Genomic DNA, 72,089 nt, shown 5'->3' with positions numbered 1-72,089 from the left:
GGTACGAGGGATTTCAGGTACGCGATTTAAATTTTTATGTAATTGTAATTTATTTTATATGTGTTCAGCCTATTTTGTTTATATTGTGATGTATTTATTTTTTGGGCCTGTTCTCTCTAGTGTTTTTGTGTCGTGTCTCCTTCGTGGCGTGACGACTTGCAGGTAAGCGATGGTGTGTTTTGTAATAGTGTTTTTGTGTCGGGTACGCAATTTACATTTTCATGTAATACTTATTTGGTTTACAAGTGTTTAGCCTATTTGTTTTATATATTTTGCGCCTGTTCTCTCTAGTGTTTCCGTGTCAGGTCTCCTCCGTGGCGTGACGACTTGCAGGTAAGCGATGGTGTGTTTTGTAATTTACATTTTTATGTCATTGTAATTTCTTTTATGTGTTCAGCCTATTTTGTTTATATTGTAATGTATTTATTTTTTGGGCCTGTTTTCTCTAGTGTTTTTGTGTCGGGTCTCCTTCGTGGCGTGACGACTTGCAGGTAAGCGATGGTGTGTTTTGTAATTAATAAATGACTGTCCCTTTTGAATGCCTGGGAGTTTTTTTTAAACTTTGAAAAGCATTTTTTGAATTAATTTATCTAACTTTCTTTGCAGGTATTTTTCGGCGGCGCGGCGTGGTAACGATTTCCGGGCGTGGTAACGATTTCCGGTCGCCATTTTGTCTTGGGATTCTTGGCTCGATCGCTGTCTGTCTCCGTGGTACGATGGATTTCAGGTACGCGATTGACATTTGTATGTAATTGTAATTTCTTTTATGTGTTGGAGTTTTTGTAACTTTGGAAAGGGTTTTTTGAATTAATATATCTAACTTTCTTTGCAGGTATTTGTCGGCGGCGCGGCGTGGGAACGATTTCCGGTCGCCATTTTGTTTTGGGATTCTTGGCTCGCTCACTGTCTGTCTCCGTGGTACGAGGGATTTCAGGTACGCGATTTAAATTTTTATGTAATTGTAATTTATTTTATATGTGTTCAGCCTATTTTGTTTATATTGTGATGTATTTATTTTTTGGGCCTGTTCTCTCTAGTGTTTTTGTGTTGTGTCTCCTTCGTGGCATGACGACTTGCAGGTAAGCGATGGTGTGTTTTGTAATTAATAAATGACTGTCCCTTTTGAATGCCTGGGAGTTTTTTTTAAACTTTGAAAAGCGTTTTTTGAATTAATTTATCTAACTTTCTTTGCAGGTATTTTTCGGCGGCGCGGCGTGGTAACGATTTCCGGGCATGGTAACGATTTCCGGTCGCCATTTTGTCTTGGGATTCTTGGCTCGATCGCTGTCTGTCTCCGTGGTACGATGGATTTCAGGTACGCGATTTACATTTGTATGTAATTGTAATTTCTTTTATGTGTTGGAGTTTTTGTAACTTTGGAAAGGGTTTTTTGAATTCATATATCTAACTTTCTTTGCAGGTATTTGTCGGCGGCGCGGCGTGGGAACGATTTCCGGTCGCCATTTTGTTTTGGGATTCTTGGCTCGCTCGCTGTCTGTCTCCGTGGTACGAGGGATTTCAGGTACGCGATTTAAATTTTTATGTAATTGTAATTTATTTTATATGTGTTCAGCCTATTTTGTTTATATTGTGATGTATTTATTTTTTGGGCCTGTTCTCTCTAGTGTTTTTGTGTCGTGTCTCCTTCGTGGCGTGACGACTTGCAGGTAAGCGATGGTGTGTTTTGTAATAGTGTTTTTGTGTCGGGTACGCAATTTACATTTTCATGTAATACTTATTTGGTTTACAAGTGTTTAGCCTATTTGTTTTATATATTTTGCGCCTGTTCTCTCTAGTGTTTCCGTGTCGGGTCTCCTCCGTGGCGTGACGACTTGCAGGTAAGCGATGGTGTGTTTTGTAATTTACATTTTTATGTCATTGTAATTTCTTTTATGTGTTCAGCCTATTTTGTTTATATTGTAATGTATTTATTTTTTGGGCCTGTTTTCTCTAGTGTTTTTGTGTCGGGTCTCCTTCGTGGCGTGACGACTTGCAGGTAAGCGATGGTGTGTTTTGTAATTAATAAATGACTGTCCCTTTTGAATGCCTGGGAGTTTTTTTTAAACTTTGAAAAGCGTTTTTTGAATTAATTTATCTAACTTTCTTTGCAGGTATTTTTCGGCGGCGCGGCGTGGTAACGATTTCCGGGCGTGGTAACGATTTCCGGTCGCCATTTTGTCTTGGGATTCTTGGCTCGATCGCTGTCTGTCTCCGTGGTACGATGGATTTCAGGTACGCGATTTACATTTGTATGTAATTGTAATTTCTTTTATGTGTTGGAGTTTTTGTAACTTTGGAAAGGGTTTTTTGAATTAATATATCTAACTTTCTTTGCAGGTATTTGTCGGCGGCGCGGCGTGGGAACGATTTCCGGTCGCCATTTTGTTTTGGGATTCTTGGCTCGCTCACTGTCTGTCTCCGTGGTACGAGGGATTTCAGGTACGCGATTTAAATTTTTATGTAATTGTAATTTATTTTATATGTGTTCAGCCTATTTTGTTTATATTGTGATGTATTTATTTTTTGGGCCTGTTCTCTCTAGTGTTTTTGTGTTGTGTCTCCTTCGTGGCGTGACGACTTGCAGGTAAGCGATGGTGTGTTTTGTAATTAATAAATGACTGTCCCTTTTGAATGCCTGGGAGTTTTTTTTAAACTTTGAAAAGCGTTTTTTGAATTAATTTATCTAACTTTCTTTGCAGGTATTTTTCGGCGGCGCGGCGTGGTAACGATTTCCGGGCGTGGTAACGATTTCCGGTCGCCATTTTGTCTTGGGATTCTTGGCTCGATCGCTGTCTGTCTCCGTGGTACGATGGATTTCAGGTACGCGATTTACATTTGTATGTAATTGTAATTTCTTTTATGTGTTGGAGTTTTTGTAACTTTGGAAAGGGTTTTTTGAATTAATATATCTAACTTTCTTTGCAGGTATTTGTCTGCGGCGCGGCGTGGGAACGATTTCCGGTCGCCATTTTGTCTTGGGATTCTTGGCTTGCTCGCTGTCTGTCTCCGTGGTACGAGGGATTTCAGGTACGCGATTTACATTTTTATGTCATTGTAATTTCTTTTATATGTGTTCAGCCTATTTTGTTTATATTGTAATGTATTTATTTTTTGGGCCTGTTCTCTCTAGTGTTTTTGTGTCATGTCTCCTTTGTGGCGTGACGACTTGCAGGTAAGCGATGGGGTGTTTTTGTGTCGGGTACGCAATTTACATTTTCATGTAATACTTATTTGGTTTACAAGTGTTTAGCCTATTTGTTTTATATATTTTGCGCCTGTTCTCTCTAGTGTTTCCGTGTCTTGTCTCCTCCGTTGCGTGACGACTTGCAGGTAAGCGATGGTGTGTTTTGTAATTTACATTTTTATGTCATTGTAATTTCTTTTATATGTGTTCAGGCTATTTTGTTTATATTGTAATGTATTTATTTTTTGGGCCTGTTCTCTCTAGTGTTTTTGTGTCGGGTCTTCTTCGTGGCGTGACGACTTGCAGGTAAGCGATGGTGTGTTTTGTAATTAATAAATGACTGTCCCTTTTGAATGACTGGGAGTTTTTGTAACTTTGAAAAGCGTTTTTTTTAATTAATTTATCTAACTTTCTTTGCAGGTATTTTTCGGCGGCGCGGCGTGGTAACGATTTCCGGGCGTGCTAACGATTTCCGGTCGCCATTTTGTCTTAGGATTCTTGGATCGATCGCTGTCTGTCTCCGTGGTACGATGGATTTCAGGTACGCGATTTACATTTGTATGTAATTGTAATTTCTTTTATGTGTTGGAGTTTTTGTAACTTTGGAAAGGGTTTTTTGAATTAATATATCTAACTTTCTTTGCAGGTATTTGTCGGCGGCGCGGCGTGGGAACGATTTCCGGTCGCCATTTTGTCTTGGGATTCTTGGCTCGCTCGCTGTCTGTCTCCCTGGTACGAGGGATTTCAGGTACGCGATTAAAATTTTTATGTAATTGTAATTTATTTTATATGTGTTCAGCCTATTTTGTTTATATTGTGATGTATTTATTTTTTGGGCCTGTTCTCTCTAGTGTTTTTGTGTCGGGTCTCCTTCGTGGCGTGACAACTTGCAGGTAAGCGATGGTGTGTTTTGTAACTAATATATGACTGTCCCTTTTGAATGCCTGGGAGTTTTTTAACTTTGAAAAGGGTTTTTTGAATTAATTTATCTAACTTTCTTTGCAGGTATTTGTCGGCGGCGCGGCGTGGGAACGATTTCCGGTCGCCATTTTGTCTTGGGATTCTTGGCTCGCTCGCTGTCTGTCTCCGTGGTACTAAGGATTTCAGGTACGCGATTTACTTTTTTATGTAATTGTAATTTCTTTTATGTGTTGGAGTTTTTGTAACTTTGGAAAGGGTTTTTTGAATTTATTTATCTAACTTTCTTTGCAGGTATTTGTCGGCGGCGCGGCGTGGGAACGATTTCCGGTCGCCATTTTGTCTTGGGATTCTTGGCTTGCTCGCTGTCTGTCTCCGTGGTACGAGGGATTTCAGGTACGCGATTTACATTTTTATGTCATTGTAATTTCTTTTATATGTGTTCAGCCTATTTTGTTTATATTGTAATGTATTTATTTTTTGGGCCTGTTCTCTCTAGTGTTTTTGTGTCATGTCTCCTTTGTGGCGTGACGACTTGCAGGTAAGCGATGGGGTGTTTTTGTGTCGGGTACGCAATTTACATTTTCATGTAATACTTATTTGGTTTACAAGTGTTTAGCCTATTTGTTTTATATATTTTGCGCCTGTTCTCTCTAGTGTTTCCGTGTCGGGTCTCCTCCGTGGCGTGACGACTTGCAGGTAAGCGATGGTGTGTTTTGTAATTTACATTTTTATGTCATTGTAATTTCTTTTATGTGTTCAGCCTATTTTGTTTATATTGTAATGTATTTATTTTTTGGGCCTGTTTTCTCTAGTGTTTTTGTGTCGGGTCTCCTTCGTGGCGTGACGACTTGCAGGTAAGCGATGGTGTGTTTTGTAATTAATAAATGACTGTCCCTTTTGAATGCCTGGGAGTTTTTTTTAAACTTTGAAAAGCATTTTTTGAATTAATTTATCTAACTTTCTTTGCAGGTATTTTTCGGCGGCGCGGCGTGGTAACGATTTCCGGGCGTGGTAACGATTTCCGGTCGCCATTTTGTCTTGGGATTCTTGGCTCGATCGCTGTCTGTCTCCGTGGTACGATGGATTTCAGGTACGCGATTGACATTTGTATGTAATTGTAATTTCTTTTATGTGTTGGAGTTTTTGTAACTTTGGAAAGGGTTTTTTGAATTAATATATCTAACTTTCTTTGCAGGTATTTGTCGGCGGCGCGGCGTGGGAACGATTTCCGGTCGCCATTTTGTTTTGGGATTCTTGGCTCGCTCACTGTCTGTCTCCGTGGTACGAGGGATTTCAGGTACGCGATTTAAATTTTTATGTAATTGTAATTTATTTTATATGTGTTCAGCCTATTTTGTTTATATTGTGATGTATTTATTTTTTGGGCCTGTTCTCTCTAGTGTTTTTGTGTTGTGTCTCCTTCGTGGCATGACGACTTGCAGGTAAGCGATGGTGTGTTTTGTAATTAATAAATGACTGTCCCTTTTGAATGCCTGGGAGTTTTTTTTAAACTTTGAAAAGCGTTTTTTGAATTAATTTATCTAACTTTCTTTGCAGGTATTTTTCGGCGGCGCGGCGTGGTAACGATTTCCGGGCATGGTAACGATTTCCGGTCGCCATTTTGTCTTGGGATTCTTGGCTCGATCGCTGTCTGTCTCCGTGGTACGATGGATTTCAGGTACGCGATTTACATTTGTATGTAATTGTAATTTCTTTTATGTGTTGGAGTTTTTGTAACTTTGGAAAGGGTTTTTTGAATTCATATATCTAACTTTCTTTGCAGGTATTTGTCGGCGGCGCGGCGTGGGAACGATTTCCGGTCGCCATTTTGTTTTGGGATTCTTGGCTCGCTCGCTGTCTGTCTCCGTGGTACGAGGGATTTCAGGTACGCGATTTAAATTTTTATGTAATTGTAATTTATTTTATATGTGTTCAGCCTATTTTGTTTATATTGTGATGTATTTATTTTTTGGGCCTGTTCTCTCTAGTGTTTTTGTGTTGTGTCTCCTTCGTGGCGTGACGACTTGCAGGTAAGCGATGGTGTGTTTTGTAATTTACATTTTTATGTCATTGTAATTTCTTTTATGTGTTCAGCCTATTTTGTTTATATTGTAATGTATTTATTTTTTGGGCCTGTTTTCTCTAGTGTTTTTGTGTCGGGTCTCCTTCGTGGCGTGACGACTTGCAGGTAAGCGATGGTGTGTTTTGTAATTAATAAATGACTGTCCCTTTTGAATGCCTGGGAGTTTTTTTTAAACTTTGAAAAGCGTTTTTTGAATTCATTTATCTAACTTTCTTTGCAGGTATTTTTCGGCGGCGCGGCGTGGTAACGATTTCCGGGCGTGGTAACGATTTCCGGTCGCCATTTTGTCTTGGGATTCTTGGCTCGATCGCTGTCTGTCTCCGTGGTACGATGGATTTCAGGTACGCGATTTACATTTGTATGTAATTGTAATTTCTTTTATGTGTTGGAGTTTTTGTAACTTTGGAAAGGGTTTTTTGAATTAATATATCTAACTTTCTTTGCAGGTATTTGTCGGCGGCGCGGCGTGGGAACGATTTCCGGTCGCCATTTTGTTTTGGGATTCTTGGCTCGCTCACTGTCTGTCTCCGTGGTACGAGGGATTTCAGTTACGCGATTTAAATTTTTATGTAATTGTAATTTATTTTATATGTGTTCAGCCTATTTTGTTTATATTGTGATGTATTTATTTTTTGGGCCTGTTCTCTCTAGTGTTTTTGTGTTGTGTCTCCTTCGTGGCGTGACGACTTGCAGGTAAGCGATGGTGTGTTTTGTAATTAATAAATGACTGTCCCTTTTGAATGCCTGGGAGTTTTTTTTAAACTTTGAAAAGCGTTTTTTGAATTAATTTATCTAACTTTCTTTGCAGGTATTTTTCGGCGGCGCGGCGTGGTAACGATTTCCGGGCGTGGTAACGATTTCCGGTCGCCATTTTGTCTTGGGATTCTTGGCTCGATCGCTGTCTGTCTCCGTGGTACGATGGATTTCAGGTACGCGATTTACATTTGTATGTAATTGTAATTTCTTTTATGTGTTGGAGTTTTTGTAACTTTGGAAAGGGTTTTTTGAATTAATATATCTAACTTTCTTTGCAGGTATTTGTCTGCGGCGCGGCGTGGGAACGATTTCCGGTCGCCATTTTGTCTTGGGATTCTTGGCTTGCTCGCTGTCTGTCTCCGTGGTACGAGGGATTTCAGGTACGCGATTTACATTTTTATGTCATTGTAATTTCTTTTATATGTGTTCAGCCTATTTTGTTTATATTGTAATGTATTTATTTTTTGGGCCTGTTCTCTCTAGTGTTTTTGTGTCATGTCTCCTTTGTGGCGTGACGACTTGCAGGTAAGCGATGGGGTGTTTTTGTGTCGGGTACGCAATTTACATTTTCATGTAATACTTATTTGGTTTACAAGTGTTTAGCCTATTTGTTTTATATATTTTGCGCCTGTTCTCTCTAGTGTTTCCGTGTCTTGTCTCCTCCGTTGCGTGACGACTTGCAGGTAAGCGATGGTGTGTTTTGTAATTTACATTTTTATGTCATTGTAATTTCTTTTATGTGTTCAGCCTATTTTGTTTATATTGTAATGTATTTATTTTTTGGGCCTGTTTTCTCTAGTGTTTTTGTGTCGGGTCTCCTTCGTGGCGTGACGACTTGCAGGTAAGCGATGGTGTGTTTTGTAATTAATAAATGACTGTCCCTTTTGAATGCCTGGGAGTTTTTTTTAAACTTTGAAAAGCGTTTTTTGAATTAATTTATCTAACTTTCTTTGCAGGTATTTTTCGGCGGCGCGGCGTGGTAACGATTTCCGGGCGTGGTAACGATTTCCGGTCGCCATTTTGTCTTGGGATTCTTGGCTTGATCGTTGTCTGTCTCCGTGGTACGATGGATTTCAGGTACGCGATTTACATTTGTATGTAATTGTAATTTCTTTTATGTGTTGGAGTTTTTGTAACTTTGGAAAGGGTTTTTTGAATTCATATATCTAACTTTCTTTGCAGGTATTTGTCGGCGGCGCGGCGTGGGAACGATTTCCGGTCGCCATTTTGTCTTGGGATTCTTGGCTCGCTCGCTGTCTGTCTCCGTGGTACGAGGGATTTCAGGTACGCGATTTACATTTTTATGTCATTGTAATTTCTTTTATATGTGTTCAGCCTATTTTGTTTATATTGTGATGTATTTATTTTTTGGGCCTGTTCTCTCTAGTGTTTTTGTGTTGTGTCTCCTTCGTGGCGTGACGACTTGCAGGTAAGCGATGGTGTGTTTTGTAATAGTGTTTTTGTGTCGGGTACGCAATTTACATTTTCATGTAATACTTATTTGGTTTACAAGTGTTTAGCCTATTTGTTTTATATATTTTGCGCCTGTTCTCTCTAGTGTTTCCGTGTCGGGTCTCCTCCGTGGCGTGACGACTTGCAGGTAAGCGATGGTGTGTTTTGTAATTTACATTTTTATGTCATTGTAATTTCTTTTATGTGTTCAGCCTATTTTGTTTATATTGTAATGTATTTATTTTTTGGGCCTGTTTTCTCTAGTGTTTTTGTGTCGGGTCTCCTTCGTGGCGTGACGACTTGCAGGTAAGCGATGGTGTGTTTTGTAATTAATAAATGACTGTCCCTTTTGAATGCCTGGGAGTTTTTTTTAAACTTTGAAAAGCGTTTTTTGAATTAATATATCTAACTTTCTTTGCAGGTATTTTTCGGCGGCGCGGCGTGGTAACGATTTCCGGGCGTGGTAACGATTTCCGGTCGCCATTTTGTCTTGGGATTCTTGGCTCGATCGTTGTCTGTCTCCGTGGTACGATGGATTTCAGGTACGCGATTTACATTTGTATGTAATTGTAATTTCTTTTATGTGTTGGAGTTTTTGTAACTTTGGAAAGGGTTTTTTGAATTCATATATCTAACTTTCTTTGCAGGTATTTGTCGGCGGCGCGGCGTGGGAACGATTTCCGGTCGCCATTTTGTCTTGGGATTCTTGGCTCGCTCGCTGTCTGTCTCCGTGGTACGAGGGATTTCAGGTACGCGATTTACATTTTTATGTCATTGTAATTTCTTTTATATGTGTTCAGCCTATTTTGTTTATATTGTGATGTATTTATTTTTTGGGCCTGTTCTCTCTAGTGTTTTTGTGTTGTGTCTCCTTCGTGGCGTGACGACTTGCAGGTAAGCGATGGTGTGTTTTGTAATAGTGTTTTTGTGTCGGGTACGCAATTTACATTTTCATGTAATACTTATTTGGTTTACAAGTGTTTAGCCTATTTGTTTTATATATTTTGCGCCTGTTCTCTCTAGTGTTTCCGTGTCGGGTCTCCTCCGTGGCGTGACGACTTGCAGGTAAGCGATGGTGTGTTTTGTAATTTACATTTTTATGTCATTGTAATTTCTTTCATGTGTTCAGCCTATTTTGTTTATATTGTAATGTATTTATTTTTTGGGCCTGTTTTCTCTAGTGTTTTTGTGTCGGGTCTCCTTCGTGGCGTGACGACTTGCAGGTAAGCGATGGTGTGTTTTGTAATTAATAAATGACTGTCCCTTTTGAATGCCTGGGAGTTTTTTTTAAACTTTGAAAAGCTTTTTTTGAATTAATTTATCTAACTTTCTTTGCAGGTATTTTTCGGCGGCGCGGCGTGGTAACGATTTCCGGGCATGGTAACGATTTCCGGTCGCCATTTTGTCTTGGGATTCTTGGCTCGATCGCTGTCTGTCTCCGTGGTACGATGGATTTCAGGTACGCGATTTACATTTGTATGTAATTGTAATTTCTTTTATGTGTTGGAGTTTTTGTAACTTTGGAAAGGGTTTTTTGAATTCATATATCTAACTTTCTTTGCAGGTATTTGTCGGCGGCGCGGCGTGGGAACGATTTCCGGTCGCCATTTTGTTTTGGGATTCTTGGCTCGCTCGCTGTCTGTCTCCGTGGTACGAGGGATTTCAGGTACGCGATTTAAATTTTTATGTAATTGTAATTTATTTTATATGTGTTCAGCCTATTTTGTTTATATTGTGATGTATTTATTTTTTGGGCCTGTTCTCTCTAGTGTTTTTGTGTCGTGTCTCCTTCGTGGCGTGACGACTTGCAGGTAAGCGATGGTGTGTTTTGTAATAGTGTTTTTGTGTCGGGTACGCAATTTACATTTTCATGTAATACTTATTTGGTTTACAAGTGTTTAGCCTATTTGTTTTATATATTTTGCGCCTGTTCTCTCTAGTGTTTCCGTGTCGGGTCTCCTCCGTGGCGTGACGACTTGCAGGTAAGCGATGGTGTGTTTTGTAATTTACATTTTTATGTCATTGTAATTTCTTTTATGTGTTCAGCCTATTTTGTTTATATTGTAATGTATTTATTTTTTGGGCCTGTTTTCTCTAGTGTTTTTGTGTCGGGTCTCCTTCGTGGCGTGACGACTTGCAGGTAAGCGATGGTGTGTTTTGTAATTAATAAATGACTGTCCCTTTTGAATGCCTGGGAGTTTTTTTTAAACTTTGAAAAGCATTTTTTGAATTAATTTATCTAACTTTCTTTGCAGGTATTTTTCGGCGGCGCGGCGTGGTAATGATTTCCGGGCGTGGTAACGATTTCCGGTCGCCATTTTGTCTTGTGATTCTTGGCTCGATCGCTGTCTGTCTCCGTGGTACGATGGATTTCAGGTACGCGATTGACATTTGTATGTAATTGTAATTTCTTTTATGTGTTGGAGTTTTTGTAACTTTGGAAAGGGTTTTTTGAATTAATATATCTAACTTTCTTTGCAGGTATTTGTCGGCGGCGCGGCGTGGGAACGATTTCCGGTCGCCATTTTGTTTTGGGATTCTTGGCTCGCTCACTGTCTGTCTCCGTGGTACGAGGGATTTCAGGTACGCGATTTAAATTTTTATGTAATTGTAATTTATTTTATATGTGTTCAGCCTATTTTGTTTATATTGTGATGTATTTATTTTTTGGGCCTGTTCTCTCTAGTGTTTTTGTGTTGTGTCTCCTTCGTGGCATGACGACTTGCAGGTAAGCGATGGTGTGTTTTGTAATTAATAAATGACTGTCCCTTTTGAATGCCTGGGAGTTTTTTTTAAACTTTGAAAAGCGTTTTTTGAATTAATTTATCTAACTTTCTTTGCAGGTATTTTTCGGCGGCGCGGCGTGGTAACGATTTCCGGGCATGGTAACGATTTCCGGTCGCCATTTTGTCTTGGGATTCTTGGCTCGATCGCTGTCTGTCTCCGTGGTACGATGGATTTCAGGTACGCGATTTACATTTGTATGTAATTGTAATTTCTTTTATGTGTTGGAGTTTTTGTAACTTTGGAAAGGGTTTTTTGAATTCATATATCTAACTTTCTTTGCAGGTATTTGTCGGCGGCGCGGCGTGGGAACGATTTCCGGTCGCCATTTTGTTTTGGGATTCTTGGCTCGCTCGCTGTCTGTCTCCGTGGTACGAGGGATTTCAGGTACGCGATTTAAATTTTTATGTAATTGTAATTTATTTTATATGTGTTCAGCCTATTTTGTTTATATTGTGATGTATTTATTTTTTGGGCCTGTTCTCTCTAGTGTTTTTGTGTCGTGTCTCCTTCGTGGCGTGACGACTTGCAGGTAAGCGATGGTGTGTTTTGTAATAGTGTTTTTGTGTCGGGTACGCAATTTACATTTTCATGTAATACTTATTTGGTTTACAAGTGTTTAGCCTATTTGTTTTATATATTTTGCGCCTGTTCTCTCTAGTGTTTCCGTGTCGGGTCTCCTCCGTGGCGTGACGACTTGCAGGTAAGCGATGGTGTGTTTTGTAATTTACATTTTTATGTCATTGTAATTTCTTTTATGTGTTCAGCCTATTTTGTTTATATTGTAATGTATTTATTTTTTGGGCCTGTTTTCTCTAGTGTTTTTGTGTCGGGTCTCCTTCGTGGCGTGACGACTTGCAGGTAAGCGATGGTGTGTTTTGTAATTAATAAATGACTGTCCCTTTTGAATGCCTGGGAGTTTTTTTTAAACTTTGAAAAGCGTTTTTTGAATTAATTTATCTAACTTTCTTTGCAGGTATTTTTCGGCGGCGCGGCGTGGTAACGATTTCCGGGCGTGGTAACGATTTCCGGTCGCCATTTTGTCTTGGGATTCTTGGCTCGATCGCTGTCTGTCTCCGTGGTACGATGGATTTCAGGTACGCGATTTACATTTGTATGTAATTGTAATTTCTTTTATGTGTTGGAGTTTTTGTAACTTTGGAAAGGGTTTTTTGAATTAATATATCTAACTTTCTTTGCAGGTATTTGTCGGCGGCGCGGCGTGGGAACGATTTCCGGTCGCCATTTTGTTTTGGGATTCTTGGCTCGCTCACTGTCTGTCTCCGTGGTACGAGGGATTTCAGGTACGCGATTTAAATTTTTATGTAATTGTAATTTATTTTATATGTGTTCAGCCTATTTTGTTTATATTGTGATGTATTTATTTTTTGGGCCTGTTCTCTCTAGTGTTTTTGTGTTGTGTCTCCTTCGTGGCGTGACGACTTGCAGGTAAGCGATGGTGTGTTTTGTAATTAATAAATGACTGTCCCTTTTGAATGCCTGGGAGTTTTTTTTAAACTTTGAAAAGCGTTTTTTGAATTAATTTATCTAACTTTCTTTGCAGGTATTTTTCGGCGGCGCGGCGTGGTAACGATTTCCGGGCGTGGTAACGATTTCCGGTCGCCATTTTGTCTTGGGATTCTTGGCTCGATCGCTGTCTGTCTCCGTGGTACGATGGATTTCAGGTACGCGATTTACATTTGTATGTAATTGTAATTTCTTTTATGTGTTGGAGTTTTTGTAACTTTGGAAAGGGTTTTTTGAATTAATATATCTAACTTTCTTTGCAGGTATTTGTCTGCGGCGCGGCGTGGGAACGATTTCCGGTCGCCATTTTGTCTTGGGATTCTTGGCTTGCTCGCTGTCTGTCTCCGTGGTACGAGGGATTTCAGGTACGCGATTTACATTTTTATGTCATTGTAATTTCTTTTATATGTGTTCAGCCTATTTTGTTTATATTGTAATGTATTTATTTTTTGGGCCTGTTCTCTCTAGTGTTTTTGTGTCATGTCTCCTTTGTGGCGTGACGACTTGCAGGTAAGCGATGGGGTGTTTTTGTGTCGGGTACGCAATTTACATTTTCATGTAATACTTATTTGGTTTACAAGTGTTTAGCCTATTTGTTTTATATATTTTGCGCCTGTTCTCTCTAGTGTTTCCGTGTCTTGTCTCCTCCGTTGCGTGACGACTTGCAGGTAAGCGATGGTGTGTTTTGTAATTTACATTTTTATGTCATTGTAATTTCTTTTATATGTGTTCAGGCTATTTTGTTTATATTGTAATGTATTTATTTTTTGGGCCTGTTCTCTCTAGTGTTTTTGTGTCGGGTCTTCTTCGTGGCGTGACGACTTGCAGGTAAGCGATGGTGTGTTTTGTAATTAATAAATGACTGTCCCTTTTGAATGACTGGGAGTTTTTGTAACTTTGAAAAGCGTTTTTTTTAATTAATTTATCTAACTTTCTTTGCAGGTATTTTTCGGCGGCGCGGCGTGGTAACGATTTCCGGGCGTGCTAACGATTTCCGGTCGCCATTTTGTCTTAGGATTCTTGGATCGATCGCTGTCTGTCTCCGTGGTACGATGGATTTCAGGTACGCGATTTACATTTGTATGTAATTGTAATTTCTTTTATGTGTTGGAGTTTTTGTAACTTTGGAAAGGGTTTTTTGAATTAATATATCTAACTTTCTTTGCAGGTATTTGTCGGCGGCGCGGCGTGGGAACGATTTCCGGTCGCCATTTTGTCTTGGGATTCTTGGCTCGCTCGCTGTCTGTCTCCCTGGTACGAGGGATTTCAGGTACGCGATTAAAATTTTTATGTAATTGTAATTTATTTTATATGTGTTCAGCCTATTTTGTTTATATTGTGATGTATTTATTTTTTGGGCCTGTTCTCTCTAGTGTTTTTGTGTCGGGTCTCCTTCGTGGCGTGACAACTTGCAGGTAAGCGATGGTGTGTTTTGTAACTAATATATGACTGTCCCTTTTGAATGCCTGGGAGTTTTTTAACTTTGAAAAGGGTTTTTTGAATTAATTTATCTAACTTTCTTTGCAGGTATTTGTCGGCGGCGCGGCGTGGGAACGATTTCCGGTCGCCATTTTGTCTTGGGATTCTTGGCTCGCTCGCTGTCTGTCTCCGTGGTACTAAGGATTTCAGGTACGCGATTTACTTTTTTATGTAATTGTAATTTCTTTTATGTGTTGGAGTTTTTGTAACTTTGGAAAGGGTTTTTTGAATTTATTTATCTAACTTTCTTTGCAGGTATTTGTCGGCGGCGCGGCGTGGGAACGATTTCCGGTCGCCATTTTGTCTTGGGATTCTTGGCTTGCTCGCTGTCTGTCTCCGTGGTACGAGGGATTTCAGGTACGCGATTTACATTTTTATGTCATTGTAATTTCTTTTATATGTGTTCAGCCTATTTTGTTTATATTGTAATGTATTTATTTTTTGGGCCTGTTCTCTCTAGTGTTTTTGTGTCATGTCTCCTTTGTGGCGTGACGACTTGCAGGTAAGCGATGGGGTGTTTTTGTGTCGGGTACGCAATTTACATTTTCATGTAATACTTATTTGGTTTACAAGTGTTTAGCCTATTTGTTTTATATATTTTGCGCCTGTTCTCTCTAGTGTTTCCGTGTCGGGTCTCCTCCGTGGCGTGACGACTTGCAGGTAAGCGATGGTGTGTTTTGTAATTTACATTTTTATGTCATTGTAATTTCTTTTATGTGTTCAGCCTATTTTGTTTATATTGTAATGTATTTATTTTTTGGGCCTGTTTTCTCTAGTGTTTTTTGTGTCGGGTCTCCTTCGTGGCGTGACGACTTGCAGGTGAGCGATGGTGTGTTTTGTAATTAATAAATGACTGTCCCTTTTGAATGCCTGGGAGTTTTTTTTAAACTTTGAAAAGCATTTTTTGAATTAATTTATCTAACTTTCTTTGCAGGTATTTTTCGGCGGCGCGGCGTGGTAACGATTTCCGGGCGTGGTAACGATTTCCGGTCGCCATTTTGTCTTGGGATTCTTGGCTCGATCGCTGTCTGTCTCCGTGGTACGATGGATTTCAGGTACGCGATTGACATTTGTATGTAATTGTAATTTCTTTTATGTGTTGGAGTTTTTGTAACTTTGGAAAGGGTTTTTTGAATTAATATATCTAACTTTCTTTGCAGGTATTTGTCGGCGGCGCGGCGTGGGAACGATTTCCGGTCGCCATTTTGTTTTGGGATTCTTGGCTCGCTCACTGTCTGTCTCCGTGGTACGAGGGATTTCAGGTACGCGATTTAAATTTTTATGTAATTGTAATTTATTTTATATGTGTTCAGCCTATTTTGTTTATATTGTGATGTATTTATTTTTTGGGCCTGTTCTCTCTAGTGTTTTTGTGTTGTGTCTCCTTCGTGGCATGACGACTTGCAGGTAAGCGATGGTGTGTTTTGTAATTAATAAATGACTGTCCCTTTTGAATGCCTGGGAGTTTTTTTTAAACTTTGAAAAGCGTTTTTTGAATTAATTTATCTAACTTTCTTTGCAGGTATTTTTCGGCGGCGCGGCGTGGTAACGATTTCCGGGCATGGTAACGATTTCCGGTCGCCATTTTGTCTTGGGATTCTTGGCTCGATCGCTGTCTGTCTCCGTGGTACGATGGATTTCAGGTACGCGATTTACATTTGTATGTAATTGTAATTTCTTTTATGTGTTGGAGTTTTTGTAACTTTGGAAAGGGTTTTTTGAATTCATATATCTAACTTTCTTTGCAGGTATTTGTCGGCGGCGCGGCGTGGGAACGATTTCCGGTCGCCATTTTGTTTTGGGATTCTTGGCTCGCTCGCTGTCTGTCTCCGTGGTACGAGGGATTTCAGGTACGCGATTTAAATTTTTATGTAATTGTAATTTATTTTATATGTGTTCAGCCTATTTTGTTTATATTGTGATGTATTTATTTTTTGGGCCTGTTCTCTCTAGTGTTTTTGTGTTGTGTCTCCTTCGTGGCGTGACGACTTGCAGGTAAGCGATGGTGTGTTTTGTAATTTACATTTTTATGTCATTGTAATTTCTTTTATGTGTTCAGCCTATTTTGTTTATATTGTAATGTATTTATTTTTTGGGCCTGTTTTCTCTAGTGTTTTTGTGTCGGGTCTCCTTCGTGGCGTGACGACTTGCAGGTAAGCGATGGTGTGTTTTGTAATTAATAAATGACTGTCCCTTTTGAATGCCTGGGAGTTTTTTTTAAACTTTGAAAAGCGTTTTTTGAATTAATTTATCTAACTTTCTTTGCAGGTATTTTTCGGCGGCGCGGCGTGGTAACGATTTCCGGGCGTGGTAACGATTTCCGGTCGCCATTTTGTCTTGGGATTCTTGGCTCGATCGCTGTCTGTCTCCGTGGTACGATGGATTTCAGGTACGCGATTTACATTTGTATGTAATTGTAATTTCTTTTATGTGTTGGAGTTTTTGTAACTTTGGAAAGGGTTTTTTGAATTAATATATCTAACTTTCTTTGCAGGTATTTGTCGGCGGCGCGGCGTGGGAACGATTTCCGGTCGCCATTTTGTTTTGGGATTCTTGGCTCGCTCACTGTCTGTCTCCGTGGTACGAGGGATTTCAGGTACGCGATTTAAATTTTTATGTAATTGTAATTTATTTTATATGTGTTCAGCCTATTTTGTTTATATTGTGATGTATTTATTTTTTGGGCCTGTTCTCTCTAGTGTTTTTGTGTTGTGTCTCCTTCGTGGCGTGACGACTTGCAGGTAAGCGATGGTGTGTTTTGTAATTAATAAATGACTGTCCCTTTTGAATGCCTGGGAGTTTTTTTTAAACTTTGAAAAGCGTTTTTTGAATTAATTTATCTAACTTTCTTTGCAGGTATTTTTCGGCGGCGCGGCGTGGTAACGATTTCCGGGCGTGGTAACGATTTCCGGTCGCCATTTTGTCTTGGGATTCTTGGCTCGATCGCTGTCTGTCTCCGTGGTACGATGGATTTCAGGTACGCGATTTACATTTGTATGTAATTGTAATTTCTTTTATGTGTTGGAGTTTTTGTAACTTTGGAAAGGGTTTTTTGAATTAATATATCTAACTTTCTTTGCAGGTATTTGTCTGCGGCGCGGCGTGGGAACGATTTCCGGTCGCCATTTTGTCTTGGGATTCTTGGCTTGCTCGCTGTCTGTCTCCGTGGTACGAGGGATTTCAGGTACGCGATTTACATTTTTATGTCATTGTAATTTCTTTTATATGTGTTCAGCCTATTTTGTTTATATTGTAATGTATTTATTTTTTGGGCCTGTTCTCTCTAGTGTTTTTGTGTCATGTCTCCTTTGTGGCGTGACGACTTGCAGGTAAGCGATGGGGTGTTTTTGTGTCGGGTACGCAATTTACATTTTCATGTAATACTTATTTGGTTTACAAGTGTTTAGCCTATTTGTTTTATATATTTTGCGCCTGTTCTCTCTAGTGTTTCCGTGTCTTGTCTCCTCCGTTGCGTCACGACTTGCAGGTAAGCGATGGTGTGTTTTGTAATTTACATTTTTATGTCATTGTAATTTCTTTTATATGTGTTCAGGCTATTTTGTTTATATTGTAATGTATTTATTTTTTGGGCCTGTTCTCTCTAGTGTTTTTGTGTCGGGTCTTCTTCGTGGCGTGACGACTTGCAGGTAAGCGATGGTGTGTTTTGTAATTAATAAATGACTGTCCCTTTTGAATGACTGGGAGTTTTTGTAACTTTGAAAAGCGTTTTTTTAAATTAATTTATCTAACTTTCTTTGCAGGTATTTTTCGGCGGCGCGGCGTGGTAACGATTTCCGGGCGTGCTAACGATTTCCGGTCGCCATTTTGTCTTAGGATTCTTGGATCGATCGCTGTCTGTCTCCGTGGTACGATGGATTTCAGGTACGCGATTTACATTTGTATGTAATTGTAATTTCTTTTATGTGTTGGAGTTTTTGTAACTTTGGAAAGGGTTTTTTGAATTAATATATCTAACTTTCTTTGCAGGTATTTGTCGGCGGCGCGGCGTGGGAACGATTTCCGGTCGCCATTTTGTCTTGGGATTCTTGGCTCGCTCGCTGTCTGTCTCCCTGGTACGAGGGATTTCAGGTACGCGATTAAAATTTTTATGTAATTGTAATTTATTTTATATGTGTTCAGCCTATTTTGTTTATATTGTGATGTATTTATTTTTTGGGCCTGTTCTCTCTAGTGTTTTTGTGTCGGGTCTCCTTCGTGGCGTGACAACTTGCAGGTAAGCGATGGTGTGTTTTGTAACTAATATATGACTGTCCCTTTTGAATGCCTGGGAGTTTTTTAACTTTGAAAAGGGTTTTTTGAATTAATTTATCTAACTTTCTTTGCAGGTATTTGTCGGCGGCGCGGCGTGGGAACGATTTCCGGTCGCCATTTTGTCTTGGGATTCTTGGCTCGCTCGCTGTCTGTCTCCGTGGTACTAAGGATTTCAGGTACGCGATTTACTTTTTTATGTAATTGTAATTTCTTTTATGTGTTGGAGTTTTTGTAACTTTGGAAAGGGTTTTTTGAATTTATTTATCTAACTTTCTTTGCAGGTATTTGTCGGCGGCGCGGCGTGGGAACGATTTCCGGTCGCCATTTTGTCTTGGGATTTCTTGGCTCGCTCGCTGTCTGTGTCCATGGTACGAGAGATTTCAGGTATGCGATTTACATCTTTATGTAATTGTAATTTCTTTTATATGTGTTCAGCGTATTTTGTTTATATTCTAATGTATTTATTTTTTGGGCCTGTTCTCTCTAGTGTTTTCGTGTCGTGTACGCGATTTCAATTTTTATGTAATAGTTATTTGTTTTACAAGTGTTTAGCCTATTTGTTTTATATATTTTGCGCCTGTTCTCTCTAGTGTTTCCGTGTCGGGTCTCCTCCGTGGCGTGACGACTTTCAGGTAAGCGATGTTGTGTTTTGTAACAAATGACTGTCCCTGTTCAATGCCCGGGAGTTTTTTAACTTGAAAAAGGTATTTTTGAGTTTATTTATCTTCCTTTCTTTGCAGGAATTGGGCGGCGGCGGCGTGGTAACGATTTGCGGTCGGCATTTTGTCTTGGGATCTTTGGCTGTCTGTCTCCGTCTCCGTGGTACAAGGGATTTCAGGTACGCGATTTAAATTGTAATGTAATTAGTATTTCTTTTACAGGTGTTCAGGCTTTTTGGTTTATATTCTTTTTAATATGTTTCTTTTTTGGGCTGTTCTCTCTAGTGTTTCCGTGTAGCCTGCCGTGACGTGTCGGGTATCCTTCTCCGTGGCCGAACGACTTTCAGGTAAGCGCTGTGGTCATGTATTAGTGCGACTCGGTGTAGATAGCTTGGAATGTAATTTGTATTTTTCTTACAGGTGTTGTAGATTGTAACGTAACAGGTGTTCAGGCTATTTGGTTTATGTTCTTCTAATGTTTCTTTTTTGGCCTGTTCTCTCTAGTGTTTCCGTGTCGGGTCTCATCCGTGGCGTGACGACTTGCAGGTAAGCGATGTGTTTTGTAACTAAAAAATTACTGTCACTTTGGAATACCCGGAGTGTTTTTTTACGTTTGAAAAGTAATTTCTGACTTCATTTATTTTCCTTTATTTGCAGGAATCTGGCGGCGGCGAGGTGGGGGTAACTATTGCCGTTCGCCATTTTGTTTTGTCATCTTTGACTCGCTGTCTCCGTCTCCGTGGTGCAAGGACTTTCAGGTAGGTGATTTTGTTTTTTTTCCAAAGTAATAAGTGTGGCTCATGTATTTTTGTTCGCCATTTTGTCTGGTGATCTTGGCGGGACTATTCAGGTAAGTGCGACTCGTAGTACATACATTGTAATGTAATTACTGTTTTGTTACAGGTAACTTCATGCTCCTTTGTTTATAATCTTGGAATATATTTTTGTTTTGCAGCTCTCTCGTGTTTCCTTTATATGTTCGGACGTGGCCTTCGTGCGCTTTGTTCGTGGTGCAAGTAAGCTATTTAACCTGTTCGATATTAATCTCTCTTTTTGGCTTCTTTTTTAGGTACTTTCGTATCGCCTCAGCTGCTTGGTGCCTTTGCTCGTGTCTTTTGTGATATTTGGCACGCTGTCTCCATGGTGCAAGGCCTTTCATGTAAGCGATTGAATCGATTTTGTCTTTTGTAAAATAAAACTGTTTTGTTTCTTTGAATGCTCTATATTTTTGAATACATCTATTTTCTTTTCGTTGCAGGTATTTGACGAATGGGTGGCACTCGTATTTCTATTATGCTTACTGTAATAGCTATTTTATATTGTGTGCTTTCTGTGTAGGGAATTTTTGCAAACAGCTATCGTGTTTTTCTACTTTAACAAAATGATATTCACCAGCACTTTTTTTTATTTGCAGGCAGCGTGGCGCCAACTCGTCTACCACCAAGCTTTGATATTCAAGATAGGCAAAAGTCGCACATAGCCACTAAGTACTCTAACGAGTCACAACATCCACGACCTTTTCATTCGGCCCGACAGCCTCCTATCGGCAATTTACATATGTCGAGACAGCAACATCCTAAACAACATCTCACCTACATGTTCTTAACAACAAACTTTTCAAGTCTTTTGTTATTTAATGAACTAACTGCGTTTTTTGTCTTCCACAGTATGTAAAGGACTACAGCCACGGAAAGAAACATTTCTTCGAGCGAGCTCAGAAGGTATACTTCGAGACAGTGGACTGGAGCCTCTCTAGAATTTTCGAGTGATCTCAGGAGGTATACTTCGAGACAGCGGACTGGAGCTTCTCTAGATAAACTGTAAGTTACTTGCCTTTCTGTGAAAGTAATTTGTCCTTTTGAGCAGCGGTATTACGAGCACATTTTTCAGTTTTATACACGCAAACCAAGCAGTAATAATATGTATCACTTTAGATTTAAATTGTGTTGCCTATACGTTTGGCCAATTTCACCATGTTTTTGTTTAATGCGTTTGAGTTCTTTTTGGTACATCGCCAATAGGTACATTTACCATATAAATGTTTGCGCATGTCTACTTTATTCATGGACTTTGCAAATTCGAACAAATGCTTACATTTTAAGGCCTTTCTGTTTATTCAAATTCGCCATTATGTATATTTTGGATGCCTTGTTTGTGCGATGCAAGATTTTATTTAATATGCTGCAATCGTGGGGCTGAGAGTTAGCTGAGCACAAGCATGTGTTTGTCGCAACACTAGATTTAGTCAGAGCATGAAGGCCCAGGCCCGTTACACTTACTGAGAGCATAAAGAACGGTTAGGATAAGGTGAGACCCGACGACTTTCAGTGCAAAGTTATACATCGGCAAACTGTGCATTTAGGATGAAAATGTTTGCGCATGTAAGTTTAGGCCTTTCTGTGAAAGTAATTTGTCCTTTTGAGCAGCGGTATTACGAGCACATTTTTCTGTTTTATACGCGCAAAGCAGTAATGGAAAGGGGCGACCATTCGGTCCCCCCGAACGTATGGTGGAGTACCACGATCCCCCCGGGAAGCCATCTTGGGCGGGAGGCGAGTCTCGGCTGGTATGCCCGAAGCGGCGTAGCCGGGGCGCGCCTTTTCCCGCCCTGGAGTGGGTTGTCCTAGACACTGACGCGACCGGCCACGCCCTCGGAGGCAGGCGGGGGCGGGTTGATGCCCGCCCTGAAGACGGATAAAAGGAGCAACAAGCCAAGAAAGCTTCCTCTTGTTCCTGTGCTCTGAAGCTGCACCTCCCCGCTGCACGTGAGCTCGAGACGGAACGAAGAGCCAATTTTGAGCGTTGTAAATCTTTCTTTTGTCTTACAGATACTCCGTCTGAGAATGCCCAAGAAAGTCGGAAAGCGGGTCGGTACCGATCAGATGCTCCGTATACTCATGAAGGAGATAGCCGACTTGAAGAAGCAGATGGCGGCTAAGGACGGGGAGGGAGGACCGAAACGGCCTTTGCCGGGAGTAGTCCCCGGAGGAAGAGGCAAGAGGTCCAGAAGGGGGGCACTTGGGGGGGAAACCCCGGTTCCCGATATCCCACTTGAAGAGCCAACCCCGGTGCCGAAGGAGGGGAATCCGATTCCTGTGGTGGTCACTCCCGTGACCGGGGAAGATATGCCTCCCGAGTTAGCGGCACAACTGGCAGCGTGGTTGGGAAAGGATAGCGAGGGCGCCACGGCTGACGACGCCCGGGTATTAATGAGACAGCTGCGGGAATCTAGGGAGGCTGCAAAGGCACCATCGTCTGTTACCCCGCCGGTTCCGGGGGCGGAAAATGCAACAGGCCCAGGTTCGGCGGCAAATGCAGCTTCTGGTTCAGGTAAGCGGCCATTGCCGATTGCGGGGGAGGGGGCTGTACCTTCACGAAGGGAGAAGGTGGCTCAGCATGTTCCACTGGAAATTAAGGAAAAGATTTGGGCGGATAAGTATGTAAACATTTTTTCTTTGCTTACCGACCATTATGAGATGGAGCATGTTAAGAGCCAAAAAGAGCTCATGCATCCGAGTGTTTGGCGCGCCAAAATGGCCGCCTTTAAGATTGACGAAAACATTGGTACTTGGGGTAGAGCGTGGGGCATTTTTACCTCCATCATGGGTGAGCGTAGGCCCGAGTTGCTGACCGAGTTGCCTATTTATCAGTCACGAATCATGGAGTATTCCGTAGCGTATGGGGGTAATCAGTGGTTCTGCTATGATAATCTTTTTAGAAAAGCGAAAGAACACAACCCAATCCTGACTTGGGATTGTTACGACTCTGTTTCATGGCAAAAAATGGAGAGTACAGGAATGTTGAAAGTACCATTGGTTGGAAGTAGCGGGGGTGAATCCTCCCGCCAATACTCTGGGACACCCTTTCGATCGGGTGCAGGTAACGAATATCACTCAAAACCGAGTGGCAACACAGGTAAAAGGGGGATTTGTTGGAATTTTAACAGAGGAAAATGTACGAGGCCCCAGGGGTCATGCAAGTTCAAACATGAATGTGGGGGGTGTGGGCAGCCATCCCATCCTGAGTCCATGTGCAGAGCCAAAACGGGTGATAACGGTGGTAGGGGAAGCGCCAAACAGGTCTGAAATAGTCCAAGGGGCGCCTTTACCTACCCCGATTGATACCATGGCAATGATTCCTTGGCTCAACGAATACCCGGATCATGCTTCTGCTGGGGTGTTTTTGCGAAACGGGTTTTCATATGGTTTCCGCATCCCAGTGGGGGATTTTCAGGGTGTAGCAAGATGTAAGAACCAACTGTCGGTCTTGCAGCATACGACCGTGGTACAGGTAAAGATTGGCAAGGAGGTCACTCGAGGTCGAGTCGCCGGTCCGTTTGATGTGCCACCGGTAGCAAATTTTGTTTGTTCCCCTTTAGGGGTGGTCCCCAAGAAGGACCCGGGTGAGTTTCGGCTGATACATAACTTGTCGGCCCCACGTGGTCTTTCCGTAAATGATGCGATAGACCCGGAAATGTGTTCGGTGCGGTACGCATCTTTCGATGGGGCCGTCGCCATGTTGAATCGCCTGGGGCCCGGGGCGCTGATGGCAAAATCAGATATTGAGTCAGCGTTCCGGTTGCTCCCGGTACACCCAGACGATCAGCGTCTCCTTGGTTTCATGTTTCAGGGTCGCTATTACATGGATAGATGTATGCCAATGGGATGCTCTATATCTTGTGCCTATTTTGAAAAGTTCAGTTGTTTTTTGCAATGGGTCTTCACAAAGAAGACGGGTTTTCAACATGTTATGCATTATCTCGATGACTTCCTGTTTCTGGGAGCAGCCGGGGATCCAGAATGTGGGCAGGCTTTGAATGAATTTTGTGTCTTAATGAATCATTTTGGTGTACCATTGGCGCCAGGTAAGACTGTGGGTCCCTCGACTTGCCTCGAGTTTCTGGGGATTGAGCTCGACTCGAGGGAAGGTTGTTTTCGTTTACCAAAAGAAAAAGTGTTAAAATTCAGGGCATCCCTTGAGACGTGTATTAGTGAGGCTAAGGTAAAACTGCATCAATTGCAACAAATGGTGGGCCAGTTGAATTTTGCCCTGAGAGTAATGCCGATGGCCCGCCCCTTTTCCCGCTCGATCGCTCAGGCCATGGTCGGCCTGAAGGAGGGTCATCATCGCACGAGGCTCTCGGCAGAGGTTCGCCAGGACATGCGCATTTGGTTGGCATTTCTGGCGGATTTCAATGGTCGAATTGTCTGGAACAAACCGGCGGTGTCCTCCGAGGATCTGGGGCTGTGGACAGATTCGGCAGGAAGTATTGGTTTTGGTGCCATATTCGGCACTCGATGGTCGGCTCAAAGATGGCCGACATGGTGGCACGAGTGCGGGCTGACAAGTAACATTGCTTTTCTTGAACTTTTCCCTATTCTGGTGGCCCTGAAAACTTGGCCCGAGGGGTTCAGAGATCACTCTGTGGTGTTCTGGTCTGATAACATGACCGTGGTTGAGTGTATCAATAGTCAGGCAGCACGCTGCAAATGGATTCTGAGACTGCTCAAAGAAATTGTGTTGTTGTGTATGCAATTGAATGTGCTATTTAAGGCAAGACATGTGCCGGGGGTAATGAACCAAGCGGCTGATGCGCTTTCTCGTTTCCGTATGCAGGCCTTCTGGGGTTTTCTGCCCACAGCGGACCCGGTGGCGGCACCCTTTCCCGAAGCTCTCTGGTCTCTCGGTGCCCCGAACTACAAAACCTCGTGGGAGAGAGTTTAGCACCCCGGACGAGGAAGGCATACGAAGGGGCGTTCTGTTCCTATTGGGCCTTTTTGGGGACTGCTAGGAGGGAGCTTTGGGGCCAGGAAGAGTTTGTAGTAAAGTTTCTGCTGTCTTTACATCGGGCAGGCAAATCAGTAGCTACGGCCCAGAGGCATCGGGCCGCCATTTCCTTTATGGCAAGGGCTCACGGGATCCAGGACCCGACAGCGTCTTTCGTTGTGCAAAAAGCGCTACGTGGGTGGCAACGCCTTGAGGGTCGCAGAGTAGATGAGAGGCACCTGATAGGTCTGGATAGGTTGGCCCTGTTATTATCCGTACTCCCTGCTACGTGTTCATCCCAGTATGAAACAGTGTTATTCCGAGCCGCTTTTGCGCTGGCATTCCATGGGGCTATGCGGGTAAGCGAACTAGTGGCGAAGAACAAGCAGGATACGATGGGGGGACTGTGTCGAGAGCACATTCAGGTCAAGGGGGAGACGATGACTGTCTCGTTTGTCAGGTCCAAAACCGATCAGGGTGCGATTGGGGACTGCATAGTCATACAGAGGATTCCCGGGTCTTCCATGTGCCCTGTGGTTTGCGTAGAGGAATATTTAGCGCAAAGGGTGGCATCATGGGGGGGGACCTTGTTGAGACACGCTTACGCCACCCCACTGACGAGGTTTCAGTTCCAGCGGGTGCTTGCGATGTCGATTTCGGCCGCGGGCTTGAACCCCGGCGAGTTTGGGACCCATTCCTTTCGGATAGGGGCTGCTACAGAGGCTACAGCCAGGGGTCGGAGTGTAGAAGAAGTAAAACGTGTGGGGCGTTGGTCCTCGAACTGTTATAAAAGGTATGTGCGGTTGCACATGTTGTGAAGCTGTAATGATGTACTCACGCTTCTTGTTTTTGTTTGGTTTTCAGTTGCGCAAGCCTACGAGGCGGGGCGGACTGTGCAGTCGACCCGACACCTGGGGACCAGCGGTCAGACATCACCGGCTGTGAAAAAGGAGGTGTGGGTCGTGGGCCACTCATACGTGAGGCGTGCCGCGGACGTATTCAAAGCAGGTGACATGATTCACGTGGCTGGGGAATACGGGTACAGGGTGTCCTTCTACGGAAAGGGCGGGCTCTGTATTGACCAATTTCAATCATTTTTTGAGGGTTTGTTAGGGCGGACAAGGTCACCGTCGTCTATAATCATAGTCCATCTTGGGGGCAACGATTTAGTGGCCACTGTTAGACGACTTCTTCTTGAGGCAATGCTTTCCACAGTAAGTTGGTTGGCAAGAAGAGTTCCAGGGTGCACAATTGCATGGTCCCATATGATCCCACGAAAAGTGTGGCGGGGGGCTATTTCGGTTTCTGCTCTGAATCATTCAGTAAGAAAAATTAATAACAAAGTGAGTAGATTGTTTCGTTCACGTACACTGCATTCTGTTTCGCATGGTTGTATTAAAGGGGACAGTATGTATTTGGGGGATGGTGTTCATTTGTCCCGGGTGGGGAACGAGTTACTCATAGGAGACCTCATAGCTTGGTTAAAGAGTTTATAACATGACCTTTAGGCAGGAGTGTTGTGGGGGGTCCGGATAGCCGGTCAACTATCCGGCCTGTGGCGGTAAGGTCATGATCGGTGAGCAGTAATTGGAAGATCCCTATGGGGGGGCGTCACCCATTACGGATGGGAGCGCTCGGGGGAGGTGGCCATTGGCCCCTCAACGGGGAGGCGGTCCCGTCTAAGGATAGGCCGCCGGAAGGAAAGGAAAGGTGGTCAAGGCCCCTTCCTGGATAGGAGGGGCTACGGGCCCTCCTGGGGAATTTCCCGGGGTCAGGACATCTGCGACGGCAGATGTGTAAGTTGTGTGGGGCTCGGGAGGGGGTTTACGCTACCTCTTAGACACCTCACACGAGTCCTCGGACGACCGTTAAATGGCGTCGAGTTTATTGGGGCCCCCGTCAAGTCCAAGGGAAATTGGTAGATGCACTTGAGGTACGCCTCTGTGCGGTTGGCCCGCTCACAAGTGAGGGTTGTATTTCTGGTTTAGGGATCTGACACCGGTTATGACCTTGCCATTGGCCCTTAACGTTAGGATGTACAATTTCAAATGAAATGTTTTGTAGGATGTTAGTTCGGCTAGGAGAACCTTTGTATTAGAGATCTGTTAAGGTTAGCCAAACATCGTAATGTGGAAATGAAATTGTACATAATATGAAACTGTTATTTTAATGTTTTGATTTTGTTTCATATTTTAATAAATACGGCCGGGAGGGTCACTCCCTCCCGCCTTCCAAAAGTTCAGAACCGTTTCCGGTTTCCCATCCTTGGGGATTGTGTTGAGAGGGGGTGATGGGTATCTCAGCCATATGGAAAGGGGCGACCATTCGGTCCCCCCGAACGTATGGTGGAGTACCACGATCCCCCCGGGAAGCCATCTTGGGCGGGAGGCGAGTCTCGGCTGGTATGCCCAAAGCGGCGTAGCCGGGGCGCGCCTTTTCCCGCCCTGGAGTGGGTTGTCCTAGACACTGACGCGACCGGCCACGCCCTCGGAGGCAGGCGGGGGCGGGTTGACGCCCGCCCTGAAGACGGATAAAAGGAGCAACAAGCCAAGAAAGCTTCCTCTTGTTCCTGTGCTCTGAAGCTGCACCTCCCCGCTGCACGTGAGCTCGAGACGGAACGAAGAGCCAATTTTGACCCACCCACCAGCCCCTGAGGACAGCAAGTTGTTTTGAATAAAGTTTTGATGTGGTAACTCTATTTCTTGCAGGTTGTGATGATTGTCGTGATTTATAATTTTGAATATGCAATAAAGATGGTCACTTTCAGATGTTTTCGAATAAAGTAATTCTGCATTAGTGCTGATCAGTAATCATGCTTGTAATAACTTAAAATTGTTTTGTAGTTTAGTAATTTAGGTAGATTTGTCGTATTTATTGTCGGGCGGTAAGGTCATGATCGGTGAGCAGTAATTGGAAGATCCCTATGGGGGGGCGTCACCCATTACGGATGGGAGCGCTCGGGGGAGGTGGCCATTGGACCCTCAACGGGGAGGCGGTCCCGTCTAAGGATAGGCCGCCGGAAGGAAAGGAAAGGTGGTCAAGGCCCCTTCCTGGATAGGAGGGGCTACGGGCCCTCCTGGGGAATTTCCCGGGGCCAGGACATCTGCGACGGCAGATGTGTAAGTTGTGTGGGGCTCGGGAGGGGGTTTATGCTACCTCTTAGACACCTCACACGAGTCCTCGGACGACCGTTAAATGGCGTCGAGTTTATTGGGGCCCCCGTCAAGTCCAAGGGAAATTGGTAGATGCACTTGAAGTACGCCTCTGTGCGGTTGGCCCCCTCACAAGTGAGGGTGGTATTTCTGGTTTAGGGATCTGACACCGGTTATGACCTTGCCGTTGGCCCTTAACGTTAGGATGTACAATTTCAAATGAAATGTTTTGTAGGATATTAGTTCGGCTAGGAGAACCTTTGTATTAGAGATCTGTTAAGGTTAGCCAAACATCGTAATGTGGAAATGAAATTGTACATAATATGAAACTGTTATTTTAATGTTTTGATTTTGTTTCATATTTTAATAAATACGGCCGGGAGGGTCACTCCCTCCCGCCTTCCAAAAGTTCAGAACCGTTTCCGGTTTCCCATCCTTGGGGATTGTGTTGAGAGGGGGTGATGGGTATCTCAGCCATATAATACGTATCACTTTAGATTTAAATTGTGTTGCCTATACATTTGGCCAATTTCACCATGTTTTTCTTTATTGCGTTTGAGTTCTTTTTGGTACATCGCCAATAGGTACATTTACAATATAAATGTTTGCGCATGTCTACTTTATTCATGGACTTTGCAAATTCGAACAAATGCTTACTTTGTAAGGCCTTTCTGTTTAATCCAATTCGTCATTATGTACATTTTGGATGCCTTGTTTGTGCGATGCCAGATTTTATTTAATATGCTCAAATCGTAGGGCTGACAGTTAGCTGAGCACAAGCATGTGTTTGTCGCAACACTAGATTTAGTCAGAACATGAAGGCCCGTTACATTTACTGAGAGCATAAAGAACCGTTAGGATAAGGTGAGACCCGACGACTTTCAGTGCAAAGTTATACATCGGAAAACTGTGCATTTAGGATGAAAATGTTTGCGCATGTAAGTTTAGGCCTTTCTGTGAAAGTAATCTGTTCTTTTGAGCAGCGGGATTACGAGCACATTTTTCTGTTTTATATGCGCAAACAAAGCAGTAATAATACGTATCACTTTAGATTTAAATTGTCTTGCATATACATTTGGCCAATTTCACCATGTTTTTGTTTAATGCCTTTGAGTTCTTTTTGATACATCGCCAATAGGTACATTTACGATATAAATGTTTGCAAACTGTGCATTTAGGATGAAAATGTTTGCGCATGTAAGTATGCCTTTCTGTGAAACTAATTTGCAGTAAGAATATGTATCACTTTACAATTAAATTGTGTTGCATATACATTTGGCCAATTTCACCATGTTTTTGTTTAATGCCTTTCAGTTCTTTAGGTAAGACTAATCTTTCACACACATATATATATATATATATATATATATATATATATATATATATATATATATATATATATATATATATGTTTAGTTACAACTTTAGTTCACAAACTGCTTTGCACGATGCGAGAAATTACATAAAACACTGACAACATTCCTTTTTTTATTTTTACTACGTGCATGCGCGGATTTCTATATTTTTAAAGGCACATACAAACCAGTAATGTGACGCAAATAATTGCCATACTATTACATTAGAACACATTAATCGCTAATATGCAAAGCTTTAGCTAAGATTCAATTTGCACAGTTTGCATGAGAAAATCACTGCTTGTTTTGCCTGCACTCATAATATTTTGCTAATGCTATATTTGTTTTATAGGGTCAAAAAGTAGACGTTTGTTGCAACTGACTCATCGACTACACATATTTGAAATTCGTTATATAAACACGGTATGTTAATACTTTATTTATTTTACTTAATACATTTCTTTTTTTAATAATTGCTGTCTGTACTGGGCATTCTTTGCTGTATAGTTATACACAAAATTTCGCTCATAAAGCACTACACTTATGCACTGCATTTACTCTGCATCTCCTTACTCATTTTGCCATCAGTCTTTCTCTTTTATTTACTCCTGCTCTATTCTTCCCTCACTATTACTCCTTTCTTTTTTTCTTCTCCTCTCCCTCTTTTTTTCATCCCCTCTCTTATACATACTCTCTCCTGTCTTCCCATCTTCTTTCCTTCTATACTGCACGCTTTTTCTTTTACTCCCTCACTCTATTTTCATATATCTCATTCTTTCCTGCCTTTCCTTATCTCTCTCTCTCCTGCATTTACTCTGCCTGCATCTCCCTCACAATTTTACATTCACTGTCCTTCTTTCTTTCACTCTCGCACTATTCTTCTCTCCTTTTCTCCTACTTTCTCTTTCCTTTGCTCTCCCTCTCTCTCCTGCATCCTCTCTCATTTGCCCTCACCCTATATCTTCATCCCCATCTTCTTTACAGGTCCCTGCAGCAAATGCTTACATACTAAGCTAGCACACGCAACATACATACATCTCCCTCTCTTGACTTCCATTTCAATTTTGCATTCTTGCCTTTCTTTAACTCTCTTTTGCATTTACTCTGCATCTCCTTCCCCATTTTGCCATCAGTCTTTCTCTTTAATTTACTCCTGCTCTATTCTTCCCTCACTATTACACCTTTCTTTCTTCTCCTCTACCTCTTTTTTCATCCCCTCTCTTATAACTTCTCTCTCCTGTCTTCCCATCTTCTTTCCTTCTATCATGCACGCTTTTTCTTTTACTCCCTCACTCTATTCTCATATATCTCCTTCTTTCCTGCCTTCTCTTTCAATTTCTTTCTTGCCTTTCCTTATCTCTCTCTCCTGCATTTACTCTGCATCTCACTCACAATTTTACATTCACTGTCCTTCTTTCTTTCACTCTCGCACTATTCTTCTCTCCTTTTCTCCTACTTTCTCTTTCCTTTGCTCTCCCTCTCTCCTGCATCCTCTCTCTTCTGCCCTCACCCTATATCTTCATCCCCATCTTCTTTACAGGTCCCTGCAGCAAATGCTTACATACTAAGCTAGCACATGCAACATACATACATCTCCCTCTCTTGACTTCCAGTTCAATTTTGGATTCTTGCCTTTATCTCTTTTGCATTTACTCTGCATCTCCTTCCCCATTTTGCCATCAGTCTTTCTCTTTTATTTACTCCTGCTCTATTCTTCCCTCACTATTACACCTACTTTCTTTCTTCTTCTCCTCTCCCTCTTTTTTTCATCCCCTCTCTTATATCTTCTCTCTCCTGTCTTTTAAGCTTCTTTCCTTCTATCATGCACACTTTTTCTTTTACTCCCTCTCTATTCAGCTCTCACTTTTACTCATCCTTTCCTTCTCTCTCCTGCTCTATTTCTTGCGTCCTCCCCCTTCTGCTTGCTATCTCCCTCCTTATCTATTATGCTTATCTCTCCTACCTTCTCTTTTCATATTCCTTCTATCTTTATTTCTCTCACCCTCTTGATATCTTTACCTTTTGCCCCTCTCTTCTTCCATACACTTTCCACCACTCTCCTTCTTTATCTCCTCCTTATATCTCGCTCTTTTGAATTCCTTCTTTATTTCTCTCAAGTTTGCCCACTCTATCCATCTTACTTTCACACTCTTGTGCTTTTCTTCTTTATCTACCCTTTTTCACATTCTTCTGTCACAATCTGGTTCCTCCCGTTCTCTCTCTTGCACTCTCTCTTCCTTTTTTAAAATACTTCTTTATCACTCTCCTCTATATCTCTCTCTCTCCTTTCTGCTCTCTCTCTTCCCTCTCCATCCTGCCCCTTATTCCAGCTGCTCTCTTTCCTTCTTGCTCCCTCTCTATTATGCTTCTCTCTTTATCTCCCTCTCCTTTCTGCTTTTTTCTCTTGGCCATCGCTCTCCCTCTTGTCCCTCTTCCAATTGCTCCCTTAATTCTTTCTTGCTCATGTTTATCCTCCCTTTACCTTCTGCCTTCTCTCTCTCTCTCCCTTTTGCCCTCTCTCTTAGTTTCACTGTCTATCTCCTTCCCTATCTAGTTCTCACTTTCCATCTTGCACTCGTTTTTGGGCCTTTGACTCCATTCTGCACTCTTTTCACCCTTTCTATGTTCTCTCTCATGATCTCCATTTATCTTGCATCCTCTCTACTTTCTTATCTATCATACTTCTATTTCATGCACTCTCTTCCTTCTTTATCTTGGTCTTCTTTTCACCTCTTTGCGTTCTCTCCTTATCAAGCTTCTCTTTCACTTGCACTCTTCCTCATCCTTTCTTCTTTATCTTTCTCCTTTTTTATTTACACTCCTTTTTCTTTTTGCCTATCCTCCCCTCTTTCTTTCCATCTCTCTCTTCTTCCTGACCTCTATCTCTTTCTACCTTGCTACTTTATAGTCTTTACTTCTATACTAGTTACTCTATAATACATAGTGCTTCTAATTCTCTATTTACAACTTATAATATACTTCACACAAATGTCCTCACTCTTTTCAATCTTTTGCTAACAGTATATTTTACTTTTACAGGACAAAAAAATTGCCATTTGGTGCAACTGCCCCATCGAAGACACATCTTTCAAATTCGTTCATTCAACACGGTACGTTCATACTTAAAACTTATTTTACTTTAGACATTTTTTTGGGTAGTACTTCCTGTCTGTACTGGGCATTCTTTGCTGGATAGTTATACACAAAGTTTGCCTCATAAACAACATTTAATTTAGTTTGGAGATGAAAGCTGCACTGGTGAGGTCGTAATCAGGAGAGAGGTCAAAGCTGAAGGAAAACTTATAATTAAGACTTTGTGCACAGGTCCCTGCACACACCCTATATCTTCCTCCACATCCTGCAGCAAATGCTTAGATACTGAGACAGCACATGCAACATACATACATCTCCCTCTCTTGCCTTCCCTTTCAATGTTGCATTCTTGCCTTTCCTCTCTCTTGCATTTACTCTGCATCTCCTTCATGATTTTGCCAGCAGTCTTTCTATTTTATTTACTCCTGCTCTATTCTTCCCTCACTTTCTCCTACTTTCCTTCTTTCTTTTCCTCTCCCTCTTTTGCATCCCTTCTCTTCTACACTCTCTCTCCTGTATTCCCATCTTCTCTTTCCTTCTATCATGCACTTTCTTTTACTCACTCACTCTATTCTGCTCTCACTTTTACTCCTCCTTACCTTCTCTCTCATGCTCTTTCTATCTTGCGTCTCGGCTTGCTCTCTCCCTACTTATCTATTATGCTTATCTTTCATGCCTTCTCTTTACCTATTCCTTATATCTTTATCTCTCTCTCCCTCTTGCTCCCTTTACCTTTTGCCCCTCTCTAATTCTTGCATACCCCTTCCATCTCTCTCCTTTTTTCTCTACTTCCTAGATCTCGCTATCTCTCTTGAATTCATTCTTTATCTCTCTATTTCCTGCGTCCTTTCTCCCTTCTGCTTGCTCTCTCCCTCCTTTTCTATCATGCTTATTTATCTCTCCTGCCCTCTCTTTTCCTATTCCTTCTATCTTTATCTCTCTCCCTCTTGCTCTCTTACCTTTTGCCCCTCTCTTCTTCTTGCATACCCTTTCCATCTCTCTCCTTTCTTTCTCTCCTCCTTATGTCGCTATCTTGTATTCCTTCTTTATTTCTCTTTATTTTGCCCACTCCATCTTACATTCACACTCTTGTGCTTTTCTTCATCTACCCTCTCTCACCTTCTTTCTTCCATCACAATCTGTTTCCTCCCGTTCTCTTTATCGCTCTCCTATATATCTCTCTCCTTTCTGCTCTCTCCTCCTTCTCCCTCCTGCCCCCTATTCCATCTGCTCTCTCTTTCCTTCTTGCTCCCACTCGATCATGCTTCTCTTTTTATCTCCCTCCTTTCTGCTCTTTTCTCTTTGCCATCAATCTCCCTCTTGCCCCCTCTTCCAACTGCTCCCTTCTTACTTATTTCTTGCTCATGCCCTCCCTCCCACCCTCCCTTTACCTCCTGCCATTTCTCTCTCTCTCCCTTTCTCTCCCTTTTGCCCTCTCTCTTACTTTCACTTTCTATCTCCTTCCCTATCTTGTTCTCCATTTCCATCTTGCACTCCTTCTCTTTCTTGCCCTCTGACTCCATTCTGCACTCTCTTCTCTCCTCTCTCCTTTTTGCTCTCTTTCTTCTCCCTCCTGCCCCCTATTCCATCTGCTCTCTCTCCTTCCTTCTTCCTCCCTCTCTATCATGATTCTTTTTTTATCTCCCTGCTGCTATTTTCCCTTTGCCATCACTCTCCCTCTTGCCCCCTCTTCAAACTGCTCCCTTCTTAATTCTTTCTTGCTCATGCACACCCTCCCTTTAACTCCTGCTTTCTCTCTCTTTCTTGCTCTTCCTTTTGCACTCTGTGAGTTTCACTCTCTATCTCCTTCCCTATCTTGTTCTGCCTTTCCATCTTGCACTCCTTCTATTTTTTGCCCTCTGCCTCCATTCTGCAGTCTTTTCCCCCTTTCTACGTTCTCTCTCATGATCTCCATTTATCTTGCATCCTCTCTACTTCCTTATCTATCATACTTCTATCTCCTGCACTCTCTTCCTCTTTCTTCCTTATCTTTCTCTATCTTCTTTTCACCTCCTCTCTGCGTCCTCCGTTCTTTCTTTTGCACTCTCTCTTCCTTTTTTTTAATTACTTCTTTATTCTTTCTTCTCTATATATCTCTCCTTTCTGCTCTCTTCCTTCTTCTTCCTGCCCCCTATTCCATCTGCTCTCTCCTTTCTTCTTGCTCCTTTTGTATCTATCATGCTTCTCTGTCCTGCACTCTCCTTTTTCTTTTATCTTTTCCTCTTTCTAATACTCTCCGTGTTCCTCTTCCTCCCTATCTATCATTCTTCTCTCTATCTCCTTTATGCTTTCTTTTCTCTCTACCGTCCCTCTCTCCTGCACCCTCTTCCATCTGCTCGCTCTCCCTCCCTCCTTCTTGCTCATGCCCTACTTCTTACTCTTCCTTTACCTTCTGCCTTCCTCCTCTTTCTTCTTACTCCTGCGTCTTATCTCCTTCCTGCCTTCACTCTCCTTCTCTGTCCTCATCTTTTCTTCTCTTTCTATCTTGCACTCTTTGGTCACTGTCTGTCTCCATGGTGCAAGGACCCCCATAGAGAGAGATGTAGATGGAGGGCAATAAGAAGAGAGCAGTTGGAAGAGGGGGCAAGAGGAAGAGTGATGGCAAAGGGAAAAAAAAGCAGAAAGGAGAGGGAGATAAAGAATAAGGATAGATAAGGCAAGAGAGAGAGAGTATGCAGAGAGTGAGCAAGAGAAAAAACAGATAAAAGAGAGAAAGTTAAAAGGATAAAAGAGGGAGCAAGTGCAAGAGAGAAGAATAGTACATAGGGAGGAAGAGAAAGGGAAGACAAAAAGAAAAGTAAGGGTAGAATGAAGTCAAAAATTCCTTTTCAAACTTAAAAAAAATTCTGGTCATTCAAAAGAGACAGTCATTTATTTGTTACAAAACACAACATCGCTTACCTGAAAGTAGTTACGCCAAGGAGGAGACCCGACACGGAAACACTAGAGAGAACAGCCCAAAAAAGAAACATATTAGAAGAATATAAACAAAATAGCCGAACACCTGTAAGAGAAATACAAATTACATTACAATTTGAAACGCGTACCTGAAATCCCTTGTGCCACGGAGACAACGAGCCATGGATCCCAAGACAAAATGCCGACCGGAAATAGTTACTATCTTGCACTCTTTGTTTTCTATCTTCTCGCTCCATTGTACCCTTACTTTTCTTTTTGTCTTCCCTCTCTCTTCCTCCCTATCTACTATTCTTCTCTCTTGCACTTTCTCCCTCTTTTATCCCTTTAACTTTCTCTCTTTTCTATCTTTTATCTGTTTTTTCCTCTTGCTCACTCTCTGCATCCACTCTTTCTCTCCTTCCTTATCTATCATTATTCTCTTTATCTCCCTCTCCGCTTTTTTCCCCTTTGCCATCACTCTTCCTCTTGCCCACTCTTCCAACTGCTCTCTTCTTTACTGCCCTCCATCTACATCTCTCTCTATGGGGGTCCTTGCACCATGGACACTGAGACAGCGAGCCAAAGATCTCAAGACAAAATGGCAACCGGAAATACTTGGCCAACCCTGCTGTCAAATACCTGCAACAAAAGAAAAATAAATTTAGTCAAATTCGGAGCATTCAAAGTGACAGTATTATTAGCTTAACAAAAGACAAAATTGCTTACCTGAAAGTCCTTACACCACTGAGACGGGCCTCTTGCTCCTGCACCTTCTTCCATCCATTCCTCCTTCTTGCTCATGCCCTACATCCTACCCTCCCTTTTTCTCTCTCTCGTGTCCTCTCTCCTTCCTGCCTTCACTCTCTATCTACGTCTCCATCTTGTCTTCACTTTCTATCCTGCACTTTTTACTTGCTATCTTCTCACTCCATTCTGCACTTACTTTTCTTCTTGCTTTCCATCTCTCTTGATCTCTCTTATGTGTCTTCTCTCTTCATCAACACTTTCTAGCTACCTACTTTGTGTGCTTTACACACATTTTTCCACTTCACTTCCCAAAGTTAGTGTTAGCATCCCTATAAGGCTATATAGATATATAGATGGTGTTAACTATAGTGTTTATTTAGGAACACTATGCCACAACTATGGAGCACCCTGGACAAACGCAATGACCTATATTTACAACTAATTGTGTGAAAGTTTTATATGTTTGTCTGTTATTTCTTTTACAGGTGCACAAACACTCCGCAATTAGGAGTATTTTTGGAATGAGCAATTGCTCTTCCCCCTTTTTTTATGCACTAAATCATTTTTTTGATATTTTCACTTTCACGCCCCCAGGTCAGGGTGGACGATTAGAGAGTCCATACCGCCGGGGTATAATTCTGTCATTATAAATGCCTAAGTAAATTTAAACAACTGCAAAGGATGAAACATGTTGACTGACTAATTAGTATTTTAAATTAACAAATCCATTACCTTGGGCATTAAATTCAGACACATAACTCTTTCAGCAGCGGTGCGTCCATAGGGGCGTAGGGGCGTAGCCCCACTAAGCCTGTTGGACGCACCGGCTGTGGCTGCAGAGAGAGGCACCTAAATAAAAATGAAGCTCAGCGCAGCGCTTTAGTTCCGGGACAGACCAGAAGGAATAGGGAGTGCGCAGGGGGTGGGGCTGGGGCTGGGTTACAATTACCATCAGTGTCAGTGACTCTGCTGCGCATCATAATGCCGGGCGGAAACTTGCCCACGCATGCGCGTTAGCAGCCAAGTTGAGAGACCGGACCGAAGGGGCCAGGGGGGTGTGTCGCAGGCTGGGCCCCGTCGTTGAGAAGGTGCCAGGGCGAGTAGTGTGTGTGACCCCCTAGCCAATCCTGGGGCTTATGTAGCGCCAGGATTGGCTGGACTGGGCAGGCTCAGCACTCTTACCAGTCATGGCCAATCACTGTGACTTCAGCATATGAAGCCATTCAGTGATTGGCCATGCAATGACGTGCGCGCCGGGACGTTTCTCCGGTGCAGGCGAGGCAGCAGACCGTCACCACTGTTCGTCGTTGTTGGACCGTCATGTAAGTAAAGTTACTCAGTCAGTCTCACTGTCATCATTCACTGAATCACTCATCACGTGGGGAGGGCGGTGATTGTTTGTCAGTGTGTGTGTAGCACTAGTGTAGTCGCCGCGATAGTAAGATAGTGCCTGTGTAAGACGAGACTACCAAGCAGCATAAAATCATGGCACAGGAAGCGCATAACGTGGGCTTGTCGTTGTCGCTCTGCGGTCTGCACTAACTGTGGCTTGTTACACAGGAAACGGTAACAGTCTCCTGCCAGTCAGTTGATTATAACAACGTGTTAGTAGTTGTCTGTGCTGTTTACATCTTTGATGAACACTTTGAGGAAGTAGGGGCGTTGAACGTGTTTCTTTGGCTCGGTGCGTTTTTTTTCTTTAGCGTGCTTGAAAGTGAAGCTTTCATTTCAGTGCCAGATGCCACCGTTCCTGGGGGGACCCTGCTTTTAATATTCCAGCGAGCTTTCTGGTATCTTCTCCACAGGGAAGTTCAGCTGGACGCGGTAAAACTGTAGAGTGACTGTGTTTTTCCCACGTTCATACTGTCTACCTGTGTTTTTCCTTCATTCATTCATGGCCACACAATTGAGGTGATTAGTCATAGTCACGACCGACGAACTAGCTGAGCTCTATTAATTAACCAATTCAAACGTATCTGTTCTCCAAGCTGTTATGTTTGCAAAATTAGAAATCTGTATTTTTTTTGCACTTGCACTGTGAAGATCGAAACACATTGAATGTACCCTAAGAGCCCATGCTACACCCCGGGTTTTGGTGGTGTTAATCAAGTGGAATTTGAAGGGTTGTCGGAAATTAAACAGTGTGATATTGATTTATTACGTCTATTTGCTAGAAATTGCAGAGCTGTGTGTTATCATCGCAGGGGGCGCAGGTTCGGACGACGGTGCTTTGTGGTGTATGTGCGCGCAGCACCTGTCTGTGCCCCTATGTAGGAAGAGAGTTCCCCCTGATGCAACCTGTGCAGTTGAGCTTCCGCACTGAGGGCCCCTTGTGTAGCTGCTGGTATCTCTTTATTTTGTATGAAAGGTATGTCCTTGCTTTCAGTTTTCAGGCAAGATATTGGCCTTGTGCATTTTGCATGAATAACATTCGTTTCTCCGTTTTCTTTGTGGAGATTTTAGGAGAGAAGAATTTGACCAAACACAAATGTAGATGTGCCACTTGGCGCTCGAATCTCACACATGCGCTGTGGACTCCAGCGTTTTCTTGTGGCCATTAGACTCGTTCTAAAGACGAGAGTGCTGACTTGCTTGATCACACCGCATTACCAACCAAAGGCAGCGAAGGTTGTTTGACAAGTGCTTTCAAATTTGTCTTTTGTGGAAGTTCTGTAGGTGATGGATAATCGTGACATGGGTTGGCCCTGGTTTACTGGTTTCTAGGAGTTCCAAAAGAGATTCTGGCGCTGTCTGTCTTCTGGGATTGTCCTATGAACTCTACTCCAATATGCATTGTTTTTCTACAACAGCGGCTCGGGTGGGGTTCTCATGATTGGCGAGCTTGGCAGTAAACATCACTGGTTTTGGTTACCACCTGACTTTATACATGCCTGCAATTCTGCTCAGGCAAGAGTTTTGTGCTTCCACTGACAGTGTGCATTTATTCAACTTTTTGCCTTGCGGGAAGATTATTTGCACTACAACAGCTATGGTGTCAAGCTAATGTTCAAGGTTAAAGGGTTGATATGTTTATTATGCAAAATCACGGTAAAGACAGTAGGCCCTGCATTTATTGTGAGAACAATGCTAGTTGGTATGGGGCTCTGTCTGTGTGGCTAGCTTTTTTTGTAGGTAGATGTGTGTGGGTGGCTCTGTGTGTGGGTGGCGCTGTGTGTGGGTGGCGCTGTGTGTGGGTGGCACTGTGTGTGGGTGGCACTGTGTGTGGGTGGCTCGGTGTGTGGGTGGCTCTGTGTGTGGGTGCAAATGCAATAGGTCTCGCAATTGTGAGAGTTTGAGTTTTTGATATTGTACATGACAATGCTTTTTAGTTATGTGTTGGTTTTTAAAACATAAATGAAAGGCATTATCATTTACAATGCCAATAGCTCAAACTCTCGCAAATGCGAGACCTATTGCATTGCAAATACTTGTTTGATCTTGGTGCTGCGTGTGCAGAAATGTACCTGTTCTTCTCTTTTTTTTCCTCTATGTGTCGTGTGTAAGTGTTCCCATTGGTAGTATTACGCATACTTTCGTGTGCGCTGTAGCAGACCCTTTGGGGGTAGCCCCTCAAGCAATGTATTTATCAAGATATCTGATTCCTTAAATAGTCATGCCTTAGTTTACAATTTCTCCTTACCCTAAGGAACTGCCCAAAGGGCAAGTTATCTCTTAGACTTCTGGGGTGTAGATAAGAATAGAGTGTAACATCTTCCTTCCTTTACAGCCTGCCTATTCTTCAAGAATTCACGAAGAGGTTATGTTTGGGGTACTTGCGTGGACCTATGTGAAGTGTGTGTATAAAGCTCAGCTCAACCAGAATCACGGTAACAGCGCTGCCTCTTTTATATTCAGTAGTATATTGTTAGTCTTTCCTGTTTTTCTTCCCCCGCCTTTCCTTGTTTTGTTTCCCTGCATTCGTTACTCTAGAGTCTGATAGATTCGGAAGGCCGTAGGGGAAGACTGTGGAATTTTCTTCAAGTTCCTGACGCTCCTGCGGAATGAGCCTGGCAACCATTACACTGCTGTGCAACAACTTCTACTCTTAGAGCTGATATTTCCAAGAAAGTCTTATAGTCTGAATTCGGCACCTGAGCATAATAGGACGGAATGAATGAAGCTCTGTGGTTATACTGAATAAGCAGCTACCTATGTTATGCCATCTATTAATGTAATAACTGCACTTTCACAATTGCTTTATTAACCTTCCTGCTTTCTCAAATTTGCTTGAAAATTCACGATTTTTCTTCTTTTTTTCAAATTTTTCTTGGGGGGGGTTTATCCCCCCAAGCCCCCCTTTTGGGGTTCCAGCTCGCGCGCTTCGCGCGCTCGCTACGATGCACTATGCTAATCACTTTCCGCCCCACCACTTGAAAATCTCACCCACCGCTACTGAACTCTTTCACTTGTGTACTAAGCATCAAGAATTATAGAATTGTACTTACACATTAGGCACTTTTAATTATAAAACTCACAACATGCCTTTTTCACACAACCAGCTCCGCAGTCTTCTGGCGTCGTAGCACACCAAAGAGGCATTCGGCCTCTTTGGTGGGGCCCAATGATGAAGCATGACACTGACTAGGTCGGTGTGTGAGGGCTTTCTTTTCCACCTAAAGTGAGTGTGCAATTCCCCAGTTGCATCATTCAGTCTCTGTGGCAATTTGAGACTTATTTAACGTCTCTTCTCTTGTTTATTTAGATTTAACAGGGGACTAAGTGTTCCTTAATCTCCCTGCCTCTCCTATTCTTTTGTACTTGCTTAAAATTACAAACAATGCTTCTAATACACTCTTTACAACTTCTAATAAAATTCACATTGTGTAATTTACATTTCTATCTTTTTTTTCTACCTTCCTTTCTACACCTCTATATCCTCTCTCTTCCTTATCATACTTCTCTCTTTTCATTATCTTTCCTACTTTATCTTTCTCTTCATCTTTCCACTACTCTCAATCTTGCCTATCCACCCCTCTTTATTTCCATCTCTTCTTCCTGCCCTCCATCTCTCTCTATCTTGCTCACTTTATCCTCCTTACTACTATACTTTACTAGTTACTCTATACTACATACACTTCTAATACTCGATTTACGACTACTAATATGCTTCATCACTCAGTCCACACACATACTACACATACAACTTCTACACATAGTCTTAAAGTATGTACTACATATACACTTTGTACACACAATTTCTATACATATGCCTTTATACATATACGTTTGCCACTCATTACACATGCACTCTTTACACATGCACTCCTATATCAACATACAATACAATACACTATATAGTATTAAATATAACTTACTGTATACACTATTTAATACTAGTAATTAATTAAAATTAAAAAAAAATTTGCTAACATTTTTTTATATACTAACAATGATTAGGAGTATCGAGCCACTTTTATTATATTAATATGTAAACTCAAGATTAATGCTTGTTTTCATTCTTCCTTAGATTGCCAATTGATTGAATAAGATCAGACGTTCATAATTGTTTGACACAACATCATCAGTGAAAACATCATCACGGTAAAAGTATCTATTTTGCTTCTGTATTCACTTGTAAGTATAGAAATAGCAAGGAAAAAAATAAGACACATATATCAACACACACACATATATATATATATATATATATATATATATATATATATATATTGTATATACTTATAATTAGGAAATATCATATAGAAGATTTACATAGGTAACATTAATCTTAAGAAAAAAAAAATAGTTAAGAAAAAAGTAAAACTAATTGCTTTGTTTTGCTACCAGCTCCAACTATAAAACAAGTCAAAAACAACAATAGAGTGGATTTAGATAAAAAAAAACTAGACCTAATCATATATATAATGATTTATTAAACAAAAATTATATATAGATTTATATACTTACCATTGAAAATTATTTCTTTTATAAAGACAATTGCTAATTGTTTGGAAATATATACAATTAGAAGTATCTTTTTTAAATAAGTTATCAACCTGTAACTTGAAATATATTTAAAAACAGTAAAATAACTATATATATATACATATAAATATATACAAATATATATATATATATATATATATATATATATACGCTAATAGTATAAATTATAGCTAGTACATCACTAAAATTGTAAAAAAAGATACATCTAAAGTTGCTACCTAAAATACAAAGCAAAAAAATAGTGTTAAATTAATTGCCTTGGATTATAGTTAACTACAAAACAAATATAAATTAGCTATATATATATATATATATATATATATATATATATATATCGAAACAAAAGTCCTGTAATGCGTCTTCCCGCACCACCACGGAACAGATCTCACAAAACACCAAGAGTGGATTTCAAAATTGTGGCTTTATTTTTCCCTCGCCATCGGCATGACGTGTTTCGGCCGTCAAAAAATATATATATATTATATAAGAGAGAGAGAACTAAAAAAGACTCAGGTATAACAAAAAAAACTAGCAATACTGTAGCGATATCAAATTATTTAAAAAATTAGCTTAGCTAAGATGCAAATACTAGCAGCAGATTATCATCAAGGTCATGACAAATTTACATGCAATTCTAGAGGTTATCAATGCTTGCCAAATAGTACTTTTGCAATTATACACAACTATTACAAAGATGCACATACATGGACTAAAGAAGACTTGCATTACATTATGAAATTAGGTGATGCTTTATATATAGATATGCATTTACTTAATAGCGAACAACTTAGGCATCCAGATGAGTTACCAAATTTTATTGAACACAATACTACTATCTATTCTCTTAAACTTAAAGAACCTTATTATGGAGACATATTACAACAATGTGACCCTTCGTTTCCACATCTCAACCAAATATTAAAACCTGCACTTGATTACAACTCCCGTGTTATACTTTGCATGGAAATTTATGTTATTTCCATTTTTAAGAAAAATGATTCGTACTTTGTATTTGACTCACATAGTCGTGATAACACTGGAATGCCTCACCCAAATGGAACATGTATTACTATACAGTTCAGATTTGAAAAACTTCTAGAGTACATCACAAATCTGGCACACTATCTAAAGAAACCAAACATGAATTGTGTACCGTATGAATTAACTCCAATACAAATAAGTACGATTAAAAAAGAATCACTTCAAAAAGCAATGGTGCTTCATGAAAAAAATAAGAATGCAGTAGCACCGAAAAATATTTATGTGTATTCTACTAAAGCTAGTGAAAATTTTTTCACACAAGCATTTGAAATGCGTATAGAAAATGCCAAAAAAATCATTCAGAGATGTCAATCTAAAAAAAAAACTTTTTTGAATAAGGAACAGCCATTAGCATCTTTAGATAATACTCCTAGTACTAGTACATATTCCTGTGCAATTCTCACTACAACAGGGCCTAATAATCTATCTAAAAACAACAGCAAGCAGATCAGCACAACACAATATACTAATACACCACAAGAGACTACTCCTACTGACACATATGCAAGTATACTTAAGAAAACACTAAAGGGCAACACAGAAAGACAACATATTAATAGCACACACATAAATGTACAACAGACAATACCAGCAAGTAATTTAAATACCAACACATATTCTACTAATGTAATTAATAGCACACACATAAATGTACAACAAACAATATACACAAGTAATTTACATACAAACACATATTCAAGTGAATACTATAATACATATAAACTTAATACTGGAAGTAATGACAGTTTACTTCATGATAATATACACAATAGCACATTGTACAACAAGGAAAGTAGCACAAATAATACCAATATAGATTCAAATATTTTAACACAAACACCACAAGAAATTCCCTTTTTACATAACACACATCCACAAGAAAAAAATACACATAGTGATAAAAGTATTCACTATACACATTCTCTTCAAAATAGTATATTTGCTATTTTAAAGAACTACTGTAAACCAGCATATATTTGGGATAGTGTAGACTTGCACTGTATTATGAATCTTGGAGATGCTTTGTACACTGAAATGCACTCTGTTGATGAACAAGATTGTATGCAACCTCTAAAGTTACCAAATTACATAGTTAGCAATGACATAATCTATTCTACAAAGCTCAAAAAATGCTTTAGCGAAGAACTAACAAAATCAGCACAAACTTTACATAGTAAATTTATATCTGCATTAACTTCTACAATTAATTCACAAACTGGTGTATTGATCTCTATAGGTAGATATATAATTTCAGTCTTCAAAACTATACATACATACTCTCTATTTGATTCACATAGCCAAAATGAAAATGCAATACAACATCCTAATGGAACATGTATTGCTATCCAAATTGACTCTATTAATCTTATTATAGAATACATCCTAAAGTTAGGCAATAGAGAACAAATTACTAATTCTGAGAGTATTACTTTAGATTTAACTACAGTGAACATAACAACAATTAGCAAAAAAGGATTACAGCAAACACAACGGAATCATAAACAAGGAAATGTAAAGTCTAGAAAAAGCATATATGTTCATACGACACATATATCTATAAATGCATTAGGGGAAATTCCTTCAAATAACTTACAAGTAGAAAATACAATAATAAACACACAAAACAGCAATAGTCAAGACAATAGACTGCATGTAACAGAAGACAGTTATTTAGCTTCACACATAGCTCTTAACAATACTGAGATAATAAACACATTAACAGCTGATGTTGAATCACTAATTCAAACAACCAATATAGAAATTCGAGAAATAAACAGTAATAGAAAAAGAAAACGGACACAAAACAAAGAGAATGAACCTAATCATAGAGATATAGCAGGTCAAACAACAAATGATATAATTAGGATATTTCAGGAAGAAATACGATATGGACCTGAGTACACTTGCACTATTTGCAATCAACTATGGCATAAGCAAAGTCTTCAAAAAACAAACAGTATTAGTAAGAGAGCTAAATTCATAGAATGTAACATTAGCAAATACAGAACAGATGAGATATGCAGAACATGTTACACATATATATCTAAAGACAAAATACCTCCATGTTCAGTATATAATGGGATGACATTTCCTGATATCCCAGCAGTCTTACACTTGCATAACTTAGAAGAAAGATTAGTATCACCAAGAATACCTTTTTTACAAATTAGAACATTACCACGTGGATTCCAAAAATCTCTATCAGGTGCAGTAGTAAATGTACCTGCAGACGTTATGACAACAGTAACTGTTTTACCAAGGCAAATTAATGATAACATGACAATTCCAATAAAATTAAAAAGAAAATTAAGTTATAAATCTTATACCCATTATGAAAATGTTAGACCAAACAAAGTTAAACGTGCAGCTTTATATTTAGCCACTACTAGCACTTTGTTTCAAGAATATGGAATCACTATTAATAAAGATTGGGATTATACAACACAAGATATACATTCTTGTGATGAGACTTCAGATACAAGTTATATGTCAGATTCCTCAGACAACATTCCAGCAGGAAATTTAGATACTATGTTAGATAATGAAACTATTACTACAGAAACAAATAATATTTTAAGTTTAGCACCTGCAGAATATAACACACCAAGAGGCTTGTATGAAGACAAAGATTCTGAATATTTGGCATTCCCAACTATATTTTGCGGAAAACGAAGGCCAACTAATAAAGAAAGGCATGTCCCAATACATTACAGCACAATCTGTCAATCAGAAGTAAGAAGTAATGATCTAAGAGTAGCAAAGTGTGTTACTAATCTTTTCTTTAAATTAAAAACATTACACATTAAACAATTACAGAGCAAAATATTTATATCTCTTAGGAAATACTTTAATAATGGAAACATTATAACTGCCAAAGACATAAAAAATAAATTAGATACAATTTTACAGTATAATGAAGGATACAAAATACTTAAAACTATCCGTAGTTCACCACCATATTGGGAGCAATGCAAAAAAGACCTCTTTGCTATGATTAGACAATTAGGATTACCAACATTTTTTTTAACTTTATCTGCTGCAGAAACAAAATGGTATCACTTAATTGACATATTATTACGTACAGAAAAGAGACCAGAATGCACAAAAGAAGAATTTAAAAATATGTCATGGGAAACAAAATGCCAATTAATACAGCAAAATCCCATTACATGTGCAAGACATTTTGACTTCCAAGTTAGGAAATTATTTAATTCTATTTTATTGCATGAAAGTAATCCGATTGGCAAAATTATTGATTACTTTTATGGAGTGGAATTCCAACAACGGGGATCACCACATATACATGCTATAATATGGATAGAAAATGCTCCACTATATGAAACTTCTGATAGAAATGAAGTCACTACTTTCATAAATAAGTATGTTACATGTGCAAAAACACAAGAACCAGATATAGAGTCTTTACTACCTCTACAAAGACACGGCCATACCAAAAACTGCCGTATCAAACATAAAAGAACATGCAAATATCATTATCCCAGATATCCAATGCCTGAAACTTTTATACTAGAACCAATAGAGCTAGACAAAACAAATAACGAGCTCTTACAGCAAATTGAACTAATACATCTAACTATAAACAGCCAAGAATTTTCAAATTATAATTTTGAACAATTTAAGCATATAGGTAACAAATTCTTAAACTGTACAGAAATAAGTGCCCAAGAAGCAGCATATCTAATACTACAAATTCCTTTACGGAAAAGTTCAAGATCTTTTGTATTTATCAATACAAGTCCTAATGAAAAGCGTACATACTTATTAAAAGACATCGAAACTATCAATTCTTTACCAGATGAGTCTTGTAAAATACAATATGATAATATTATAGTGAGGTACAGCAAACGCCCTGTAAAATTAGAAACATGTACATTAGCTGACTATGCATCTATGTATAATGAAAAGAAAAAATATAAAGGAAAAGAAGAAACAGGCCATGACAATTTCCTTATTGAAAATAACTTTCATAGCTCAGATGACGAAGAACTTGAGATAAATTTAGTAGACGAAACAAACTACATAAAAAGAAAAAAAGCAAGAGTAATTCGCTATTGCAGATTTAACATCAAAAATGACTCCGAAAATTACTATAGAGAATTGCTCATGCTTTTTTACCCATGGCGAAATGAACATAATATAATTAATAACAAGGAAACTTATTATGAACGCTATCTAGAACTTAAAAATGCAGTTGATTCTAACCATAATAAATATAATAAACATAATAAACAACTAACAACTAATAGCAATGAAACTAGTATATTAGATACATTGCTACCACCAATAGATACAGAAGAAGATAACACCATATTCCATGAAGTGCAAAATAATGAAAACCCATTGTATGACCTATCATTTGATTTAGGGATTAGAAGTACAAGTAGAGAAGAAGCACTAAGCAATAACATAATGCCAAAAGAACAATATGATAGTATAATGCAAAATCTAACAGCAGAACAACTTAACTTTATATATCATCATTTGCATTGGGTTAAAACAAAAGAAACACCATGCTACACATTTTGTACAGGTGGTGCAGGAGTAGGCAAAAGTTTCCTTATAACAGCACTTTACCAAACATTAGTACGTTATTACAATACAAAAGCAGGAGAAAACCCAGATAACATATATGTATTGCTTACAGCTCCAACTGGCAAAGCAGCACATAACATTCAAGGCAAAACACTACATAGTACTTTTAAAATACCTATTTCACAAACACTAACTCATAGACAGCTAACTCATGAGAATAGAAGCACACTACAAGGTCAGCTAATGCATCTTAAATTGCTAATAATTGATGAAATATCAATGGTAGGGGCTAATGTATTCAACTTTATACATAATAGATTGCAAGAGATAAAAATGTCTGATCTCCCTTTTGGCGGAATATCTATTTTAGCAATTGGAGACTTTTACCAATTGAAGCCAGTTTTTGACCCATACATATTTGACAACCCAAAACATTCATATAGGCCAGTAAGTACTAATTTATGGCAGACACATTTCAAGTTATTTGAGTTGACTAAAATAATGAGACAACAAAATGACTTGCCATTTGCTGAACTACTAAACAGATTAAGAGAAGGGAAACAAACAAATGAAGATATTATACAGATAAAAACACGAGAAATAGAGCCACCTGAAAACATTAGCAAAACGATCCCTTACATTATGGGAACTAACAATGAAGTCAATAGCATAAATAATGCAGTTTTATTAGAACATATAACCCATTACCCAGTTTACACAGCTACAGCAATAGATACAGTTGCAGCAGACTTAAGTGAAGCAGTAAAAAAAAAAAATACTCCAACAGTTGCCCACAGATCCTACTAAAACAATGAGCCTGCCATCAATATTACATATTGCATTGCAATTAAGATATGATTTAACTAACAATATAAATGTCAATGATGGTTTAACAAATGGTGCAACAGGTATAGTAGAATTTGTAGAAACTATCAATAACAGCCCTAATGTAATTTGGATTAATTTTGATAAAGAAACAGTAGGCAAATTAACAAGACAAGAAAACAAACACATATATCACAGTAATATTTTGCCTCATTGGACACCCATTCATGCTATTACACGGCATTTCCAATATACACAGAAATTTATAACTATTATACGCAAACAATTCCCATTGCGACAATCATCTGCAAGAACTATACATAGAACACAAGGAGAAACAATTGAGCCCATTTACATTCACTTTAACAACAGTGAAGTACATCATCTGCATTATGTAGCTTTAAGCAGAGCTAAATCTTTAGACAACATATACATTAGAAACTTTCAGCAAGACAAAATAGCTGTACATCCAAAAGTACATGAAGAAATGACACGTTTAAGAACACACATGCAATTACAAATATCAGTACCACAATTAGATAGCTATAGACAACAGTGTAATATAATTGTCCATAACATACGGTCCTTGCAAAGAAATTACACTGCTATTAAATCAGACAAAAATATAATGAACAGTGATATTATATGCCTCACTGAAATAAACACAACTAGAAAAGCAGGTAAGAATACGTTCTTAATAGAACAATATCACTTAGTATTATTTGATAAATTTCACAACCAGCACACAAAGCATGGTATTGCCATTTATTACAAAAAAAACATCCTTTTATCGCCAATATATCAAACACAACACGAAATTGACTTTTTATTTTTCACTCAGCATCTTAATGATTCTGAATACTTATTTATTATACTGTACAAACCACCACATGTACTTTTGCAGACATTAGTACAAGTTTTAAGTAGCATAATTAACTTGTATCCAAATTCGAAATATGTCATCATGGGAGACTTCAATATAGATTTAACACAAATGTCACCAAACAGAACTTTGCTATTAGAATATATGCTGCAGCAATTTCAATGCCAGCAAAAAATACAACAATACACAACAGACTACAATTCTACACTAGATCACATCTATACTAATGACAACATCATGCACTACGGTACATTAGAATCATATTATAGTGATCACAAAGCATTATGGGTGGCAGTTTAAAATGCAACCACTTCATTAACATGCTATTTTATTACAGGTAATAGCAAAAGGGGAAAAATTTATGTTCAGAATGTGTACTAACATTTTCTCTCGTTTCAGATGATTTCCATACAAGACCTCAAAAAAATGAAACATGAAGACAACAAACCGTACCAAAAAACAATCCGAGCCAACGTAATAAAATGTTCGACAAAAACAAACTATACAAATGCTAAACAAGAGAACAAAGTCATGTATCATCTAGCTCTAGCTGATGAAAGTAGTTGCATTAAAGCAACGTGCTACAATGAGCCATTTTACCAGCAAACTAAAGAAGGACAAGCTATTATGATTCGCAATTTCTTAGCCAAAAACAATGTGATTATCATCACGAAACAAACGAAACTATCACGCATGATGCCCTTATCTATACCTCAAGAAATAATACAGGAGGCAGAATATATCCTACAACCCCCTGCTCCACCAATATCACCTATAAAAACAGTTAAAGCAGCTTCACTACGCTCATTAATGAGCATTTCTGGGACTATTGCAGAGGTAAGCTTATAAAAAGAAAGAAAATTATCACACACACCCTTTTACACACACACTATATACCAAAAACTCTTGCACACAATACTTACCGCTTTGACAGACTCTCACTCTTTGACAGACTCTCTCTCTTTGACAGACTCTCTCTCTTTGACAGACTCTCTCTCTTTGTCAGACTCTCTCTCTTTGACAGACTCTCTCTCTTTGACAGACTCACTCTCTTTGACAGACTCTTTGACAGACTCTCTCTCTTTGACAGACTCTCTCTCTTTGACAGACTCTCTCTGTTTGACAGACTCTCTCTCTTTGACAGACTCTCTCTCTTTGACAGACTCTCTCTCTCTTTGACAGACTCTCTCTCTTTGACAGACTCTCTCTCTTTGACAGACTCTCTCTTTGACAGACTCTCTCTTTGACAGACTCTCTCTCTTTGACAGACTCTCTCTCTGACAGACTCTCTCTCTTTGACAGACTCTCTCTCTCTTTGACAGACTCTCTCTCTCTTTGACACTCTCTCTCTCTTTGACACACTCTCTCTCTTTGACAGACTCTCTCTCTTTGACAGACTCTCTCTCTTTGACAGACTCTCTCTCTCTTTGACAGACTCTCTCTCTCTTTGACAGACTCTCTCTCTTTGACAGACTCTCTCTCTTTGACAGACTCTCTCTCTTTGACAGACTCTCTCTCTTTGACATACTCTCTCTCTTTAACAAACTCTCTCTCTTTGACACACTCTCTCTCTTTGACAGACTCTCTCTCTTTGACAGACTCTCTCTCTTTGACAGACTCTCTCTCTCTTTGACACTCTCTCTCTCTTTGACAGACTCTCTCTCTTTGACAGACTCTCTCTCTTTGACAGACTCTCTCTCTTTGACAGACTCTCTCTCTCTTTGACAGACTCTCTCTCTCTTTGACAGACTCTCTCTCTCTTTGACAGACTCTCTCTCTTTGACAGACTCTCTCTCTTTGACAGACTCTCTCTCTTTGACAGACTCTCTCTTTGACAGACTCTCTCTTTGACAGACTCTCTCTCTTTGCAGACTCTCTCTCTTTGACAGACTCTCTCTCTTTGACAGACTCTCTCTCTTTGACAGACTCTCTCTCTTTGACAGACTCTCTCTTTGACAGACTCTCTCTCTTTGACATACTCTCTCTCTTTAACACACTCTCTCTTTGACAGACTCTCTCTCTTTGACAGACTCTCTCTCTTTGACAGACTCTCTCTCTTTGACAGACTCTCTCTCTTTGACAGACTCTCTCTCTTTAACAGACTCTCTCTCTTTGACAGACTCTCTCTCTCTTTGACAGACTCTCTTTCTCTTTGACAGACTCTCTCTCTCTTTGACAGACTCTCTCTCTTTGACAGACTCTCTCTCTCTTTGACAGACTCTCTATCTCTTTGACAGACTCTCTCTCTCTTTGACAGACTCTCTCTCTCTTTGACAGACTCTCTCTCTCTTTGACAGACTCTCTCTCTTTGACAGACTCTCATAAAAAAAACTTTCGTACACACACTTGAGCACACTGTTTCACACACTCACACACTTTCACACACACTCTTTAACACACACATTCTGCTACAACACGCTCACACCCACTCTTTAACACCCACACTCTTACACACCAACACTGTAACATAATAAACAAATTTCTATTACCAATTTTTTGTCTTACAGGAAGAAGAAACAAAAACAATTATTATTGCTGGCCAAGATACAAAACTTAAATCAATAACTGTGAAAGATACAACGGACTCAGTAAAAATAACTCTTTGGAGAGATGCCACAGACTTCCCCATAGAAATTGGATCCTACATAAAGATGACGCACCTGACAGTGCATGAATTTAACAGCAATAAAATGTTAAAGACAACAAGAAATACACAATTTCAAGTAAGTACAAATTATTAAAATATTAATAACTTGCTCTACTACTCAATCTATACTATTTACTTTTTAAAACACTATCAAACTCTATATTCACTAATTACAATTCACTCAAACTCTCTCTTCTAATACTCTCTATCTAAATCGATTAAGCTATACTACGTATTCTACTAATCACTACTATAAAACTCACTAATACTCTCCACTAATAAATCTACTACTCAATCTTAACTCCTCTCTTTATTACTCACACCATAAAAAAACACTATTACAGAAAAATAACATTCACTATTTCAAAATAACTTACTAATAATGCCCAACTATCACTTACAAATATGACTTTAATACTAACACTTAAGTACACAATTTTTTGTCGTTTTCAAATTCTCTTTATACTACTACGCCAATAACTTCAATACTCCCAACAATAATTAACAATGCACTAAAAAAATCATACACACTCTACTAATGGAAAGGGGCGACCATTCGGTCCCCCCGAACGTATGGCGGAGTACCACGATCCCCCCGGGAAGCCATCTTGGGCGGGAGGCGAGTCTCGGCTGGTATGCCCGAAGCGGCGTAGCCGGGGCGCGCTTTTTCCCACCCTGGAGTGGGCTGGCCTAGACACTGACGCGGGCGGCCACGCCCGTTGGGGCAGGCAGGGGCGGGTTTACGCCCGCCCTGAAGACGGATAAAAGGAGCAACAAGCCAAGAAAGCATCCTCTTGTTCCTGTGCTCTGAAGCTGCACCTCCTCGCTGCACGTGAGCTCGAGACGGAACGAAGAGCCAATTTTGAGCGTGGTAATCTTTCTTTTTTTTTGTCTTACAGATACTCTGTCTGAGAATGCCTAAGAAAGTCGGAAAGCGAGTTACTACCGATCAGATGCTCCGTATGCTCATGAAAGAAGTTACCGATCTGAAGAAGCAGATGGCGGCTAAAGACGGGGAAGGGGGACCGAAACGACCTTTGGCGGGAGCAGCTCCTGTAGGAAAAGGCAAGAGGCCCAGAAGGGGGGCATCTGGGGGGGACATCCCGGTTCCCGATACCCCACTCGAGGAGCCAACTCCGGTGCCGAGGGAGGGGAATCCGATTCCTGTGGTGGTCACTCCCGTGTCCGGAGAGGACATGCCGCCTGAGTTAGCAGCACAATTGGCAGCGTGGTTGGGGAAAGATAGCGAGGGCGCCACGGCTGACGACGCACGGGTGTTGATGAAGCAACTGCGTGAAACTAGGGAGGCGGCGAAGGCACCATCGCCAGTTACCCCGCTGTCTCAGGCGGTGGATAAAGCAACAGGAGCAGGTCCAGCGGCGGATGCAGCCTCTGGTTCAGGTAAGCGGCCATTGCCGATTGCGAGGGAGGAGTCTGCACCTTCACGAAGGGAAAAGTTGGGTCAGCATGTCCCTCTGGCAATTAAAGAAAAGATGTGGGCGGGCGAGTATGTAAACATTTTTTCGTTGCTTACCGACCATTATGAGATGGAGCATGTTAAGAGCCAAAAGGAGCTCATGCATCCGAGTGTTTGGCGCGCAAAGATGGCCGCCTTTAAGGTTGACGAAAACATTGGCACTTGGGGCAGGGCATGGGGAATCTTTACCTCATCATGGGCGAACGTAGGCCCGAGTTGCTGACCGAATTGCCTATTTATCAGTCACGGATCATGGAATATTATGGATCATATGGGGGCAATCAATGGTTCTGTTACGATAATATTTTTAGAAAAGCGAAAGAACACGACAAAAACTTGACTTGGGATTGTTACGACTCTGTTTCATGGTCAAAAATGGAGAGTACTGGTATGTTGAAGTTACCATTGGTAGGGAGTAGCGCGGGTGAATCCTCCCGCCAATATGCTGGGACACCCTTTCGATCAAGTACGGGTAATGACTACCACTCGAAGCCGAACGGCAACGCAGGTAAAAGGGGGATTTGTTGGAACTTTAACAGGGGTAAATGTACGAGGCCCCAGGGGTCATGCAAGTTTAGACATGAATGTGGTGGGTGTGGGCAGCCATCCCATCCTGAGTCCATGTGCAGAGCCAAAACGGGTGATAACGGCGGTAGGGGAGGCGCCAAACAGGTCTGAAATAGTCCGAGGGGCGCCTTTACCTACTCCGATTGATACCATGGCAATGATTCCTTGGCTCAGCGACTACCCGGATCATGTTTCCGCTGGGGTGTTGCGGAACGGGTTTTCATATGGTTTCCGCATCCCAGTGGGGGATTTTCAGGGTGTAGCAAAATGTAAAAACCAACTGTCGGTCTTGCAACATACGACCGTGGTACAGGAGAAGATTGGGAAGGAGGTTACTCGAGGTCGAGTCGCCGGTCCATTTGATGAGCCAAAATGTGCTAACTTTGTTTGTTCCCCTTTGGGGGTGGTCCCTAAGAAGGACCCGGGTGAGTTCCGACTGATACATAATTTATCAGCCCCACGTGGTTTTTCCGTGAATGATGCGATAGACCCGGAAGTGTGTTCGGTGCGGTACGCATCTTTCGATGAGGCCGTCGCCATGTTGAATCGCCTAGGGCCCGGTGCGCTGATGGCAAAATCAGATATTGAGTCAGCGTTCCGGTTGCTCCCGGTACACCCAGACGATCAGCGTCTCCTTGGTTTCATGTTTCAGGGTCACTATTACATGGATAGATGTATGCCGATGGGATGCTCTATATCTTGTGCCTATTTTGAAAAGTTCAGTTGTTTTCTGCAATGGGTCTTTACAAAGAGGACGGGTTTTCAACATGTCATGCATTATCTCGATGACTTTTTGTTTCTGGGGGCAGCCGGGGATCCGGAATGTGGACAGGCTTTGAATGAATTTTGTGTCTTAATGAAGCATTTTGGTGTGCCACTGGCACCAGGTAAGACTGTGGGTCCCTCGACTTGCCTCGAGTTCCTGGGGATCGAGCTCGATTCAGAGGAAGGTTGTTTTCGATTACCAAGAGAAAAGGTGTTAAGATTCAGGGCTTCCCTGGAAACGTGTATTAGTGAGTCTAAAGTCAGATTGCATCAATTACAACAATTGGTGGGCCAGCTGAATTTTGCCCTGAGAGTAATGCCGATGGCCCGCCCCTTTTCCCGCTCGATCGCTCAAGCCATGGTCGGACTGAAGGAGGGTCATCATCGCACGAGGCTATCGGCAGAGGTTCGCCAGGACATGCGCATTTGGTTGGCATTTCTGGCGGAGTTCAATGGTCGAATTGTCTGGAATAAACCGGCGGTGTCCTCCGAAGAGCTGGGGCTGTGGACAGATTCGGCTGGGAGCATTGGTTTTGGTGCCATATTCGGCACACAATGGTCGGCTCAAAAATGGCCGTTATGGTGGCATGAGTGTGGGCTGACAAGTAACATTGCCTTTCTTGAACTTTTTCCCATTCTGGTGGCCCTGAAAACTTGGCCTGAGGGATTCAGAGATCACTCTGTGGTGTTTTGGTCTGATAACATGACCGTGGTTGAGTGTATCAATAGCCAGGCAGCACGATGCAAATGGATTCTGAGATTGCTCAAAGAAATTGTGTTATTGTGTATGCAATTGAACGTGCTATTTAGGGCAAGACATGTACCGGGGGTAATGAATCAAGCGGCTGATTCGCTTTCTCGTTTTCGTATGCAGGCCTTCTGGGGTTTTCTGCCCACAGCGGACCCGGTGGCGGCACCCTTTCCCGAAGTTCTCTGGTCTCTCGGTGCCCCGAACTACAGAACCTCGTGGGAGAGAGTTTAGCACCCAGGACAAGGAAGGCATATGAAGGGGCGTTCCGATCCTATTGGGCCTTTTTGGGGACTGCTAGGGGAGAGCTTTGGGGCCAGGAAGAGCTAGTAGTAAAATTTCTGCTGTCTTTACATCAGGCAGGCAAATCAGTGGCTACGGCCCAGAGGCATCGGGCCGCCATTTCCTTTATGGCAAGGGCTCATGGGATCCAGGACCCGACTGCGTCTTTTGTTGTGCAAAAAGCGCTACGTGGGTGGCAACGCCTTGAGGGTCGCAGAGTAGATGAAAGGCGCCCGATAGGTCTGGATAGGTTGGCTCTGTTGTTATCTGTACTTCCTGCAACGTGTTCATCCCAGTATGAATCAGTGTTATTCCGAGCCGCTTTTATGCTAGCATTCCATGGGGCTATGGGGGTAAGCGAACTAGTGGCAAAGAACAAGCAGGATACCATGGGGGGACTGTGCCGAGAGCACGTTCAGGTCAAGGGGGAGACGATGACTGTCTCGTTTGTCAGGTCCAAGACCGATCAGGGTGCGATTGGGGACGGAATAATCATACAAAGGATTCCCGGGTCTTCCATGTGCCCTGTGATGTGCGTAGAGGAATATTTAACGCAAAGGGTGGCATCATGGGGGGGGACCTTGTTGAGACACGCTGACGCTACCCCACTGACGAGGTTTCAGTTTCAGCGGGTGCTTGCGATGTCGATTTCAGCCGCGGGCTTGAACCCCGGCGAGTTTGGGACCCATTCCTTTCGGATAGGGGCTGCTACGGAGGCTACAGCCAGGGGTCTGAATGTTGAACAAGTAAAACGTGTGGGGCGTTGGTCCTCAAACTGTTATAAGAGGTATGTGCGGTTGCACATGTTGTGAAGCTGTAATGATGTACTCACGCCTCTTGTTTTTGTTTGGTTTTCAGTTGCGCAAGCCTACGAGGCGGGGCGGACTGTGCAGTCGACCCGACACCGGGGGGCCAGCGGTCAGACATCACCGGCTGTGAAAAAGGAGGTGTGGGTCGTGGGCCACTCATACGTGAGGCGTGCCGGGGACGTATTCAAAGCAGGTGACATGATTCACGTGGCTGGGGAATACGGGTACAGTGTGTCCTTCTACGGAAAGGGCGGGCTCTGTATTGACCAGTTTCGATCATTTTTTGAGGGTCTGTTAGGGCGGACGAGGTCACCGCCGTCTGTAGTCATAGTACATCTTGGGGGCAATGATTTGGTGACCACTGGTAGACGACTTCTTCTTGAGGCGATGCTTTCCACGGTAAGTTGGTTGGCAAGAAGAGTTCCAGGGTGCACAATTGCATGGTCCCATATGATCCCACGGAAAGTGTGGCGGGGGGCTATTTCGGTTCCTGCTTTGAATCATTCAGTAAGGAAAATTAATAATAAAGTGAGTAGATTGTTCCGTTCAAGTACACTGCATTCTATTTCGCATGGTTGTATTAAAGGGGACAGTATGTATTTGGGGGATGGTGTTCATTTATCCCGGATGGGGAACGAATTACTCATAGGAGACCTGATAGCTTGGCTAAAGACTTTATGACATGACCTTTAGGCAGGAGTGTTGTGGGGGGGTCCGGATAGCCGGTCAACTATCCGGCCTGTGGCGGTAAGGTCATGATCGGTGAGCAGTAATTGGAAGATCCCTATGGGTGGGCGTCACCCATTACGGATGGGAGCGCTCGAGGGAGGTGGCCATTGGCCCCTCAACGGGGAGGCGGTCCCTTCTAAGGATGGGCCGCCGGAAGGAAAGGAAAGGCGGTCAAGGCCCCTTCCTGGGTAGGAGGGGCTACAGCCCCCTCCTGGGGAATTTCCCGGGGCCTGGACATCTGCGACGGCAGATGTGGTAAGTTGTGTGGGGTTTGGGAGGGGGTCTACGCTACCTTCTAGATACCTCACACGAGTCCTCGGACGACCTTTAAATGGCGTCGAGTTTATTGGGGCCCCCGTCAAGTCAAGGGAAATTGGTAAATGCACTTGAGGTACACCTCTGTGCGGTCGCCCCTCACAAGTGGGGGGGATATGTCTGGTTTAGGGATCTTGACACCGGTTACGACCTTGCCGTTGGCCCTTAAACGTTAGGATGTACAATTTCAAGTTAAACGTTTTGTAGGATGTTAGTTCGGCTAGGAGAACCTTTGTATTAGAGAATATGTTAAGGTTAGCCAAACATCGCAATGTGGAAATGAAATTGTACATTAATATGAAACTGTTATTTTAATGTTTTATTTTGTTTCATATTTTAATAAATACGGCCGGGAGGGTCACTCCCTCCCGTCTTCCAAAAGTTCAGAACCGTTTCCGGTTTCCCATTCTTGGGGATTGTGTTGAGAGGGGGTGGCGGGTATCTCAGCCATATGGAAAGGGGCGACCATTCGGTCCCCCCGAACGTATGGCGGAGTACCACGATCCCCCCGGGAAGCCATCTTGGGCGGGAGGCGAGTCTCGGCTGGTATGCCCGAAGCGGCGTAGCCGGGGCGCGCTTTTTCCCGCCCTGGAGTGGGCTGGCCTAGACACTGACGAGGCCGGCCACGCCCGTTGGGGCAGGCAGGGGCGGGTTTACGCCCGCCCTGAAGACGGATAAAAGGAGCAACAAACCAAGAAAGCATCCTCTTGTTCCTGTGCTCTGAAGCTGCACCTCCTCGCTGCACGTGAGCTCGAGACGGAACGAAGAGCCAATTTTGACCCACCCACCAGCCCCTGAGGACAGCAAGTGGTTATGAATAAAGTTTGATGTGGTAACACTAATTTTTGCAGGTTGTGATGACTATCGTGATAACTTTGAATATGCAATAAAGAATGGTCAAATTGTAATTTGTTTTGCAAATAAAGTAATTATGCACTAGTGTTGATCAGTAATCATGCCTTTTAATAAGTTGTAATTATTACTGTCTTTTAGTAATTTAGTCATTTAGTAATTTAGTTAGAATTGTCGTATTTATTTTGGTCGGGCGGTAAGGTCATGATCGGTGAGCAGTAATTGGAAGATCCCTATGGGTGGGCGTCACCCATTACGGATGGGAGCGCTCGAGGGAGGTGGCCATTGGCCCCTCAACGGGGAGGCGGTCCCTTCTAAGGATGGGCCGCCGGAAGGAAAGGAAAGGCGGTCAAGGCCCCTTCCTGGGTAGGAGGGGCTACAGCCCCCTCCTGGGGAATTTCCCGGGGCCTGGACATCTGCGACGGCAGATGTGGTAAGTTGTGTGGGGTTTGGGAGGGGGTCTACGCTACCTTCTAGATACCTCACACGAGTCCTCGGACGACCTTTAAATGGCGTCGAGTTTATTGGGGCCCCCGTCAAGTCAAGGGAAATTGGTAAATGCACTTGAGGTACACCTCTGTGCGGTCGCCCCTCACAAGTGGGGGGGATATGTCTGGTTTAGGGATCTTGACACCGGTTACGACCTTGCCGTTGGCCCTTAAACGTTAGGATGTACAATTTCAAGTTAAACGTTTTGTAGGATGTTAGTTCGGCTAGGAGAACCTTTGTATTAGAGAATATGTTAAGGTTAGCCAAACATCGCAATGTGGAAATGAAATTGTACATTAATATGAAACTGTTATTTTAATGTTTTATTTTGTTTCATATTTTAATAAATACGGCCGGGAGGGTCACTCCCTCCCGTCTTCCAAAAGTTCAGAACCGTTTCCGGTTTCCCATTCTTGGGGATTGTGTTGAGAGGGGGTGGCGGGTATCTCAGCCATATAACTCAGTCAACTCACACTGCACTATTAACTATAATCACTATTTACAATACTATTCTAAAACACAAAACTAGTACCTACTACTCACTATTTATTAATACGTATTTTTACTAAAGTAGCTATAACATTACAAAACAGTCTCTAATCCTCTATTATACACACTATATTATACCTTTTCACTATCTTTACTCACATCTATCCTTTCTTAAACTATCTTCACTACTTATTAACATTATTTAAGCCTGCATATAACAAGAAATTTTTCCGTAGGTCAACACAAGAAAAGAAATAAAAGAACTTCAAAAAAATGAAATTAACTAACTTCTTTTTCCTTCACAGAAAATACAACCACCAGAAGAAGAAATAAATATGACTATATATGGGCTAGAAACTGCGAATCAGGAACACTGTACACTAAATGTACATATTGATAACGCCGAAAATTTACAATCTGTAGAAATAAATAACAATATTCTACTGGACTTCTTCAATATACCACCCGACATTGACGACATTCAAGAAGCTCTAATGCCTAACTTGCCAAAAAATGTTAATGTCATATTTCAAAACGGATACATACTAAAAATACATGAGTTGTAAAAAATGACACAATTTACTGTAAATAGAAGTACAAAAAGAAGATATTCAAATTATGTTTCTGTAAAAAGGCTAAAAATACAGTATTTTAATTAAAGTTTAATTTGCTTTCATACAATAATACTAAATATATTTACTTAAATACATTTTTTAAAGCTTTTTATCTTGTCTTTGCATTATTATTTACAGAGTACATAAGATATGTTAATGGCCAATTTTACTTTAAAAAGACTACAATAAATGCAATAATTCTATGTTCTATAGCAAATTGAGCAAAATGCAAAAATGTTACTGTGCACTATTTTTTTTTTTACAGAAGCTACACAACATGCACTCATTCTATGTTCTGTAGCAAATTCATCTGTCTTATACCTTGTGAAAGAATGGTGACATAAAAACATATCCAACGTTCATTGGAAATGCTACTCCCGTGATAATGCTCATACGCCCACACTTTCATCCATCCACCCATCATTCATCCCACCACCTTTTCATACATCATTCATACATGCAACATTTTCTCCATCCATACATCCATCTAACATTTCATTCTCCCAAATATACATCCATCCACACACCCTTTCATCAACCATCATTCATCAACTTACCTTTTCACACATCCATCCATACAACTTTTTATTTAGCCTTTCATCCTCCCATCCATACATCCTTCATCCATCCATGCTATCATCTATACATCAATACGCCCACCCTTTCATCCATCCACACATCATTCATCGCATCCACCCATCATTCACCACAGCACCTTTTCACACATACATACATCATTCATCCATGCAATTTTTATCCATCCATACATCCAGCCATGTTTTCTTCCATCCGTCCTTCATCCGTCCACCCTTTTATCCTTACATGCATCCTTTCATCCACACTTTTATTCATCCATCCACACTTGCATCTTTCCATCCATACATCCATCCTTTTCTCATCCACCCTTCAATCCATACACCCATCTACATTTGCACACATCCATCCATCATTCATGCAACATTTTTATTAATACATCCATCTACCATTTATTCTACTAACAATACATCCATCCACACTTTCAGCTTTCCATCCATACATCCATCTTTACACATACACACTTCTATCCATCCACTCATCATTTGTCCAACAACCTTTTCAACGATCCATCAATCATTCATCCATGCAACATTTTCGACGTCCATCTTAAAAATTAATTCCCCAATCTATAAACACATCAACACATCCATCCAGCCACACAATACTTATCCACCTACATTTTCACTCATACATCATACATCCATGCAACATTTTAACTATCCATCCTTTCATTTTTCCATCCATCCATCCTACATGCTTCATCCATCCAACATTTCATCTATACATCAATGCACACACACTTTCATCCTTCCACCCATCATTCATCACACCACCTTTTCACACCTCCATACATCATTCATCCATTCAACATTTTATACATCCATACATCCACCTTTTATTACATCCATCCTTCTTCCGTCCACCCTTTCATCCATCCACGCATCCTTTCATCCATTCACACTTTCAACAATACATCCTGCATCCAACCACCCTTTCATCCTTCGATCCATACATCCATCCTTTACACATCCACACACCTTTTCACACATCCATCATTCATCCATGCGACATTTTATTCATCAATCTTCAAATTATTCGGAAGTTATGGGATTTTTCAAACTAGTAAAGTCACTATGCAATATAGTTCCTATGCATGGTTCTGTGTCATCCTCAAGTGCCTTATTGATGTTTTACAGCAAAACGTGCAATCGCTTTCTAAGACCTTGACCTAATTGTATATGTTGTTTAAAGAAGTTTCTAAGCAGCTGCCTGCATCCATCTAACAGTGCCTTGTCCAAAATATATTTTCATACGTTGAAAAAAAGGACACAATACTTTACTGTAAATGGAAGTAAAAACAGAAAATATTCAAATTAGGTTTCATAAAAAATGAAAAAAACTGTATTTTCATTAAATTTTAATTTGCTTACATACAATAATAGTAAATATATTTACTTAAATAACATTTTGAAACATTATTATCTTGTCTGTGCATTATTATTTACAAACTTCATAAAATATGTTACTGTGCAAATTTAGTTGAAAGAAACTACAACAAATGCACTCATTCTATGTTCTATAGCAAATTGAGGAAAATGCCCAAAATGTTACTGTGCACAATATTCTTTTTTTTAAAGAAGCAAGAACATGCACTCATTCTATGTTCTGTAGCAAATTCATCTGTCTTATACCTTGTGAAAGAATGGGAAAATAAAAACATATCCCACATTCATTAGAACTGCTACTCCCGTGATAATGCTCATACGCCCACACTTTCATCCATCCACCCATCATTCATCCCACCACCTTTTCATACATCATTCATCCATGCAATATTTTATCCATCCATACATCCAGCCACGTTTTATTCCATTCGTCCACCCTTTTATCCTACCAGACATCCTTTCATCCACACTTTCATTCATCCATCCACACTTGCATCTTTCCATCCATACTTTCTCAGCCACACTTCGATCCATCCACCCATCATACAGCCACCTACATTATCACACATCCATTCATCATTCATGCAACATTTTTATTAATACATCTATCTAACATTTCATTCTACTAACAATACATTCACTCACTTTCAGCTTTACATCCATACATCCATCCTTTACACATCCACCCTTCCATCCATCCACTCATCATTCGTCCACCCACCTTTTCAACAATACATCATTCATCCATGCAACATATTCAACATCCATCTTAAAATTTCAGTCTACAATGTATATACACATCAACGCATCCATCCAGCAACACATCATTTATCCACCTACATTTTCACACATACATCATACATCCATGCAACATTTTAACTATCCATACTTTCACTCTACCATCCATCCTTCATCCATCCAACGTTTCATCTATACATCCATCCACCCACACTTTCATCCACCCACCCATCATTCATCACAACACATTTTCACACATCCATACATCATTCATCCATGCAACATTTTATACATCCATACATCCACCTTTTCTTACATCCGTCCTTCCGTCCACCCTTTTATCCTTCCATGCATCCTTTCATCCACACTTTTATTCATCCATCCTTCATCCAGCCACACTTCCACCTTTCCATACATCCATCCTTTACTCATCCACCCTTCGATCCATACACCCATCATACAGCCACATAAATTTCCACACATCCATCCATCATTCATGCAACATTTTTATTAATACATTCATCTACCATTTCATTCTACTAACAATACATCCATCCACACTTTCAGCCTTCCATCCATACAGCCATCATTTACACATCCACCCTTCTATCCATTCACTCATCATTCGTCCAACAACTTTTTCAACGATCCATCAATCATTCATCCATCAGAAAATTTCATTCCACAATCTATACACACATCAACACATCCATCCAGCCACACATTATTTATCCACCTAGCTTTTCACACATGCATCATACATCCATGCAACTTTAACTATCCATCCTTTCATTCTTCCATCCATCCTTCATCCATCCTTCATCCATCCATCGTTTCATCTAGACATCAATTCACCCACACTTTCGTCCATCCACCCATCATTCATCACACCACCTTTTCACACATCCATACATCATTCATCCATGCAACATTTTATACATCCATACAACAACATTTTCTTTCATCCGTCCTTCCGTCCAACCTTTCATCCTTCCACGCATCCTTTCATCCATTCACACTTTCAACAATCCATCCTGCATCCATCCACACTTTCATCCTTCCATCCATACATCCATCCTTTACACATCCACACACCTTTTCACACATCCATCATTCATCCATGCAACATTTTATACATCAATCTTCAGATTCTTCAGAAGTTATGGGTTTTTCAAACTAGTAAAGTCACTGTGCAATATTGTGCCTATGCATGGTACGGTGTGTCATCCTCAAGTGCCTTATTGATGTTTTACAACAATACATGCAATCGCATTCTAAGACCTTCACATCATTGTATATGTTGTTTAAAGAAGTTTCAAAGCAGCTGCCTGCATCCATCTAAAAGTGGCTTGTACAAGATATATTTTCATAAGTTGAAAAAAAGGACAACACTTTACTGTAAATGGAAGTAAAAAAAAAATTAAATTACGTTTTATAAAAAATGTAAAAGTATTTTCAGTAAAGTTTAATTTGCTTACATACAATAATAATAAATATATTTACTTAAATAAAAAATTTAAACCTTATCTTGTCTTTGCATTATTATTTACAAACAACATAAATATGTTACTGTGCAAATGTAGTTTAAAAAAAATACAACAAATGCACTCATTCTATGTTCTATAGCAAATTGATCAAAATGCCTAAATTATGTTACTGTGCAATACTTTTTTTTTAAAGAAGCTATACCACATGCACTCATTCTATGTTCTATAGCAAATTCATCTGTCTTATACCGTCAGAAACAATGGTAAAAAAATATCCTACGTTCATTAGAAGTGCTACTCCAGTAATAATACTCACAACAAGATAAAAATTGTGAATAAGATACATCATTCATCCTACCACATTTTCACACATCCATACATCATTTATCAATGCAACATTTTATCCATCCGTACATCCACGTTTTCTTCCATCCTTCTTCCATCCACACTTTCATCCTTCCATGCATCTATTCATCCACACTTTCAACAATTCATCCTGCATCCCTCCACCCTTTCATCCTTCCATCCATACATCCATCCTTTCAACATCCACATTTCAATACATCCAACAATCAATAATCCACCCACATTTTCACACATCCATTCATCCATGCAACTTTTAATACATCAATCTTCATATTCTTCACAAGTTATAGGGTTTATTACATTAATAAAGTCACTGTGCAATATTGTGCCTCTGCATGGTTCGGTGTCATCCACATGTACCTTATTAATGTTTTACAACAATACATGCACTCACATTCTAAGACCTTGACCTCCTTGTATATGGTGTTTCAAAAACTTTCTAAGCATCTGCCTGCGTCCATCTAAGAATGGCTTCAATAAGATATATTGTACACCATTGTATAGTTACAAAAAAATATATTCTTCATAATAAACAATTGAAAATAACTCTCCAAAGATTTATAGAACTCGAAGGGCTTACTATACATTGCCAAACAAGGGGACAGCTTTCTGTGTGTGAGCGGAGTGGCTCTAAGTGTGGAGGGGGCTTTGTAGGAGGTGACTCGCAGTTTATAGAAGAGGCTCACAGTCTGTGGAGGGAGCTCAAAGTGTATGTAAGGGGGCTCGCAGTGTGGTGGTGCTCGCAGTGTGTGTGGGAGGGGCGCAGTGTGGGTGTGTGTTGGGGGCTCTCTGTAGGTGTTTGTGGGTGTCATTTGCAAAAGATAAAGCTAGTGCCATTGCAAATAACAATGCCATTTAGTTATGTTAAAAAAAAAAGGTCAAGAGCTTTGCCAACAGCTCAAACTTTAACAAAGGCAAAACCATTGCATTGTAAATGCTTGTTCAACTGTGTCCTCAGTATTCTCGGCATGGTTGATTACTCTAATACTGACTACCTTCTTTTTCTGAAATTGAGATTTTTTACTCTGAGCAGGTTCCTTGTCTTTGGACTTGGTGTGCTCTCCTGGGTCTGACCGTCCTCTTCTTTCCGAATTCTGTGGAAGAGATCGAGAGGGACGTGTATCAATACTTTGATATCTATCAGGTTTTTCAGATTATCCCTATTTCTAAGGTTATATCTTTTCTCAGAGGGCTCCCTCTGGGGAGACTGGCGTTCTCGAGTCGGAGTTCTTTCCCTCCGTCGAGGAGACCTTCCTCTGGACCGGAAAACTTTTTCCTTGGGAGTGGATTGTTTATTTCCATAGCTATATAACAAATATAAGGAGTACCACCAAAGATGAGGCTAAGCAGCCAGTATTGGTGGAATGAGACTCTGATTGGGAAGAAGAAGTCCTTCTTTGTTTTTTAAGGAACCCCTCACTCACCGACCTGGTCGGTGACATGCTTCATCATCGGGGCCACCTTGACAGCCGAGTGCCGCCAAGGTGTGCTGCGACACATGAAATACAGTGGAGCGGGTATGTGAGTGATGAATGTGAAAAAAAGGTCAGTGGGTTAAAAATTGTCCTGGTATGACTTAATATTATTTATTCTAAGGCTACTGGACAATGTTAAAATAGTGTGTGTAGATACAATGAAGGCTTTAATAGGACCTAGTGTATCTGAGGTATGTGATAGGTCTACATGTTTCAAACCATAGGTGGGAGTTACCGGTTTTTCTTCAGGACCATAAAAAATGAAAGGAGTTGGGTGGTCAGGGTACACTAACGCCCTGCCATACCTGCAACCCTCTCAAGAACCTAGATAGCAAGTTTGCTAAATGGTTAAAAAGGGTTTGCAACCGAGTATGGTTAGAAAAAATGACAAAAACTTCTCAGTGGAGAAATCATTGCTGCACGGGGATTGAAGGGAGGCAGCAAAGCTCAAAAACGTATTAGTTTTTCAGCATTAAGAGCGACTTCTCACCTAGACCGCCCCTCCGCGTCCCGTGATGCACCTAAGCTAGCCTCCCGTATAATCCGAGCAATGATGTTCGCCGATGATACTTTATTAGTATCTAAATCACCCATGGGGATTCAGAGGGTACTCAATAGATTTGAAGCATTCTGTAGTGAAAGAGGGTTAGAAATTAACCTACAGAACCAAATTTATGGCATTCAATAGCCCAAAAAGCACACAAGCAAACCCTTCATTAAATGGTAAATCCATCGATGGAGTCTCCTCTCTCGATTATCTCGGCATTGCAATCACAATGGATTTGGGGGCACAAATTAAAAAAATCATCACTAAAGTTGTCAAAATCGTCAGGTGGTATCATGAAGGTTTTCTGGAAGTCCAGCCAGAAACCAGTGAGCCCGCCATTGAAATTTATAAGGTTCGAGCCCGGGGAGGGGCTCTAAATGGCACAGAACTATGGGGCCACTCTAGTTCTAAGAACCTAACGCAGGTAGAGAACAACTTACAGTTGTTAAATCTCCCACGGAGCACTCCGTTAACTCCGCTTCGATTAGATCTGGGTCTTAGGGCAATAGCTGATGAATCTAACCTTAGACCTTTATTGTATTGGCGCTGCCTGTGGGTTACCCCAGAACTCCTATCATACAGGAAGGAATTAAAAGAAGTGATGAACCTGCGGGGGGCAGCCAGATTGCTGTGTCTTGCGTACATTAAGCACATGCTAACCAGCATGGGGTTGGGGAAACTCTGGGCTGACCCTGAGCTCGTCTGCACCTCACTCCCAAGGAAATTGCTAAAGGCCCACTATGGGGAGTATAAAATGGCACAGCTTCATAGTAGCCCCCGAGTAGGCAAGCTAACCTCATCCTTTTTAGAAATTAAAGATAGGTTCAGCTTTGAGCCGGCCCTGGATGATATCAAGCCGGCAGCTGCTAGAAAGCTTTTTCTTCAGTTTAGGCATGGGGTTTTGCCTCTCCGTTGTTTTACACACAAGTGGGGGGGTCCGCAGGTACTGAAGTGACCAGTATGTGGCTGCCCTGCAGAGTCAGTGCTCCATGTGTTTTTAGCTGTTCTGGCTACCATAAGGCAAGAAAACGATGGCTGATACAGATTTGTAGAAACTGAGGTTCCGTGACGATTCGAACCCGTGTTTTCGACATTGTCGTAAACCTATAATTTCGGTACCATGAACCGTAAATGATCCATATAGTATATCCTGGTGTTTTCGCTATGCTATGAGCAAGAGCACTCTCGTTACGAGCACATTTCCGGTACACCGATGGCATCCATTTTAGAATACGGCATCCATCTTGTATTCTTGCCCTCACATAGTCAATGAACAAACAGTGACCTCCGATCAATTCATTTCGCTAAAGGACACGTAGGCTTTAGCCGGTGATTCACCTTGTGAATCACACGCGCACCCTAGTTCAGAAACGCTGTGGCCGCATGACTCGGCAGAAGCTGCCTCCTCTGCCTGAGGCCAGTCCTGCTATACTGGTTCTCGTGCTCGTTGGCCTGATCATGATTAGGCGGCCGAAGTCGGTAGCCTTGCCCATTTACGACCCACAAACATCTCTTATCCTGCTTTCCTATCTTCTACACCTGGCTCTGCTCCTTTCCTTCTGGGTCTTTATTAGGGGGAGGTAACGAAATTTACGATGAGGCGGTCCGGCTCTTGAATGAGAAGATGACATGGGATTATGATTGAACAGTGGGAACCCCTCATTCGTAATGTTTGACATCAGAAATTTGTTGACGGTTCCTGTTTGACGCTAAATATTTATTGTTTGGGATACAAAGTTAAGAAATGTACGAGTATGTGTAGGATGTTGCCTACAGCTAAAAAACGTGTATTTAAGGAGCAACTCACTTAGTGCAAATCGAACAGGCTCCTAGAATCTGCCCGTGTGTAGTTTCTGTGACTTCTGTGTCCCTGCAGTAATAAACCTTTGGTCTTTGACGCCACCATCGAGAAGCCCGTGTTTCTGTTTTATTTGTGCACCAAGACAGGTAGAACTCAGGGGTCTTCGGGTGTTATCCCTGACACCTCTGGACCTTAATTAGTCCAGAACTCCAATTGGCGCCCATGTGGGGCGACGTCATTCGGTACCGGTCCAAAAGCCTGAAGACTTCGAGAAGCTTCGTGTGAAGATTCCAGAGGGAGGCGCCCCACTTCATCGATCCCGGTATATCGCAAAAGTGGCCCGACGTTCTCTCCCACGAGGGTTCCCGTTCAGACGGCTGCAGAGGTCCGCTGCCTTGACTGTCGCCCTGTCTTGGAGCCGAGGTGCAGACCTTAGTACGGCGAGACGTGACGGGTTTCTCCTTCGTGACGTCTTCAGTGCCTCAGTTAAGTATTAAGTGGTCGCTAGTTGTTTTTGGTTACTTTGTAAGGATTTATCAATTGGTTGCTTCTCTTCGGATAATCCTTTCAGTTCTCTGACTTGACTTGGCTTTGTAGATTATTACTGGTTGTTCTCGTTACGATAATCTTTGGTTTGGTTTGGGTATCGATACATTTGTTCATTTGGTAGGCCTAAGTTCTAAGTCAGATTGCGCAGCTTTGTTTGTGTTTGTTCTGTGATCCGGTTTGTAAAAATGGTAAGTCGGAAAAACTGTATGTTTTCATGTTTTGGTTGCTACAGGGATTCCCGGTTGGAGGACTCATGTCCGGTTCCTCCAATTGGAACTCCTACTTACGAGCTCTACTGCAAGCATGGTGTGGGGCCTATATCTTATAATGAGGTGTGGGTCCGTTACACGAAAAAAGATGGTGTCCTTAGTTGGCCACTACATGGTAGTTTTGAACCCGAAATCCTTGATAATTTGGAAATAAAACTGTTTAAGAAGAAAGCCCGGCCGGCCATGTTTGATTCTTTCCGTTGTTGGCGAAAAGAATCCAAACAAAGAGAGCTTAAGAAATTGAAGAAAGAGCAAAAAGAGCAAGAGTTGACCTTAATACAGTCTGCTAAGCAGCTGCAACTCAATGAAACTGAGAAAGCAATAGAGATATCTGATAGAGAGCGTAATTTGGCGATTGACAAGTGCTACCCTGCTTTGCCATCATGTGCTGCTAAGCCAGTAGAGGATCCTGAAAAGGATCCCCTGTTGTCTTATTTGTTGAGGTCACCTCCACCGTATGCACAGGGTGCTACTGCTCCGCCTTTGCCACATGTTTTATTACCGGCTGCTGGACAGCCTGGGATACCTGCTCCTGTTCCCTTGAATCCAGTTCCTGCACTCCCTGTGGTTAACAACGTTCTTCCGGCACCCCCTCTTCCAGGATTGCCTGCTCCTCTGCCTATGCCTGCTCCGCTTATACCTGTTGTTTCGCAAATTGCTTTGCCTGCTACCCCTACTCTTACTGTTTCATCTGTTCCAACTACATCTCTACTCAAAAATTCTGCAAGCTTTATCTCTCCGCTTTCTGTTAGTCGGAAAATCACCGAATCTGTCACTAATATTCTATCTCCTTTTTACAAAACTCTAATTAAGACTCCTGTCTCTGAATCTACTCAGACACGTAGTCAGCTTCCTAATATTGAAGAACGAGGAATATTAGATTCTACAGCCCTTAGGTGGATTTCGAAAGTTGGAAGGTATGATGTACGAGATGTATTGGAAACATTTATGCAATGGAATGAACCAACACAGCGCTATGTGTTCGATGTAATGTGTTCCCTTTTGCGTGAGGATTGGGAGGAGGACGACTCTGAATCAGTTCCGGATGATTTAATTCATGTTCAGCAAAAATTTGCTGCAGGTATGATAGCAGGTCAGGACGTAAAAGAAGCGATGGAACTGATTTTAGGCTATAGGTTTAATCCTTCTCTCAGCTCACCAAGGGATCTGGAGAAACGTAGCACAAAACAAGGTCGTCAATATCCGATGAGGGAGGTTCCGCCGATATGGCGCGAAGCCATTCAAGCTGATGCGGTCAATGGTATTGTAGCCGCTCCAGCACAGTTCCAGAGAGTGTGGATACACATTCCGTGGAAACGAGCTGAAGTATTAGCAGTAAAACAGGCTTTGCCAGACCCGCGTAAAAATCCAGCTGGGTATTATAAAGAGCTGACTCAGACGGTTCAAGCTTGTGTTATGAACTTAGCAGACATCGACATGCTATTTGGCAATGTAGTGCCACAACCTATTTGGGCTAAAATTCGTAACGACAATCATCCAGTTGCTCTAGGTGGTGATTGGCCAGCCATAGTAGCGGCAGATGGTCAACAAATTGGTGGTTCTAAGCCTGAAACTCTAATTGCTAATTTACCTGGTAGGATAATCAATTTAATGAAAACTTTGATGCCAGCATTACGCGTTAATTGGGACAAACTGTCCGCATGCAAGCAGAAGTAAGACGAAAGCGTCTCCGACTTCTTCACTAGATTTGAAGAAACTTTCGTAGATCACAGTGGTCAGGATATGAGCACGGAGGGAGGCCAGAGATTGTTTGTCGATAAATTTGTGCATAATTTGTTACCAGAGCTTAGTAATAAATTAAAAGATTCTGAAAGTGCGTGGGCTGTCTCTACGACTGCGCAAATACTTGCAACTGCTCAGTACTATGAAAATAGGGATAAAGAAGAGAAAGAAAAGTCAGAAAAGAAAACAAAAGATTTAAAAACCAAAGTCCTTTTGCAGCAGGCATATCCGCCTCGCATGAATCAGACAAACTCACAGCAAGGGCCATATCAGAGGACCGATTTCGGTTCCCAAAGACCGCAGTACCAATGGAATCAGTGTGCTTACTGCAAAAAGGAAGGTCATTATAAGAATGAGTGTCCAGTCCTAAATGCACAAAATAATGGTGTTCCAGCTCAGAGAGGTCGCGGTGGTTTTACGCAAACCCCTAGAGGCCGAGGACGAGGTACTATGCCTCCGCAGACTAATGATCGTCCTTCTAATTATTTCAATCAGCAAAATGGACAATCTGTACAGCCTGGTAGATCTCAACAGTACCATGTAGAAAATTACTGTGAGGTTAGCGAGGAAATTCAACAAAATGAATACTAGGACAGCCATGGACAAAGAGAGGGAGTAGTATCAGTTCCAGTAGATCAGAGTGGGCCTTATGTCGCAGTAGCTACATCAGGTGTGGTTGAACCGTTTCTGTTGGATACTGGTGCAGCAAAAAGTTCTATCATGCATGCGAAACTCCCTGGCGCACCTTTGTCTGGCTTAACAAACGTTTCAGTAGGTTTTTCAGGCGCCCCTGTTCACAATCCTGTTTCTGGTCCTTTGTCTATTTCTGTTGGGCCTCGTCAATTAAAAGCACCCCTGATTTTGACGACCGGTTGCAATGAAAATCTGCTTGGTTTAGATCTGTTAAAACGCCTGTATGCGACACTGTACTGTTCTCCTTCAGGAGTACAGCTTACGTTGGGTAAGAGAGTC

The 72,089-nt window shown here is 41.2% G+C and overlaps 1 protein-coding gene across 1 annotated transcript; it reads left to right on the top strand.

Annotated features, from left to right (window-relative positions):
* The first annotated feature begins 49,776 nt into the window (after positions 1-49,776).
* LOC147668133 (uncharacterized) lies at positions 49,777-60,267 on the top strand. Its single transcript, XM_086948759.1, has 3 exons — positions 49,777-50,214; positions 51,885-52,100; positions 59,852-60,267. The coding sequence occupies exons 1-3, from the start codon at positions 49,777-49,779 to the stop codon at positions 60,110-60,112; spliced, it is 915 nt and encodes a 304-aa protein (XP_086804885.1). The 3' UTR covers positions 60,113-60,267.
* The last annotated feature ends 11,822 nt before the right edge of the window (positions 60,268-72,089 follow it).

Source organism: Lissotriton vulgaris, unplaced genomic scaffold (genome assembly GCF_964263255.1).
Source record: "Lissotriton vulgaris unplaced genomic scaffold, aLisVul1.2 SCAFFOLD_5705, whole genome shotgun sequence".
Classification (NCBI taxonomy): domain Eukaryota; kingdom Metazoa; phylum Chordata; class Amphibia; order Caudata; family Salamandridae; genus Lissotriton; species Lissotriton vulgaris.
This window is presented reverse-complemented; position numbering and strand designations above follow the sequence as displayed.

What these genes read in the sequence shown, in the direction of transcription:
- LOC147668133 (XM_086948759.1), top strand. Translation starts at nt 49,777, where the DNA reads ATGATTTCCATACAAGACCTCAAAAAAATGAAACATGAAGACAACAAA. An exon ending in TTTCTGGGACTATTGCAGAG is followed by an intron (nt 50,215 to 51,884) that starts GTAAGCTTATAA and finishes TTTGTCTTACAG; the next exon opens with GAAGAAGAAACAAAAACAAT. An exon ending in CAAGAAATACACAATTTCAA is followed by an intron (nt 52,101 to 59,851) that starts GTAAGTACAAAT and finishes TTTCCTTCACAG; the next exon opens with AAAATACAACCACCAGAAGA.